This window comes from Oncorhynchus tshawytscha, unplaced genomic scaffold (assembly GCF_018296145.1).
Source record: "Oncorhynchus tshawytscha isolate Ot180627B unplaced genomic scaffold, Otsh_v2.0 Un_contig_8015_pilon_pilon, whole genome shotgun sequence".
Classification (NCBI taxonomy): Eukaryota; Metazoa; Chordata; class Actinopteri; order Salmoniformes; family Salmonidae; genus Oncorhynchus; species Oncorhynchus tshawytscha.
The window spans coordinates 1-72,089 of record NW_024609251.1 but is presented as its reverse complement, the minus strand read 5'-3'; the positions used below and the strand labels follow the sequence as shown (position 1 = coordinate 72,089).

Sequence of the window (72,089 nt, the reverse complement as noted above, 5' to 3'; positions counted from 1 at the left end):
CAGTCTATGATTAGGATGGGTGGAGTTTTTGACATTTTTTACGGCCTTCCTCTGACACCACCTAGTATAGAGGTCCTGGATGGCAGGAAGCTTGGTCCCAGTGATTTACTGGGCCGTTCGCACTACCCTCTGTCGTGCCTTGCAGTCGGAGGCCGAGCAGTTGCCGTACCAGGCAGTGATGCTGTAGGATCTTTTGAGGATCTGAGGACCTATGCCAAATATTTTCAGTCTCCTGAGGGGGAATAGGTTTTACCGTGCCCTCTTCACAGGTGCCTTGGTGTGCTTGGACCATGTTAGTTTGTTGGTGATGTGGAAAACCAAGGAACTTGAAGCTCTCAACCTGCTCCACTGCAGTCCCATCGATGAGAATGGGGTGTGCTCGGTCCTCTTTTTCCTGTAGTCCATAATCATCTCCTTTGTCTTGATCACGTTGAGGGAAAGGTTGTTGTCCTGGCACCACATGGACAGGTCTCTGACCTCCTCCCTATGGGCTGTCTCGTTGTTGTCAGTGATCAGGCCTACCATCGAAAAATAAATGATGGTGTTGGAGTTGTGCCTGGCCATGCAGTCATGAGTGAACAGGGAGTACAGGAGGAGGCTGAGCACACACCCCTGAGGGGCCCCTGTGTTGAGGATCAGCGTGGCGGATGTGTTGTTACCTACCCTTACCACCTGGGGGTGGCCCATCAGGAAGTCCAGGATCCAGTTGCAGAGGGAGGTGTTTAGTCCCAGGGTCCTTAGCTTATTGATGAACTTTGAGGGCACTATGGTATTGAACGCTGAGCTGTAGTCCATAAATAGTATTCTCACATAGGTGTTCCTTTTGTCCAGGTGGGGAAAGAGCAGTGTGGAGTGCAATAGAGATTGCATCATCTGTGCATTTGTTGGGGTGGTATGCAAATTGGAGTGGGTCTAGGGTTTCTGGGATGATGGTGTTGATGTGAGCCATGACCAGCCTTTCAAAGCACTTGGAATTTACTGAGTTATAGTTCACATAAGGAAATCAGTTAGTTGAAATAAATTAATTAGGCCCTAATCTATGGATTCCACATGACTGGGCAGGGGCACAGCCATAGGTGGGCCTGGAGTGCATAGGCCCACCCACTTAGGAGCCAGGCCCAGCCAATCAGAATGAGTTTTCCCCACAAAAGGGCTTTATTACAGACAGAAATACTCATCAGTTTCATAAGCTCTCCAGGTGGCCGGTCTCAGACAATCCCGCAGGTGAAGAAGTCCTCGGCTGGCGTGGTTACACGTGGTCTGTGGTTGTGAGGCTAGTTGGACGTACTGCCAAATTCTCTGGCAATAGCTCTTGTGGATATTCCTGCAGTCAGCATGCCAATTACACGCTCCCTCAAAACTTGAGACATTTGTGGCATTGTGTTGTGTGACAAAACTGCACATTTTACAGTGGCCTTTTATCGTCCGCAGCACAAGGTGCACGTGTGTAATGATCAAGCCGTTTAATCAGCTATACCTGTCAGATGGATGGATTATCTTGGCAAAGGAGAAATGTTAACGAACTGGGATGTAAAATTGTCTCAACATTCAGCTCATTAGCAAATGGCAAAACATTCTGGGATCTTTAATTTCAGCTCATGAAACATGGGGCCAACACTTTACATGTTGTTTTATATTTTTATTCTGAATATTATTGTAGAGCTCTGCTCAGCCTATAAACATGACAATATCTGTTAATATTGAACTCTGATCAGCCTATAAACATGACAATATCTATTCTTTTCGAGCTCTGCTCAGCCTATAAGCATGACATTATCTATTATTATAGAGCTCTGCTCAGCCTATAAACATGACATTATCTAGTATTATAGAGCTCTGCTCAGCCTATAAACATGACATTATCTATTGTTATAGAGCTCTGCTCAGCCTATAAACATGACATTATCTATGATAGAGCTCTGCTCAACCTATAAACATGACATTGTCTATTGTTATAGAGCTCTGCTCAGCCTATAAACATGACATCTATGATATAGAGCTCTGCTCAGCCTATAAACATGACATTATCTATTGTTATAGAGCTCTGCTCAGCCTATAAACATGACATTATCTATGATAGAGCTCTGCTCAGCCTATAAACATGACATTATCTATTATTTTCGAGCTCTGCTCAACCTAAAGACATGACATTATCTATTATTATAGAGCTCTGCTCAGCCTATAAACATGACATTATCTAGTATTATAGAGCTCTGCTCAGCCTATAAACATGACATTATCTAGTATTATAGAGCTCTGCTCAGCCTGTAAACATGACAATCCATGAAAGCAAACCCAGTTGAAAGATTCCCGGAATCAGAGGTCTCTGCAGCTCCAACTGTTCCCGAATACACAATCCTGGTATTCTAGATAATGTTTTGTGTTGGATCTAAAATGATTCGGGTCTCGGGTGTCCTGGTATTCTAGATAATGTTTTGGGTTGGATCTAAAATGATTCGGGACTCGGATGTCCTGGTATTCTAGATAATATTTTGTGTTGGATCTAAAATTATTCGGGTCTCGGGTGTCCTGGTATTCTAGATAATGTTTTGGGTTGGATCTAAAATGATTCGGGTCTCGGGTGTCCTGGTATTCTAGATGTTGTTTTGGGTTGGATCTAAAATGATTCGGGTCTCGGGTGTCCTGGTATTCTAGACTGAACGTGACTTCTGCAGTAGAGAGAGAAGGGCCCATACAGATCTGAACGTGACTTCTGCAGTAGAGAGAGAAGGGCCCGTACAGATCTGAACGTGACTTCTGCAGTAGAGAGAGAAGGGCCCGTACAGATCTGAACGTGACTTCTGCAGTAGAGAGAGAAGGGCCCGTACAGATCTGAACGTGACTTCTGCAGTAGAGAGAGAAGGGCCCATACAGATCTGAACGTGGCTTCTGCAGTAGAGAGAGAAGGGCCCGTACAGATCTGAACGTGACTTCTGCAGTAGAGAGAGAAGGGCCCGTACAGATCTGAACGTGACTTCTGCAGTAGAGAGAGAAGGGCCCGTACAGATCTGAACGTGGCTTCTGCAGTAGAGAGAGAAGGGCCCGTGACAGATCTGAACGTGACTTCTGCAGTAGAGAGAGAGGGGCCCATACAGATCTGAACGTGACTTCTGCAGTAGAGCGAGAAGGGCCCGTACAGATCTGAACGTGACTTCTGCAGTAGAGAGAGAAGGGCCCGTACAGATCTGAACGTGGCTTCTGCAGTAGAGAGAGAAGGGCCCGTACAGATCTGAACGTGGCTGCTCTTTGCTTTTCAAGTGGAGCATTGCACATGAAGCTTGTTGTTGTCCAATCACAAGTCATCAAAGCAGCGCTAGGCTACAGATCCTCTCTGTGTGGCAAAAGTTAGGAGACACACGACCTTGCGTTTTCCTCCCGTGGCACGGCCTTCTGCACAACATGTTAACCAATCAGGAACTCAGTTTGGAAAACAGAAGCCCGATGGGGAGGATCAACGTTCAGTTCATCTCTTTCTTCTACTAAAGCACTTCAGTAGTGGCTGGTCGAGTCACTAAGGATTGTAGGCAAACAGCAAAATGGATTCATTAATAGAAGATGGAATTAAAATGACGGAATAAAAGGTCAAGGAGAAGGATAGTCTGCAACGACCAAAAGCCAACAGGTAGACTGCTACCTAATAGTCTGAATGGAGTTGTTGTTGTTTGTAACTGGGATCGGAAAGCGTATGCACTCCCAGCCTGAATTAGAGTAGCTAGCTAACCTTAGCTATGTAGCTTAACTAGTTTCTCCCTGGTTTTTAGTCCAAGACAGGTACTACGTAATCTTATTTGATAAATAACCTAGTAATGGTAGCTATTAGTCTACTGTAGCCCGGGCTTTCATAGTACGGCCCCTCTCCCGCTCTTCTCCTACTTTGTCAGCTTCAGATAATAAAGTAGTTTTAACAAAATACAACTTTCCTGCTGCTTTTTGTTAGTTCGGATCCGGGTGGTAGAACCCCAGGTCCCTTTAGGATCCGGGTGGTAGAACCCCAGGTCCCGTTCGGATCCGGGTGGTAGAACCCCAGGTCCCTTCGGATCCGGGTGGTAGAACCCCAGGTCCCTTTAGGATCCGGGTGGTAGAACCCCAGGTCCCGAGAACCCCAGGTCCCTTTAGGATCCGGGTGGTAGAACCCCAGGTCCCGTTTGATCCGGGTGGTAGAACCCCAGGTCCCGAATTCGGATCGGGTGGTAGAACCCCAGGTCCCACTCCCAGCCTGATCCGGGTGGTAGAACCCCAGGTCCCTTTAGGTCCCCTGGTTTTGGTAGAACCCAGGTCCCGTTCTTATTTGATCCGGGTAGAACCCCAGGTCCCTGTACCCGGGCAGGTCCCCAGGTCCCGTTCCGGATCCGGTCAGCTGATAATAAAGTAGAACCCCAGGTCCCTGCTTTTTGTTAGTTCGGATCCGGGTGGTAGAACCCCAGGTCCCTTTAGGATCCGGGTGGTAGAACCCCAGGTCCCGTTCGGATCCGGGTGGTAGAACCCCAGGTCCCGTTCGGATCCGGGTGGTAGAACCCCAGGTCCCTTTCGGATCCGGGTGGTAGAACCCCAGGTCCCTTTTGGATCCGGGTGGTAGAACCCCAGGTCCCCTTCGGATCCGGGTGGTAGAACCCCAGGTCCCTTTAGGATCCGGGTGGTAGAACCCCAGGTCCCGTTCGGATCCGGGTGGTAGAACCCCAGGTCCCGTTCGGATCCGGGTGGTAGAACCCCAGGTCCCTTTCGGAACCGGGTGGTAGAACCCCAGGTCCCTTTAGGATCCGGGTGGTAGAACCCCAGGTCCCGTTCGGATCCGGGTGGTAGAACCCCAGGTCCCGTTCGGATCCGGGTGGTAGAACCCCAGGTCCCTTTCGGATCCGGGTGGTAGAACCCCAGGTCCCTTTTGGATCCGGGTGGTAGAACCCCCAGGTCCCTTTCGGAACAGGTCCAACTTTTTGGACCCGTGAAGACCTCTACCTCCAACCAGGATATCTGGAAAACTTGGGATTTTTGTGAAAAGCTACCTGGGTTTTTGCAACCCTAATAGAAATGAAGTTGTATCATGTTTCAGGTTTCATTCAGGTCTTTGTTTAACACAATAATATGTCTTTGGCAGGAAAGAGACCAGATTCTCACTCCAGTAGGAAGAGATTCTCCGATAGCGGGAAGAGTCCTTCAGGGAAACCAGAACCAGAGACTCCCAAACCAGCAAGACGACACCACTGTTCCCATTGTGGAAAGAGTTTTATGAAGTTACGGAACCTTAAAGAGCATGAGAGGACACACACGGGAGAAAAGCCTTTCCAATGTTCCCAATGTGGAAAGAGTTTTACCGTGTTAGTTAACATGAAAAGGCATGAGAGGACACACACAGGAGAAAAGCCATTCCAATGTTCCCAATGTGGAAAGAGTTTTACCTTGTTAGTTAACATGAAAAGGCATGAGAGAATACACACAGGAGAAAAACCTTACCAATGTTCTCAGTGTGGAAAGAGTTTCACCCAGTTAGGGAGCCTGAAAATACATAACAGAATACACTCTGGAAAGAAGTCTTACCACTGCTCCCAATGTGGGAAGAGTTTTAACCAGTTAAAGCACCTGAAATCACATGAAAGAACACATTCAGGAGAGAAGCCTTTCCACTGTTCTCAATGTGGAAAGACATTTTCTCAGTCAGAGGACCTGAAATCACATGAGAGAATAGAGAGGCTGTGTTCTGACTTGTGTTTTTGACTGATCATTTGTGTTTTTGTTTATGCAACTTGAAGTCATATTGTTTTTATGAAACCTTACTCACATAAATATATATTTTTTTTACATGAAACCTTACTCAAAAATATAAATCAAATTGTTGATATGAAACCTTACTAACATACACCTTAGCCAAATATATTTAAACTCAGTTTTTCACAATTCCTGACATTAAATCCTTGTAAAAATGCCCTGTCTTAGGTCAGTTAGGATCAGTTAAGTCAGGTCAGTTAAGAATGTGAAATGTCAGAATAATAGAAGAGAGAATTATTTATTTACGCTTTTATTTCTTTCTTCACATTCCCAGTGGGTCAGGAGTTTACATACACTCAAATAGTATTTGGTAGCATTGTCTTTAAATTGTTTAATTTGGGTCAAACATTTTGGGTAGCCTTCCACAAGCTTCCCACAATAAGTTGGGTGAATTTTGGCCCATTCCTCCTGACAGAGATGGTGTAACTGGGTCAGGTTTGTAGGCCTCCTTGCTCGCACACTCTTTTTCAGTTCTGCCCACACATTTTCTATAGGATTGAGGTCAGGGCTTTGTGATGGCCACTCCAATACCTTGACTTTGTTGTCCAGTTAAGTAATTTTGCCACAACTTTGGAAGTGTGCTTGGGACCATTGTCCATTTGGAAGACCCGTTTGCAACCAAGCTTTAACTTCCTGACTGATGTCATGAGATGCTGTTTCAATATATCCATATAATTTTCCTTCCTCCTGATGCCATTTATTTAGTGAAGTGCAACAGTCCCTCCTGCTGCAAAGCACCCCCACAACATGATGCTGTCACCCCGTGCTTCACAGTTGGGATGGTGTTCTTCGGCTTGCAAGCCTCCCCCTTTTTCCTCCAAAAATAATGATGGTCATTATGGCCAAACAGTTCTATTTTTGTTTCATCAGACCAGAGGACATTTCTCCAAAAAGTACGATCTTTGTCCCCATGTGCAGTTGCAAACCGTAGTCTGGCTTTTTTATGGCAGTTTTGGAGCAGTGTCTTCTTCCTTGCTGAGCGGCCTTTCAGGTTATGTCAATATAGAACTCGTTTTCCTGTGGATTTAGATACTTTTGTACCTGTTTCATCCAGCATCTTCACAAGGTCCTTTGCTGTTGTTCTGGGATTGATTTGCACTTTTCGCACCAAAGTACGTTCATCTCGCGTCTCCTTCCTGAGCGGTATGACGGCTGCATGGTCCCATGGTGTTTATACTTGCGTACTGTTGTTTGTACAGATGAACGTGGTACCTTCAGGCGTTTGGAAATTGCTCCCACGGATGAACCAGACTTGTGGAGGTCTACAATTTTTTTCTGAGGTCTTGGCTGATTTCTTTTGATTTTCTCATGATGTCAAGCAAAGAGGCACTGAGTTTGAAGGTAGGCCTTGAAATACATCCACAGGTACACCTCCAATTGACAAAAATGATGTAAATTAGTCTATCAGAAGCTTCTAAAGCCATGACATCATTTTCTGGAATTTTCCAAGCTTTTTAAAGGCAAAGTCAACTTAGTGTATGTAAACTTCTGACCCACTGAATTGTGATACAGTGAATTATAAGTGAAATAATCTGTCTGTAAACAAATGTTGGAAAAATTACTTGTGTCATGCACAAAGTAGATGTCCTAACTGACTTGCCAAAACTATAGTTTGTTAACAATAAATGTGTGGAGTGGTTGAAAAACTTACGACCTCAACTGTATCTAGCATTCCATGCTGGTCCATACTCACAGTCAATAACACATCTCTAGGGTTCCATGCTGGTCCATAGTCACAGTCAATAACACATCTCTAGGGTTCCATGCTGGTCCATAGTCACAGTCAATAACACATCTCTAGGGTTCCATGCTGGTCCATAGTCACAGTCAATAACACATCTCTAGGGTTCCATGCTGGTCCATAGTCACAGTCAATAACACATCTCTAGGGTTCCATGCTGGTCCATAGTCACAGTCAATAACACATCTCTAGGGTTCCATGCTGGTCCATAGTCACAGTCAATAACACATCTCTAGGGTTCCATGCTGGTCCATAGTCACAGTCAATAACACATCTCTAGGGTTCCATGCTGGTCCATAGTCACAGTCAATAACACATCTCTAGGGTTCCATGCTGGTCCATAGTCACAGTCAATAACACATCCCTAGGGTTCCATTCTGGTTTGGTTGAAAGAGGACTGATGACTGCAGATGTGGGCATTTAAATGGCTAGCCCCACCCCTTTCAGGTGTGGCTAGCCAGTAAGGAGCAAGGATGGGAGGAGTTTGTACAATCTAGTCTAAAATCAGATTTTAAAATTTGTATTTTATTGTGATCTATGGATTATAATTGATTGAAGAGTGAACCCTTGGACATTAGTTTTATGATTTGGGTCAAATTCAAATGGTCGATTATTAGATTTTATATCTTTGTTTTATTCTAACTTTGAAACCTCTTGAATTTTGTTGTTTTGTTTCATTGAGTTAATTTGTGTAACTAGTCAACAAGCTAAAGGCAAAGATACTGTTGGAGAGGTAAGGTAAATGTAGCCGAAAGTCGACCTGTCGGAGGAGGCACCGACAGCACTTAGATGTACAAGGAGGGAGAATGACAATGACATGACATGTTAATCTCTCCTGGCTCAAAGTTGAGGCGAGATTGACTGCATCACTATTGGTCTTTTGTGTGAGGTGTTGAATGTAACGACTGTCTGTTTCAACCAGTTAGCACACTGTTTGAACATTCATGGGTTCAACACAAGACATGCAACCAGTGGTCTCTTCACAGTCCCAGGTCCAGAACAGAGGCTAAGAAAAGCACAGTATTAAATAGAACTCTCTGTCACCCAGGTAACTCAAGATAGACCGTATTAAATAGAACTCTGTCACCCAGGTAACTCAAGATAGACCGTATTAAATAGAACTCTGTCACCCAGGTAACTCAAGATAGACAGTATTAAATAGAACTCTGTCACCCAGGTAACTCAAGATAGACCGTATTAAATAGAACTCTCTGTCACCCAGGTAACTCAAGATAGACAGTATTAAATAGAACTCTGTCACCCAGGTAACTCAAGATAGACAGTATTAAATAGAACTCTCTGTCACCCAGGTAACTCAAGATAGACCGTATTAAATAGAACCATGACTAAATAGAACTCTCTGTCACCCAGGTAACTCAAGATAGACCGTATTAAATAGAACTCTCTGTCACCCAGGTAACTCAAGATAGACAGTATTAAATAGAACTCTCTGTCACCCAGGTAACTCAAGATAGACCGTATTAAATAGAACTCTCTGTCACCCAGGTAACTCAAGATAGACAGTATTAAATAGAACTCTCTGTCACCCAGGTAACTCAAGATAGACCGTATTAAATAGAACTCTGTCACCCAGGTAACTCAAGATAGACCGTATTAAATAGAACTCTGTCACCCAGGTAACTCAAGATAGACCGTATTAAATAGAACTCTGTCACCCAGGTAACTCAAGATAGACAGTATTAAATAGAACTCTGTCACCCAGGTAACTCAAGATAGACCGTATTAAATAGAACTCTCTGTCACCCAGGTAACTCAAGATAGACAGTATTAAATAGAACTCTGTCACCCAGGTAACTCAAGATAGACCGTATTAAATAGAACTCTCTGTCACCCAGGTAACTCAAGATAGACAGTATTAAATAGAACTCTCTGTCACCCAGGTAACTCAAGATAGACCGTATAAATAGAACTCTCTGTCACCCAGGTAACTCAAGATAGACCGTATTAAATAGAACTCTCTGTCACCCAGGTAACTCAAGATAGACCGTATTAAATAGAACTCTCTGTCACCCAGGTAACTCAAGATAGACCGTATTAAATAGAACTCTCTGTCACCCAGGTAACTCAAGATAGACCGTATTAAGTAGAACTCTCTGTCACCCAGGTAACTCAAGATAGACCGTATTAAGTAGAACTCTCTGTCACCCAGGTAACTCAAGATAGACCGTATTAAATAGAACTCTCTGTCACCCAGGTAACTCAAGATAGACCGTATTAAATAGAACTCTCTGTCACCCAGGTAACTCAAGATAGACCGTATTAAGTAGAACTCTCTGTTACCCAGGTAACTCAAGATAGACCGTATTAAATAGAACTCTCTGTCACCCAGGTAACTCAAGATAGACCGTATTAAATAGAACTCTCTGTCACCCAGGTAACTCAAGATAGACCGTATTAAATAGAACTCTCTGTCACCCAGGTAACTCAAGATAGACCGTATTAAATAGAACTCTCTGTCACCCAGGTAACTCAAGATAGACCGTATTAAATAAACTCTCTGTCACCCAGGTAACTCAAGATAGACCGTATTAAATAGAACTCTCTGTCACCCAGGTAACTCAAGATAGACCGTATTAAATAGAACTCTCTGTCACCCAGGTAACTCAAGATAGACCGTATTAAATAGAACTCTCTGTCACCCAGGTAACTCAAGATAGACCGTATTAAATAGAACTCTCTGTCACCCAGGTAACTCAAGATAGACCGTATTAAATAGAACTCTCTGTCACCCAGGTAACTCAAGATAGACCGTATTAAATAGAACTCTCTGTCACCCAGGTAACTCAAGATAGACCGTATTAAATAGAACTCTCTGTCACCCAGGTAACTCAAGATAGACCGTATTAAATAGAACTCTCTGTCACCCAGGTAACTCAAGATAGACCGTATTAAATAGAACTCTCTGTCACCCAGGTAACTCAAGATAGACCGTATTAAATAGAACTCTCTGTCACCCAGGTAACTCAAGATAGACCGTATTAAATAGAACTCTCTGTCACCCAGGTAACTCAAGATAGACCGTATTAAATAGAACTCTCTGTCACCCAGGTAACTCAAGATAGACCGTATTAAATAGAACTCTCTGTCACCCAGGTAACTCAAGATAGACAGTATTAAATAGAACTCTCTGTCACCCAGGTAACTCAAGAAACTCTCTGTCACCCAGGTAACTCAAGATAGACCGTATTAAATAGAACTCTCTGTCACCCAGGTAACTCAAGATAAATAGAACTCTCTGTCACCCAGGTAACTCAAGATAGACCGTATTAAATAGAACTCTCTGTCACCCAGGTAACTCAAGATAGACCGTATTAAATAGAACTCTCTGTCACCCAGGTAACTCAAGATAGACCGTATTAAATAGAACTCTCTGTCACCCAGGTAACTCAAGATAGACCGTATTAAATAGAACTCTCTGTCACCCAGGTAACTCAAGATAGACTTAAATAGAACTGCTGTCACCCAGGTAACTCAAGATAGACCGAACTTTGGTAACTCAAGAAATTTTAAATACTCTCTGTCACCCAGGTAACTCAAGATAAAGATATAAAACTGTATTTTTTTGTGAAGAATCAACAACATTAAATCATGAAGTGGAACATCTCTGTATTTCAAACTTTTTGAACAAATCAAAAACTGAGGTGCAAAATTATTCAGCCCCCATAAGTTAATACTTTTTGTAGATAGCTGTCGATTACAGCTGTGACCTGCTCTGGGTATGTGATATACTGGGGGGTATGTGAACTCTCTGTTACCCAGGTAACTCAAGATAGACCGTATTAAATAGAACTCTCTGTTACCCAGGTAACTCAAGATAGACCGTATTAAATAGAACTCTCTGTCACCCAGGTAACTCAAGATAGACCTGTATTAAATAGAACTCTCTGTCACCCAGGTAACTCAAGATAGACCGTATTAAATAGAACTCTCTGTCACCCAGGTAACTCAAGATAGACCGTATTAAATAGAACTCTCTGTCACCCAGGTAACTCAAGATAGACCGTATTAAATAGAACTCTCTGTTACCCAGGTAACTCAAGATAGACCGTATTAAATAGAACTCTCTGTCACCCAGGTAACTCAAGATAGACCGTATTAAATAGAACTGTCTGTCACCCAGGTAACTCAAGATAACAATAAAAAGAGATTAAAACCAGACAAAAGAACACCTTACGGAGGGACGGGAGAGTGTGAAGAGAGACATTGTTTTATAATAGATGTTGTATGATATGATTATGTGATTATGTGGTGGTTGTGATACCACTGTGATATATGTTTGTCTGGGCTGGGTATGTGATATATGTTTGTCTGGGCCTGGGTATGTGATATATGTTTGTCTGGGCCTGGGTATGTGATATATGTTTGTCTGGGTTTGGGTATGTGATATATGTTTGTCTGGGCCTGGGTATGTGATATATGTTTGTCTGGGCCTGGGTATGTGATATATGTTTGTCTGGGCCTGGGTATGTGATATATGTTTGTCTGGGCCTGGGTATGTGATATATGTTTGTCTGGGCCTGGGTATGTGATATATGTTTGTCTGGGCCTGGGTATGTGATATATGTTTGTCTGGGCCTGGGTATGTGATATATGTTTGTCTGGGCCTGGGTATGTGATATATGTTTGTCTGGGCCTGGGTATGTGATATATGTTTGTCTGGGCCTGGGTATGTGATATATGTTTGTCTGGGTCTGGGTATGTGATATATGTTTGTCTGGGCCTGGGTATGTGATATATGTTTGTCTGGGCTGGGTATGTGATATATGTTTGTCTGGGCCTGGGTATGTGATATATGTTTGTCTGGGTCTGGGTATGTGATATATGTTTGTCTGGGTCTGGGTATGTGATATATGTTTGTCTGGGCTGGGCCTGGGTATGTGATATATGTTTGTCTGGGCCTGGGTATGTGATATATGTTTGTCTGGGCCTGGGTATGCTATATATGTTTGTCTGGGTCTGGGTATGTGATATATGTTTGTCTGGGCCTGGGTATGTGATATATGTTTGTCTGGGCCTGGGTATGCTATATATGTTTGTCTGGGCCTGGGTATGTGATATATGTTTGTCTGGGCCTGGGTATGCTATATATGTTTGTCTGGGCCTGGGTATGCTATATATGTTTGTCTGGGCCTGGGTATGTGATATATGTTTGTCTGGGCCTGGGTATGCTGATATATGTTTGTCTGGGCCTGGGTATGCTATATATGTTTGTCTGGGCCTGGGTATGTATATATGTTTGTCTGGGCCTGGGTATGCTACCACTGTGGTATATGTTTGTCTGGGCCTGGGTATGTGATACCACTGTGGTATATGTCTGTCTGGGTATGTGATACTACTGTGGTATATGTCTGCCTGGGTATCTTGAGACGAATGCACTCAGCTGTGTGGGTCTCTGGATGTTAATGTAGTACTGGGTTTTGTTTGTTGTGTTTTGATTCCTTTTTTGGACCCCAGGAAGAGCAGCCGCTGCCTCGGCACCAGCTAATTCAGGGAACCTAATAAATAAATAAACGGAGTCCAGAAAGATTCTGACTGTATCGTCATTGATTGCATGTCAACATCACTGCAGTCTAAGTTACTGGGTGAACAGTATGACCCAGTGTACAGAACAGGATTAGACTACATGTACATCAGTTCACATTAGTTACTGGGTGAACAGTATGACCCGGTGTACAGAACAGGATTAGACTGTACATCAGTTCACATTAGTGATTATGTAAATGCCAGATCTCTACGGCAAGACGCATCATTCACCCAAGTGTCGTCAAAATGGTGCCCGTTCTGTCTGAGATCTCGTATGCGACTAAAGATACAAACCTACTGACATAATAAAGTACGAACAGACCGAGACCCGTCCACAGTAACAGAATGCCAAGAGTAAAGCAAATCTGTCATCAAGGCAAAGGATGGCTTTTTGAAGAATCTCAACTATAAAAGATATTCTGGATTTGTTTAACACGTTTTTTTTTTTGTTACTACATGATTCCATATGTGTTATTTCATAGTTTTGATGTACCTCCACGATAACTCTGGATCTGAGGACCTCCACGATGACTCTGGATCTGAGTACCTCCACAATGACTCTGGATCTGAGTACCTCCACGATAACTCTGGATCTGAGGACCTCCACGATGACTCTGGATCTGAGGACCTCCACGATGACTCTGGATCTGAGTACCTCCACGATGACTCTGGATCTGAGGACCTCCACGATGACTCTGGATCTGAGTACCTCCACGATGACTCTGGATCTGAGGACCTCCACGATGACTCTGGATCTGAGGACCTCCACGATGACTCTGGATCTGAGTACCTCCACGATGACTCTGGATCTGAGTACCTCCACGATGACTCTGGATCTGAGTACCTCCACGATGACTCTGGATCTGAGTACCTCCACGATGACTCTGGATCTGAGGACCTCCACGATGACTCTGGATCTGAGTACCTCCACGATGACTCTGGATCTGAGTACCTCCACGATGACTCTGGATCTGAGTACCTCCACGATGACTCTGGATCTGAGTACCTCCACGATGACTCTGGATCTGAGTACCTCCACGATGACTCTGGATCTGAGTACCTCCACGATGACTCTGGATCTGAGTACCTCCACGATGACTCTGGATCTGAGTACCTCCACGATGACTCTGGATCTGAGTACCTCCACGATGACTCTGGATCTGAGGACCTCCACGATGACTCTGGATCTGAGTACCTCCACGATGACTCTGGATCTGAGTACCTCCACGATGACTCTGGATCTGAGTACCTCCACGATGACTCTGGATCTGAGTACCTCCACGATGACTCTGGATCTGAGTACCTCCACGATGACTCTGGATCTGAGTACCTCCACGATGACTCTGGATCTGTGTACCTCCACGATGACTCTGGATCTGATTTTATTATTATGTACCTCCAGTCGATGACTCTGGATCTGAGTACCTCCACGATGACTCTGGATCTGATTACCGTACCTCCACGATGACTCTGGATCTGAGTACCTCCACGATGACTCTGGATCTAATGTGATTTATATATTATGTGACCTCCATGGATCTGATGACTCTGGATTTGAAGTACATAATGGGCCTGAGGAGTGACTAGCTGGATTTGAGGGGTACATCCATCTGATGACTCTGTGATTTTTACATCCATGGATCTGTTATGACTCTGGATTTATATATTATGAAGTGACCTCCATGGGCCTGTTATAGACTCTGGATCTGAATGTTTACCTCCACGATGACTGTGGATCTGAGTACCTCCACGATGACTTATGGATCTGAATACATGGCTCCTCAGTACGATGACTCTGGATCTGAATGTGATTTATATATATTATGATGACTCTGGATCTGAGTACCTCCACGATGACTGGATCTGAATACATGCGTGGTATTACAATACTTACATAAGAGGTTACGGTAATGACAAGAGGGGGTCATCATTAAGATCAGTGATTTTATTATTATGAAATTGGTGTTAACAAATGACACAGTCTGATGATGTATTGGGTTACTGAATCTCTCGTACAGTTTTTTGAAGGCAATCTATGCAACCCTCTTGTCATTACCGTTACGAAACCCTCTTGTCATTACCGCTACGAAACCCTCTTGTCATTACCGTTACGAAACCCTCTTGTCATTACCGTAATGAAACTGTTAGGAGTAGTATTATTTAGGAGTATTATTATTTAGAGATCTAGCTAATGTGATTTATATATTATGAAGGTGACATGGCCGGCGCCCCATGGGCCTGTTAGGAGTAGTATTATTATTTAGAGATCTAGCTAATGTGATTTATATATTATGAAGGTGACATGGCCGGCGCCCCATGGGCCTGTTAGGAGTAGTATTATTATTTAGAGATCTAGCTAATGTGATTTATATATTATGAAGGTGACATGGCCGGCGCCCCATGGGCCTGTTAGGAGTAGTATTATTATTTAGAGATCTAGCTAATGTGATTTATATATTATGAAGGTGACATGGCCGGCGCCCCATGGGCCTGTTAGGAGTAGTATTATTATTTAGAGATCTAGCTAATGTGATTTGAGTTTCCACTTCCTCAGGTTTTGAAACCCAAATTAATAAGGATATTGGGTGCACATAAAGATGTATGTACCGTGAATAACAGTTAAATTAACACCATTTAAAAGCTAAATATTGACTAATTATTTACCATTTACAACGATCGCAACAACAAGGTCAAAGGTTGAATGTCTCTTGCTCAGTTGCAGCTAATCGATGGCGATATTAAAGGCAATTGCTGACCAGAATGTGGTAAAAGTTAAGCTGGTTGAAAGGGGACCATATAAACGTTGCCCAATTCTTTTTTTTCCGGGCAACATTCCGCAAATCCCATGTGAATTGGGTTTATGGTTAGTGGAGATGATAATGGAGCAATACAGAGCCTGTTCTTCTATATGGAGATGAGATGATAATGGAGCAATACAGAGCCTGTTCTTCTATATGGAGATGAGATGATAATGGAGCAATACAGAGCCTGTTCTTCTATATGGAGATGAGATGATAATGGAGCAATACAGAGCCTGTTCTTCTATATGGAGATGATAATGGAGCAATACAGAGCCTGTTCTTCTATATGGAGATGAGATGATAATGGAGCAATACAGAGCCTGTTCTTCTATGGAGATGAGATGATAATGGAGCAATACAGAGCCTGTTCTTCTATATGGAGATGATAATGGAGCAATACAGAGCCTGTTCTTCTATATGGAGATGATAATGGATGAGCCTGTTCTTCTAATGGAGATGAGATGATAATGGAGCAATACAGAGCCTGTTCTTCTATATGGAGATGATAATGGAGCAATACAGAGCCTGTTCTTCTATATGGAGATTATAATGGAGCAATACAGAGCCTGTTCTTCTATATGGAGATGAGATGATAATGGAGCAATACAGAGCCTGTTCTTCTATATGGAGATGATAATGGAGCAATATAGAGCCTGTTCTTCTATATGGAGATGATAATGGAGCAATACAGAGCCTGTTCTTCTATATGTAGATGATAATGGAACAATACAGAGCCTGTTCTTCTATATGTAGATGATAATGGAGCAATACAGAGCCTGTTCTTCTATATGGAGATGATAATGGAGCAATACAGAGCATGTTCTTCTATATGGAGATGATAATGGAGCAATACAGAGCCTGTTCTTCTATATGGAGATGATAATGGAGCAATACAGAGCCTGTTCTTCTATATGTAGATGATAATGGTGCAATACAGAGCCTGTTCTTCTATATGGAGATGATAATGGAGCAATACAGAGCCTGTTCTTCTATATGGAGATGATAATGGAGCAATACAGAGCCTGTTCTTCTATATGGAGATGATAATGGAGCAATACAGAGCCTGTTCTTCTATATGGAGATGATAATGGAGCAATACAGAGCCTGTTCTTCTATATGGAGATGAGATGATAATGGAGCAATACAGAGCCTGTTCTTCTATATGGAGATGAGATGATAATGGAGCAATGCAGGTTTATGGTTGGTGGAACTGTTGAAATTTAAAGTTCAAAACGTTAACTAATAAATTTATGTAAAAGAAATTCCTCCTTTTATTTCAGAAAACAAAACAAAACAAAGGATGTTCAATGTGTGTCCATAACCTGAACAAACCAAATTTGTGTCTCGGTTCCGTATAGACCTGGTTGGACCCTATCCGATCCGTGGGGGAAGCAGCAGAAAAGTCTTTTTTTAAAGCTACTTTATTAACCAGCGCTGATAAATTGTTAATAAAGTGATGCATGTCACATTGCCTGTCCCGGTAAACACCCCTGTCTTTACAAGACTGTAAAAACACAAAACTCAAGGCAATTCAATTTGGCTGTAAATAGAAGAACAGGCTCTGTATTGCTCCATTATCATCTCATCTCCATATAGAAGAACAAGCTCTAGTGACGAATCCCCCTGTATGGACATTCTACTGTAGAAGGATGACACGTAGTGAGACATCCCCCTGTATGGACATTCTACTGTAGATGGATGACACGTAGTGAGGAATCCCCCTGTATGGACATTCTACTGTAGATGGATGACACGTAGTGAGGAATCCCCCTGTACTGTAGATGGATGACATGTAGTGACGAATCCCCCTGTATGGACATTCTACTGTAGAAGGATGACACGTAGTGAGGAATCCCCCTGTATGGACATTCTACTGTAGAAGGATGACATGTAGTGACGAATCCCCCTGTATGGACATTCTACTGTAGAAGGATGACATGTAGTGACGAATCCCCCTGTATGGGCATTCTACTGTAGAAGGATGACATGTAGTGACGAATCCCCCTGTATGGACATTCTACTGTAGAAGGATGACATGTAGTGACGAATCCCCCTGTATGGGCATTCTACTGTAGAAGGATGACATGTAGTGAGGAATCCCCCTGTATGGACATTCTAGTGAAGTTCTACATTGAATATGTTGTTTTTTAATGTAGGAATAGCGTGAGATTCTGACTTTCTGTCAGTCCTGGATACCGTTGTTATGGTGTCTGACCTTCTGTCAGTCCTGGATACCGTTGTTATGGTGTCTGTGTGCAGTAGGAAGGAACGTAAGAGGTTGTTTTATGAGCCAATGATAACAGGTGTTAGTGAAATGACTGGATGTCTTTCTTTTTCCCTCTTTCTTTTATTTTACCCTTATTTTATTTTACCCCTATTTTATTTAACCCTTATTTTATTTTACCCCTATTTTATTTAACCCTTATTTTATTTAACCCTTATTTTATTTAACCCTTATTTTATTTAACCCTTATTTTACCAGGTAAGTTGACTGAGAACACATTCTCATTTAAACCAACGAAATGGGGAATAGTTTCAGGGGAGAGGATGGGGGATGAATGAGCCAATTGTAGACTGGGGATGATTAGGTGACCGTGATGGTATGAGGGCCAGATTGGGAATACAGGTACCTTACCATATGCTACTGTACCTGTAGACTTCCAGTCATTGCACTAATGCTAGTTACCAGAATTCCTCTAAAGCCACACTGTAAAATGTATCTGATTTGGATTAAATATGTGGAATAAATATGTGGAATCATGTGGAAGTTTCATTCATGTCTCTATGATTAAATAAACACCTTGTTTGTTTTTGGCAGGAGAAAGACCAGACTCTGAGGAACCAGAGGAAGAAACGGCCAAACCAGCAAGACCATACCACTGCTCCCAGTGTGCGAAGAGTTTTACCCAGTTAGGGAACATGAAAAGACACGAGAGGACACACACAGGTGATAAACCTTACCACTGCTCCCAGTGTGGAAAGAGTTTTACCCGGATAGGGTCCCTGAAAATGCATGAGAGAATGCACACAGGAGACAAGCCTTACCCCTGCTCCTTGTGTGTAAAGAGATTTTCCTCATCAGGATGCCTGAAAATACATGAGAAGACGCACACAGGCGATAAACCTTTCCAATGCTCCCAGTGTGGAAAGAACTTTTCCTTGTCAGCGAGCCTGAAAAGACATGAGAGGACACACACAGGAAATACTCATCATCGCTGCTCCCAGTGTGGAAAGAGTTTTACCCGGATAGGGTCCCTGAAAATGCACGAGAGAATACATACAGGAGAAAAGCCATACCACTGCTCCCAGTGTGGAAAGAGTTTTAACCAGTCAAGGGACCTGAAAGATCACGAGAGAATACATACAGGGGAAAAGCCACACCACTGCTCCCAGTGTGGAAAGAGTTTTAACCAGTCAAGGGACCTGAAAGAACATGAGAGAATACATACAGGGGAAAAGCCATACCACTGCTCCCAGTGTGCAAAGCGTTTTACACAGTTAGGTCACCTGAAACGTCATCAAAGAACACACACCGGAGAGAAGCCTTACCACTGCTCTCAGTGTGGAAAGAGTTTTGCCCAGTTAAGTCACCTGAAAGAACATAAGAGATTGCACACAGGGGAGAAGCCTTACCACTGCTCCCAGTGTAGAAAGAAATTTTCCTCACTAGCGAACCTGAAAAGACATGAGGACACACACAGGAGATAAGCCTTCCAATGCTCCCAGGACCTGTAAATTGATATTTCACATCACATCATCAGAGAACTTACAGTGCTCCCATTGTCTTATATTTTTTACGAAGAATGTGTTTTTGATTATGCCATATGAAATCGAACTGTACAAAAATAGATTTGTATGTTTTTATTAGAAAAACATGAATTGAATATGGAGTATTTCAGTTTAAATATACAGTACGCCCGTGTTAATGTAGACTGCTCTGTGATTAAAACATCATTTTAAAACTCTGGCTATGTGTGTGTTTGTGTGTTTATCGGAGTGTGTCATTCCTCCAGCACTACAGATAATCTATTTGGATGTGATGCATTTTGCTCCATTGTTTCCCTCCAAGGAGCCACCATTGGAAGACACAAGGAGTTACTTCTTAACGTTGTGGAGGGCCTCCGTACCTTGGCGGGAACCCTTCAATTCATTGCTGGAACAAGCCACAACGGTAACCTTCCAGACTCCTAGTAACCCCACTACCAGAGGTGTTTCTCCCCATACCCATTTCAGTTGGTGGCCCACTCTGGATTTATATCTGACAGAGTGGCTGTAAAATAAATAGTATGGTCACATTTTACAGATGAAGCTTGATTTGGAATGTCTGAGTAGTTCTATATGATGTCATAATACACCCCTCTGATAATCAAGTGATGTTTGGAATGTCTGAGTCGTTCTATCTGATGTCATAATAGACCCCTCTGATAGTGACACATTTGCTCCATTGTTTCCATTTCAGTTGGTTTCCCACTCTGATGATGTATATCTGACAGAGGGGCTGTAAATGAATAGTATGATGACATCATACAGATCTTGGTGGAGTTCCTGACCGACTTGACGTGCAGATGTTGCATTGCATCAACCAATGGTTGCGTGTCACGTCTTTAACTGTGCAGTAGGGCATCGGAATGCTATATCATATGATGTGGTTAGCTGATATGTTAAATACCTATTCAGACGTTGTAAGATGAGATCTGGCATGCGTCTGCAACCTAACCAGGGAGGTACACAGAGTGGCTTTAACTTCACTAGGGTAGGGGGCAGCATTCAGAATTTTGTATGAAAAGCCCAAATTAAACTGCCTAAATCTTCCACTCTAACGTTTCCAAAACTGTCTTGGATGAAAAGCCCAAATTTATATTTTTTTATAATGACTTTCTATGGGAATATCAAATGGGATTGCGTTCCTGGCAGCATCATTAGTTTCAGTTGGGAAAAATTAGCTGCTTTGCTGCAGCATCATGTTGTGGGAGACTGGTGCACTTCACAAAAATGGCATCACGAGGGAGGAAAATTATGTGGATATATTGAAGCAACATCTCAAGACATCAGTCAGGAAGTTAAAAGCTTAGTTGCAAATGGGTCTTCCAAACGGACAATGACCCCAAGCATATTTCCACTCTAAAGTATCCAAAACTGTTAAAATCATGTCTCTGAGTATAACAGAACTGATATGGCAGGCGAAAACCTGAGGAGAATCCAACCAGGAAGTACTATTATTTTGAAAGGCTGTTTTTCCATTGGAAGCCTATCCACCATACAAAGACTTAGGACCCAGTACACAAGCTCTATGGGTTCTTCTACATGTGACCAGTCTTTAGGCATTGTTTCAGGCTTTTACTCTGAAAAATGAGGGAGATTGTCCTCTGATTGAAAGTGCTCTGTGGAAATGTCCATTCATCAGCCGTGCGCCTGATCGTGAACGCTCCTTTCCTATTGACAAAGCTTTTGTCCGGTTGAAATATTATTGGAGGTATTTGGACATAAAGATGAACATTTATTGTCTAACATGGAGACCTGGGAGTGCCACCAGATGAAGATCATCAAAGGTAAGTGATTCATTTTAATCGCTATTTCTGACTTTTGTGACACTCTCCTTGGTTGGAAAATGGCTGTATGGTTCTCTGTGGCTAGGAGCTGACCTAACATAATCGCAAAGTGTGCTTTTGCCGTAAAGCATTTTTCAAATCTGACACAGCATTATATTAACACATTATATTAAGGAGAAGTTTATCTGTATTCGTATGTTTAACACTTGTATCTTTTATCCATGTTTATGATGAGTAATTTCTGTTAATTGATGTGGCTCTCTGCACTTTCACCGGATGTTTGTTTGAGACAATGCATTTCTGAACATGACAACAATTTCAAATGAGGTTTTTGGACATAAAGATGAACTTTATCGAACAAAACACGCATTTATTGTGTAACATGAAGTCCTGTGAGTGCCATCTGATGAAGATCACCAAAGGTTAGTGATTAATTTAATCGCTATTTCTGACTTTTATGAGCCCTCTCCATGGCTGGAAAATGGCTGTATGGTTATCTGTGACTAGGCGCTGACCTAACATAATCGGTTGGTGTGCTTTCGCGGTAAAGCCTATTTGAAATCGGACACTCAGCTGGATTTACAAGAAGTTGATCTTTAAAATGGTGTATAATACTTGTATGTTTGAGGAATTTTAATTATGGGATTTCTGTTGTTTTGAATTTGGCGCCCTGCAATTCACTGGCTGTTGTCGAGGTGGGACGCTAGTAGTCTGGTCACATCTAACAGAGTGGCTTTAATAGTCTGGTCACATCTAACAGAGTGGCTTAAAATAGTCTGGTCACATCTAACAGAGTGGCTTAAAATAGTCTGGTCACATCTAACAGAGTGACTTTACTAGTCTGGTCACATCTAACAGAGTGACTTTACTAGTCTGGTCACATCTAACAGAGTGGCTTTAATAGACTGGTCACATCTAACAGAGTGGCTTAAAATAGTCTGGTCACATCTAACAGAGTGACTTTAATAGTCTGGTCACATCTAACAGAGTGTCTTTACTAGTCTGGTCACATCGAACAGAGTGACTTTACTAGTCTGGTCACATCTAACAGAGTGGCTTAAAATAGTCTGGTCACATCTAACAGAGTGTCTTTACTAGTCTGGTCACATCGAACAGAGTGACTTTGGTCACATCTAGTCTGGTCACATCTAACAGAGTGACTTTAATAGTCTGGTCACATCTAACAGAGTGACTTTAGTAGTCTGGTCACATCTAACAGAGTGGCTTTACTAGTCAAAATCAAAAATCAAATCAAATTTATTTATATAGCCCTTCGTACATCAGCTGATATCTCAAAGTGCTGTACAGAAACCCAGCCTAAAACCCCAAACAGCAAGCAATGCAGGTGTAGAAGCACGGTGGCTAGGAAAAACTCCCTAGAAAGGCCAAAACCTAGGAAGAAACCTAGAGAGGAACCAGGCTATGTGGGGTGGCCAGTCCTCTTCTGGCTTTGCCGGGTGGAGATTATAACAGAACATGGCCAAGATGTTCAAAAATAAATGACCAGCATGGTCGTATAATAATAAGGCAGAACAGTTGAAACTGGAGCAGCAGCACGGTCAGGTGGACTGGGGACAGCAAGGAGTCATCATGTCAGGTAGTCCTGGGGCATGGTCCTAGGGCTCAGGTCGAGAGAGAGAGTGAGCGAGAGAGGTCGAGAGAGGTCGAGAGAGGTCGAGAGAGAGAGAGAGAGAGAGAGAGAGAGAGAGAGAGAGAGAATTACTAGTCTGGTCACATCTAACAGAGTGACTTTAATAGTCTGGTCACATCTAACAGAGTGACTTTACTAGTCTGGTCACATCTAACAGAGTGACTTTACTAGTCTGGTCACATCTAACAGAGTGACTTTACTAGTCTGGTCACATCTAACAGAGTGACTTTACTAGTCTGGTCACATCTAACAGAGTGGCTTTACTAGTCTGGTCACATCTAACAGGGTGGCTTTACTAGTCTGGTCACATCTAACAGAGTGACTTTAATAGTCTGGTCACATCTATAACAGAGTGGCTTTACTAGTCTGGTCACATCTAACAGAGTGTCTTTACTAGTCTGGTCACATCGAACAGAGTGACTTTAATAGTCTGGTCACATCTACAGCAAGGAGTCATCATGTCAGAGTGGCTTTAATAGTCTGGTCACATCTAACAGAGTGGCTTTACTAGTCTGGTCACATCTAACAGAGTGACTTTAATAGTCTGGTCACATCTAACAGAGTGACTTTAATAGTCTGGTCACATCTAACAGAGTGACTTTACTAGTCTGGTCACATCTAACAGAGTGACTTTACTAGTCTGGTCACATCTAACAGAGTGACTTTACTAGTCTGGTCACATCTAACAGAGTGACTTTACTAGTCTGGTCACATCTAACAGAGTGACTTTAATAGTCTGGTCACATCTAACAGAGTGACTGAATGGAGATCACCGTTAAACCATATGTGCAGAATGGAGATCACCATTAAACCATATGGTGCAGAATGGAGATCACCATTAAACCATATGGTGCAGCATGGAGATCACCATTAAACCATATGGTGCAGAATGGAGATCACCATTAAACCATATGGTGCAGAATGGAGATCACCATTAAACCATATGATGCAGCATGGAGATCACCATTAAACCATATGGTGCAGAATGGAGATCACCATTAAACCATATGGTGCAGAATGGAGATCACTGTTAAACCATATGGTGCAGAATGGAGATCACCATTAAACCATATGGTGCAGAATGGAGATCACCATTAAACCATATGGTGCAGCATGGAGATCACTGTTAAACCATATGGTGCAGAATGGAGATCACCGTTAAACCATATGGTGCAGAATTGAGATCTCTTCCTCTTCTTTCCCTATAACAGCCTCATCTTCCTCCTTTTTTCATTCTGAAAGCTTCTTCCTCTCCTTTCACTGTAATATCCTCCTCCTCTTCTTTCCCTATAACAGCCTCCTCTTTCATTCTGATAGCTTCTACCTCCTCCTCTTCCACTGGGACAGCCTCTATCCCCTCTTCCACTCCAAACAGAGATTTCTCTTCTTTCACTGTAACACCCCCTTCTTCTTCTTCTTCTTCTTTTCACGACAATGTTCAGCCCCAGAGCTTCTTTCTCTGTCCAGTAGATCTCCTCTTCTTTACCAAGGGTTGGAGAAGTTTAGTGAGCTCATGTCAGGGATGTTAGTTAGCATTAGCGACTAGCCTAGTGCTAGGCTCAGTATCAATCTTAACAAGTTTGCAAATTTGGTAAAAGTTTACAGTAGATATACGTAAACAGAATTGTGTTTGAAACACTGCGATTCGCGAATGTAAATAAAACATGGTGTAAAGCGCATCAAATGCTTCGGTTTTAAGTTAGCTAGCAAGCAAAAAAAAACTGTCTGAAAGAGTATCCGTGTTGTTGTTCCTGAAGAAGCGTCCGTCCAGTCCATTATACGTCACGGAGAATCATCACCTGAAAGACGCTCAATGCCATCTGCTGACTGGAGTGGGTAACGCAGTTTGGAAACAATATTTACAACATTGTTTACATTAGTAAAAAAAAATCATTTTTCAAACACAAGATATGTTTTCTCTTACGTCTTGCAAATAATACCTTCATATACACAGACGTAGAACCCTCAAGGAAAATTCCCATTGGATTCCCATTTTTTTTTAACAGGGTTACAGGTAGTTTTCATATTCGAATTTCATATTTTATATTTTATTGTACCTATGGGCTACCACGAGAAAGAAGAAGAAATGCATACAAGAACAGTATGGGCTCTCGAGTGGCACAGCGGTGGTAAGCCACTGCATCTCAGCCCTAGAGGCGTCAATACAGACAACCCTGGTTCGAATCCAGGCTGTATCGCAAACTCTTGCATGTCAGTTGGCACAGGTACAGCTAGGTACAGCTAGGTACAGACAGGTACAGTTAGGTACAGCCAGGTACAGCTAGGTACAGACAGGTACAGCCAGGTACAGCCAGGTACAGCTAGGTACAGCTAGGTACAGACAGGTACAGCCAGGTACAGCCAGGTACAGCTAGGTACATCCAGTTACAGCTAGGTACAGCCAGGTACAGCTAGGTACAGCTAGGTACAGACAGGTACAGCTAGGTACAGACAGGTACAGCTAGGTACAGCCAGTTACAGCTAGGTACAGCTAGGTACAGCTAGGTACAGCTAGGTACAGCCAGGTACAGCCAGGTACAGCCAGGTACAGCCAGGTACAGCCAGGTACAGCCAGGTACAGCCAGGTACAGCTAGGTACAGCCAGGTACAGCCAGGTACAGCTAGGTACAGCCAGTTACAGCCAGGTACAGCTAGGTACAGCTAGGTACAGCCAGGTACAGCCAGGTACAGATAGGTACAGCCAGGTACAGCCAGGTACAGCTAGGTACAGCCAGGTACAGCTAGGTACAGCCAAGACCCCTTTTTGATTGGCAATTGCAAGAAGACATCCAACAGTCCCCTGGAGAGGCGCCCTGGGCATGGACAACATACAGTGGGGCAAAAAAGTATTTAGTCAGCCACCAATTGTGCAAGTTCTCCCACATAAAAAGATGAGAGAGGCCTGTAATTTTCATCATAGGTACACTTCAACTATGACAGATAAAATGAGAAAAAAAATCCAGAAAATCACATTGTAGGATTTTTAATGAATTTATTTGCAAATTATGGTGGAAAATAAGTATTTGGTCACCTAGTTCTGGGACACTGTAATGTCCATGGAGAATTAAGAGCAACTCCTCCCAGCTGCCCACTGCTCTGAGGCTAGGAAACACTGTCACCACTGATAAATCCAAATCCACTATAATTGAGAATTTCAATTAGCATTTCTCTACGGCTGGCCATGCTTTCCACTTGGCTACCCCTACCCCAGTCAACTGCCCGGCACCCTCCACAACAACCCGCCAAAGCCCCCACCATTTCTCCTTCACCCAAATCCAGATAGCTGATGTTCTGAAAGAGCTGCAAGAGCTCTCTTTCTAAAATGATCTGCCGAAATTGTTGAAACCCCTATTACTAGCCTGTTCAGCCTCTCTTTCGTATCGTCTGAGATTCCCAAAGATTGGAAAGCTGCCGCGGTCATCCCCCTCTTCAAATGGGGTGACACTCTAGACCCAAACTGCTACAGACCTTCAGGTCTGCCAAACTGCTACAGGTCTTCGAAAGCCAAGTTAACAAACAGATTACTGACCATTTCGAATCCCACCATAACTTCTCCGCTATGCAATCTGGTTTCAGAGCTGGTCATGGGTGCACCTCAGCCACGCTCAAGGTTCTAAACGACATCATAACCGCCATCGATAAGAGACATTACTGTGCAGCCGTATTCATCGACCTGGCCAAGGCTTTCAACTCTGTCAATCACAACATTCTTATTGGCAGACAATTTCTCAAATGATTGCCTCGCCTGGTTTACCAACTAATTCTCTGATAGAGTTCAGTGTGTCAAATCGGAGGAACTGTTGTCCGGACCTCTGACAGTCTCTATGGGTGTGCCACAGGGTTCAATTCTCGGGCCGACTCTCTTTTCTGTATACATCAATGATGTTGCTCTTGCTGCTGGTGATTCTCTGATCCACCTCTACGCAGACGACACCATTCTGTACACTTCTGGCCCCTCCTTGGACACTGTGTTAACTAACCTCCAGACGAGCTTCAATGCCATACAACTCTCCTTCCGTGGCCTCCAACTGCTCTTAAACGCAAGTAAAACTAAATGCATGCTATTCAATCGATCACTGCCCGCACCTGCTCGCCTGTCCAGCATCACTACTCTAGACGGCTCTGACTTAGAATACGTGGACAACTACAAATACCTGGGTGTCTGGTTAGACTGTAAACTCTACTTCCAGACTCACATTAAGCATCTCCAAACCAAAATTAAATCTAGAATCGGCTTCCTATATCGCAACAAAGCATCCTTCACTCATGCTGTCAAACATACCCTTGTAAAACTGACCATCCTACCGATCCTTGACTTTGGTGATGTCATCTATAAAATAGCCTCCAACACTCTACTCAACAAACTGAATGCAGTCTAGGTAAAGTCCCCCCTTATCTCAGCTCGCTGGTCACCATAGCATCTCCCACCTGTAGCACACGCTCCAGCAGGTATATCTCTCTAGTCACCCCCAAAACCAATTCTTTCTTTGGCCGCCTCTCCTTCCAGTTCTCTGCTGCCAATGACTGGAACGAACTACAAAAATCTCTGAAACTGGAAACACTTATCTCCCTCACTAGCTTTAAGCACCAACTGTCAGAGCAGCTCACAGATTACTGCACCTGTACATAGCCCACCTATAATTTAGCCCAAACAACTACCTCTTTCCCTACTGTATTTAATTAATTAATTAATTTTGCTCCTTTGCACCCCATTATTTTTATTCCTACTTTGCACATTCTTCCATTGCAAATCTACCATTCCAGTGTTTTACTTGCTATATTGTATTTACTTTGCCACCATGGCCTTTTTTTGCCTTTACCTCCCTTCTCACCTCATTTGCTCACATCGTATATAGACTTGTTTATACTGTATTATTGACTGTATGTTTGTTTTACTCCATGTGTAACTCTGTGTCGTTGTATCTGTCGAACTGCTATGCTTTATCTTGGCCAGGTCGCAATTGTAAATGAGAACTTCTTCTCAACTTGCCTACCTGGTTAAATAAAGGTGAAATAAAAAATAAAAATTAAAATCTCAGCTCACTGGTCACCATAGCAGCACCCACTCGTAGCACGCGCTCCAGCAGGTATATTTCACTGGTCACCCCCAAAGCCAATTCCTCCTTTGGTCGTCTTTCCTTCCAGTTCTCTGCTGCCCATGACTGGAACGAATTGCAAAAATCTCTGAAGCTGGAGACTCACATCTCCCTCACTAGCTTTATGCACCAGCTGTCAGAGCAGCTTACAGATCACTGCACCTGTACATAGCCCACCTGTAAACAGCCCATCCAACTACCTCATCCCCATGCTAGTATTTATTTATTTATCTTGCTCCTTTGCACCCCAGTATCTCTACTTGCACATTAATCTTCTGCACATCTACCATTCCAGTGTTTAATCGCTATATTATAATTACTTCGCCACTATGGCCTATTTATTGCCTTTACCTCCCTTATCCTACCTCATTTGCTCTCACTGTATATAGATTTTCTTTTTTCTACTGTATTATTGACTGTATGTTTGTTTATTCCATGTGTAACTCTGTGCCGAACTTTATTATTTATTTATTTCCTTAACTTACCTCATTTGCACTCACTGTATAAAGACTTTGTTTTCTTTTTTCTACTGTATTATTGACTGTATGTTTTGTTTATTCCACATGTAACTCTGTGTAGTTGTTTGTGTCGAACTGCTATGCTTTATCTTGGCCAGGTCGCAGTTGTAAATGAGAACTTGTTCTCAACTAGCCTACCTGGTTAAATAAAGGTGAAATAAAAAATAAAAACCAGAAGATGGTTGTCATTAGCATCATCGCTAATAGGGCTCCCGAGTGGCGCAGTGGTCTAAGGCACTGCATCTCAGTGCTAGAAGCGTCACTACAGACCCTGGTTTGATGCTGGGCTGTTTCAATACCGGCCGTGATTGGGAGTCCCATAGGGCGGCACCCAATTGGCCCAGCATCGTCCAGGTTAGGGTTTGGCCGGGGTAGGGCGTCAATGTAAATAAGAATTTGTTCTTAACTGACTTGCCTAGTAAAATAAAGGTTAAAAATAAATAAATAATAACAGCTACTCATAGTGGATCATTAGCATCATCGCTAACAGCTACACATAGTGGATCATTAGCATCATCGCTAACAGCTACACATAGTGGATCATTAGCATCATCGCTAACAGCTACACATAGTGGTAAACAAATGCACTCAGACAGGGGCATTTCCTGGCTGTTTCCTCTTCAGAAAGTTGAAGGAAACTACAAATCGCGAATTCAAAAATGGCTTGCAGACAGTGAATATAGAATAACTATAACAAAAAATGAATCCAAACTATAAATTATACCACCACCCAAAATCACACTTTAGAGACTGGAAGGGCAAAGGGGCCTGTGCTCTACACAGGTAGAGACATATCTGTCCATGTTGCCTTTTGCAATGTGGGCACTGCTTCATGTGGTAACACCAAACCTCACCTAAATATCCCATATGCCACTGGGTGAGAAGTTTTCCTTGTTTTTGGGCAGCATTATGTGAGGTGTTATTATGTGTTGTTAGTGATGAGCCTTGGTCAATTTAGCTTGAATATGCCACCCTCTTCAATCTGCCACCTAATCCTGTCTAATGGGCAGGTCAGCCCTGGAGTAAAGTATTGGCTGTAAGAAGTAAGAGAAAACAACATCTGGTTGTTTTTAATAAATTACTACTTATGGTATTGCTTGCCAGAATAAACATTGTAATTAATACTTTTCCAATCTGCGTTACCCACTCCAGTCAGCAGGAGGCCATGTGAGTCTTTCACGTGATGCTTCTTGCGTGACGTATAATCTAGTGGACGGAACTGGAAGCGTCTTCAACAGCGACAAAGGGCTTCTGATTCACCCACCGCGGTGGTTTGCTAGCGAACGTAAAACATTGTTGTGTGTATATTACTCTTGGTGTTTAGAACATAATTATGTTTACGTATCTACTGGTTCATTTAAACGTGATTTGCTTGTTAAATGAGCAAATGTGTTACATTGATACGGCACGAGGCTAATCGCTCGGAACATGAGCTCACTAAGCTCGACGGAGAAAGAAGCTCTGATGAAAGGAGAGGAAGAAGCTTTCAGGATGAAAAGGGAGGAAGAGGAGGCTATCACATTGAAAGAAGAAGATATTACAGTTAAAGAGGAAGATGGGAAAGAGGCTGTCAGAGTGGAAGAAGAGGAGGTAGAAGCTTTCAGAATCAAAAAGGAGGAAGATGTCGTAACATTGAAAGAAGAGAATGTAGTGAAAGAAGAGGAAGAACCTTTTGGAGTAAAAGAGGAAGAGGAGGATATCTCAATAAAACAGGAGGAGACTGAAGTTCCGATTTCCACCAGTGAGTACTGTCTTAAAAACAGGGCCACAAACTACCCAGTTGTTGAACTAATGTGTGGTTTTAAAGGGCCATTCTACTGAAGATCTCCTCTTGAATATGTTGTTCAGTACTGTAGGAATTGTTTAAGGGATAATCTGCCATTGGTACATATGTTTTGGGACTTCGATGTATTGAATTCTCATTCTCCATGTGGTCTACATTAAAGTTCACCTCATCTAATATAACAGGCTTTTACATTTTTTTTAATTTTTAAAATTCAATGTTGGTGCATCATTTCTACTTAAAATATCAAAGGGACACAAAAGGCACCAATTTCATTGATTGCAATACAAGATCATAAGTTCACCATCTGTTTGATGTTCTCGTTCACACAGGAGAGAGACATGACTATCCTGGATCCTCTGGGGAGCCTCAACAACATCCTGATGATGACGAGGCAGAGAAGAGTCTCTCCAGATCAGAACACCAGATGGTACAGCTTGGTCTGGTCTAGCATACAGCTTGGTCTATCGGGGTCTGGGCTGGGTTTCTGTAAAGCACTATATGTCAACAGTGACATCAGCATCCATCATGATATGTGTCTGTGTCCCCTCTTTATTGTTACCAGGACAAAGCTAGCCCTTCCTCCCTCCCGGAGTCCCCATGTCGTGCCTCTCCCGGTAGCACCTTACTGCTGGGTATGAAGAGGTTGTCTGTGCTGCTGGTGGACTGCAGGAAAACAACGGAGCTGACTGGAACTGTGAGAGGAGGAGAAGAGAAGAAAGGATCAGATTTGACACATCAAAGTAAGTGCTGTAGTTTAGTTTGAACAAATAAATAGATCTTTCGCTGGTATCTGTTCCCAATAGGGCTGTCCCCGACTAATACAAATACAGCTTTGCAGACTCTTGGCATTCTCTCAACCAGCTTCACCTGGAATTCTTTTCCAACAGTCTTCAAACCAAACTTTATTTGCCACATGCGCCGAATACAACAAGTGTAGACTTTACCGTGAAATGCTTACTTACAAGCCCTTAACCAACAGTTCAGTTAAATGTAAATTGTCTGGGTATTTGTATGAATTGTTCAGCAGTCTAATGGCTTTAGGGTAGAAGCTGTTGAGGAGCCTTTTGGTCCTAGACTTGGCGCTCCAGTACCGCTTGCCGTGGGGTAGCAAAGAAAACAGTCTATAACTTGGGTGACTGGAGTCTCAGACGATTTTAGGAGGAGTTCCCACATATGCTGGGCACTTGTTGGCTGCTTTTCCTTCACTCTGCCATCCAACTCATCCAAAACCATCTCAATTGTCAGGACACCGTTAAACGGGTGTCCTGACTCTCTGCGGTCATTAAAGATCCCATGGCACTTATCGTAAGAGTAGGGGTGTTAACCCCGGTGTCCTGGCTAAATTCTCAATCTGGCCATCAAACCATCACGGTCACCTAATAATCCCCAGTTTACAATTGGCTCATTCATCCCCCTCCTCTCCCCTGTAACTATTCCCCAGGTCGTTGCTGCAAATGAGAACGTGTTCTCAGTCAACTTACCTGGTAAAATAACGGATACATTAAAAAATGTAAAAATTAAATTGGGTTGAGGCCGGTTGATTTGTGGAGGCCCGGTCATCTGATGCAGCTCTCTCCAAAAATCTCACATTTGGACTCATTGGACCAAAGGACAGATATCCACCGGTCTAATGTCCATTGCTCGTTTTCTTGGCCCAAGCAAGTCTCTTCTTCTTATTGGTGTCCTTTAGTAGTGGTTTCCTTGCAGCAATTCAACCATGAACACCTGATTCACGCAGTCTCCTCTAAACAGTCTCTTCTAAACAGTCTCTTCTAAACAGTCTCCTCTAAACAGTCTCCTCTGAACAGTCTCCTCTAAACAGTCTCCTCTAAACAGTCTCCTCTAAACAGTCTCCTCTAAACAGTCTCCTCTAAACAGTTGATGTTGAGATGTGCCTGTTGTGGAACTCTATGAAGCATTTATTTGGGCTGCAATCTGAGGTGCTGTTAACTCATCCTCTGCAGCAGGGATAACTGGGTCTTTCTTTCCTGTGGCGGTCCTCATGTGACAGTTTCATCACATCTTCTCTAAACCAACTCTACCTTGTCACAACACAACTGATTGGCTCAAATGCATTAAAAAGGAAAGCAATTAACACAAATTAACTTTTAACAAGGCACACCTGTTAATTGAAGGCGTGCACACCACCCACCTCTTCTGAGTATATTACTTGTGGAAGGGAGGTACTCAGAGTGGGCTTCTAGTCTGACTTAGGAGGCACGCACACCACCCACTGCTTCTGAGTATATTACTTGTGGAAGGGAGGTACTCAGAGTGGGCTTCTAGTCTGACTCAGGAGGCACGCACACCACCCACTGCTTCTGAGTATATTACTTGCAAATGTTCAGTCTCTGGATAGTAAAGTTGACGAGCTCATGGTGAGGATTCCCTTCCAGAGAGACATTGGGGATTGTAGCATACTCTTTTTCAAGGAAACATGGCATAGTGTAGTTATTCCCTCTGTAAGGCAATCAAACAGGCAAAACGTCAGTATAGAGACAAAGTGGAGTCACAATTCAACGGCTCAGACACGAGACGTATGTGACAGGGTTTACAGACAATCACGGACTACAAAGGGAAAACCAGCCACGTCGCGGATACCGGCGTCTTGCTTCCGGACAAGCTAAACACCTTCTTCGCCCGCTATGAGGATAACACAGTGCCACCAACGCGGCCCGCTACCAAGGACTGTGGAGATCTCCTTCTCTGTGGCTGACATGAGTAAGACATTTAAGCGTCTTAACCCTTGCAAAGCTGTCGGCTCAGACGGCATCCCAAGCCGCATCCTCAGAGCATGTGCAGACCAACTGGCTGAACATATTCAACATGTTCAATCTCTCCCTATCCCAGTCTGCTGTCCCCACATGCTTCAAGATGTCCACCATTGTTCCCATACCCAAGAAATCAAAGGTAACTATCGTCCTGTAGCACTCACTTCTGTCGTCATGAAGAGCTTTGAGAGACTAATCAAGGATCGTATCACCTCAACCTGACACCCTAGACCCATTTCAATTTGCTTACCGCACCAATAAAAAATCAAATCAAATTTAGCAGATGTTAGCAGATGTTAATGCGAGTGTAGCGAAATGCTTGTGAATAGATCCACAGACGATGCAATCACCATCACACTGTACACTGCCCTATCCCATCTGGACAAGAGGAATACCTATGTAAGAATACTGTTCATTGACTGTAGCTCAGCATTCAACACCATAGTACCCTTCAAGCTTATCATTAAGCCTGGGTCTGAACCCCGCCCTGTGCAACTGGGTCCTGGACTTCCTGACAGGCAGCCCCCAGGTGGTGAAGGTAGGGAACAACACCTCCACTTCGCTGATCCTCATCACTGGGGCCCCATAAGGATGCGTGCTCAGCCCCCTCCTGTACTCCCTGTTCACCCATGAACTCAATCATCAAGTTTGCAGACGACACCACAGTAGTGGGCCTGATTACCAACAATGATGAGGCAGCCTACAGGGAGAAGGTGAGGGCCCTGGGAGTGTGGTGCCAGGAAATTAATCTCACACCCAACGTCAACAAAACAGCTGATTGTGGACTTCAGGAAACAGCAGAGGGAGCACGCCCCCATCCACATCGATGGGACCTCAGTGGAGAAGGTGGAAAGCTTTAAATTCCTCAGCCTACACATCACTGACAATCTGAAATGGTCCACCCACACAGACAGTGTGGTGAAGAAGGCACAACAGCACCTTAAACCCTCACAAACCTTTACAGATGCACAATTGAGAGCATCCTGTCGGGCTGGTACGGAAACTGCACCTCCCACAACCGCTGGGCTCTCCAGAGGGTAGTGAGGTCTGCCCAACGCATCACCGAAGGCAAACTACCTGCCCTCCAGGACACCTACACCACCCGACGTCACAGGAAGGCCATAAAGATCATCAAGGACAACAACCACCCGAGCCACTGCCTGTTCACCCCGCTATCATCCAGAAGGCGAGGTCAGTACAGGTGCATCAAAGCTGGGACCGAGAGACTGAAAAACAGCTTCTATCTCAAGGCCATCAGACTGTTAGAAGCTGTTTAACAGTCTGATGGCCTTGAGATAGAAGCTGTTTAACAGTCTGATGACCTTGAGATAAACAGCTTCTATCTCAAGGCCATCAGACTGTTAAACAGCCATCACTAACATTAGAGGCTGCTGCCCTATAGGCATAAATACATAGACTATTAATATCTATCATAGACTAGGAATCACTGGCCACTTTAAGGAATGGAACACTAGTCACTGTAATAATGTTTACATATCTGGCATTACTCATCTCATATGTACATACTGTATTCTATACTATTCTACTGTATCTTAGTCTATGCATTACTCATCTCATATGTACATACTGTATTCTATACTATTCTACTGTATCTTAGTCTATGTGTTACCCATCTCATATGTACATACTGTATTCTATACTATTCTACTGTATCTTAGTCTATGCATTACTCATCTCATATGTACATACTGTATTCTATACTATTCTACTGTATCTTAGTCTATGTATTACCCATCTCATATGTATATACTGTATTCTATACTATTCTACTGTATCTTAGTCTATGTGTTACTCATCTCATATGTATATACAGTATTCTATACTATTCTACTGTATCTTAGTCTATGCATTACCCATCTCATATGTACATACTGTATTCTATACTATTCTACTGTATCTTAGTCTATGCATTACCCATCTCATATGTATATACTGTATTCTATACTATTCTACTGTATCTTAGTCTATGCATTACCCATCTCATATGTATATACTGTATTCTATACTATTCTACTGTATCTTAGTCTATGCATTACTCATCTCATATGTATATACTGTATTCTATACTATTCTACTGTATCTTAGTCTATGTATTACTCATCTCATATGTATATACTGTATTCTATACTATTCTACTGTATCTTAGTCTATGTATTACTCATCTCATATGTACATACTGTATTCTATACTATTCTACTGTATCTTAGTCTATGCATTACCCATCTCATATGTATATACTGTATTCTATACTATTCTACTGTATCTTAGTCTATGCATTACCCATCTCATATGTATATACTGTATTCTATACTATTCTACTGTATCTTAGTCTATGCATTACTCATCTCATATGTATATACTGTATTCTATACTATTCTACTGTATCTTAGTCTATGTATTACTCATCTCATATGTATATACTGTATTCTATACTATTCTACTGTATCTTAGTCTATGTATTACTCATCTCATATGTATATACTGTATTCTATACTATTCTACTGTATCTTAGTCTATGCATTACCCATCTCATATGTATATACTGTATTCTATACTATTCTACTGTATCTTAGTCTATGTATTACTCATCTCATATGTACATACTGTATTCTATACTATTCTACTGTATCTTAGTCTATGCATTACCCATCTCATATGTATATACTGTATTCTATACTATTCTACTGTATCTTAGTCTATGTATTACTCATCTCATATGTATATACTGTATTCTATACTATTCTACTGTATCTTAGTCTATGTATTACTCATCTCATATGTATATACTGTATTCTATACTATTCTACTGTATCTTAGTCTATGTATTACTCATCTCATATGTACATACTGTATTCTATACTATTCTACTGTATCTTAGTCTATGCATTACTCATCTCATATGTACATACTGTATTCTATACTATTCTACTGTATCTTAGTCTATGTATTACTCATCTCATATGTATATACTGTATTCTATACTATTCTACTGTATCTTAGTCTATGTATTACTCATCTCATATGTATATACTGTATACTATTCTACTGTATCTTAGTCTATGTATTACTCATCTCATATGTGTATACTGTATTCTATACTATTCTACTGTATCTTAGTCTATGTATTACTCATCTCATATGTATATACTGTATACTATTCTACTGTATCTTAGTCTATGTATTACTCATCTCATATGTGTATACTGTATTCTATACTATTCTACTGTATCTTAGTCTATGCATTACTCATCTCATACTGTATTCTATACTATTCTACTGTATCTTAGTCTATATTACCCATCTCATATGTATTATTCTATACTATTCTACTGTATCTTAGTCTATGTATTACTCATCTCATATGTACATACTGTATTCTATACTATTCTACTGTATCTTAGTCTATGTATTACCCATCTCATATGTATATACTGTATTCTATACTATTCTACTGTATCTTAGTCTATGTATTACTCATCTCATATGTATATACTGTATTCTATACTATTCTACTGTATCTTAGTCTATGTATTACTCTCATATGTATTGTATTCTATACTATTCTACTGTATCTTAGTCTATGTTACTCATCTCATATGTATATACTGTATTCTATACTATTCTACTGTATCTTAGTCTATGTCTCATATGTACCTGTATTCATCTCATATGTATATACTGTATTCTATACTATTCTACTGTATCTTAGTCTATGTATTACTCATCTCATCTCATATGTATCTTATACTGTATTCTATACTATTCTACTGTATCTTAGTCTATGCATTACCCATCTCATATGTACCTGTATTCTATCTCTATATCTTAGTCTATGCATACTCTCATATGTATTACTGTATTCTATATTCTACTGTATCTTAGTCTATGTATTACTTCTCATATGTATATACTGTATTCTATACTATTCTACTGTATCTTAGTCTATGTATTACTCATCTCATATGTATATACTGTATTCTATACTATTCTACTGTATCTTAGTCTATGTATTACTCATCTCATATGTATATACTGTATTCTATACTATTCTACTGTATCTTAGTCTATGTATTACCCATCTCATATGTATATACTGTATTCTATACTATTCTACTGTATCTTAGTCTATGCCACTCTGACATCGCTCGTCAAAATATGTATATATTATTAATTCCATTCCTTTAAAATTTAGATGTGTGTGTTGTTGTGAAATTGTTAGATATTACTTGTTAGTTATTACTCATCTGTTGGAGCTAGAGAAACAAGCATTAAGCCGCAATAACACCTGCTAAACATGTTTAACATTTGATTTTACCTCATGAAGATGGTTGAGAGAATGCCAAGAGTGTGCAAAGCTGTCATCAAGGCAAAGGGAGGCTACTTTGAAGAATCTCAAATATAAAATATATTTGGTTACTACATGTGTTATTTCATAGTTTTGATGTCTTCATTGTAGACTAATAATGTAGAAAATAGTAAAAAATAAAGAAAAACCTTGGAATGAGTAGGTGTGTCCAAACTTTTGTCTGGTACTATATACTGAACAAAAGTAGAAACATGTAACAATTTCAACGAGTTACAGTTCATATAAGGAAATCAGTCAGTAAGTCAGTCATTGTAAATAAATTCATTCGGCCTATGTACTTCACATTACTGGGCAGGGGAACAGCCATGGGTGGGCCTGGGAGGGCATAAGCCCACCCACTTGGAAGACCGGCCTACCCGCTGGGGACCAGCCCAGCCAAGACCAGCCCAGCCAATGAAGCTGTCTGGGTGGCAGGTCTAAGACAATGTGGAGGTCCTGAGCTGGCTATACGTGGTCTGCGGTTGTGAAGCCGGTTGGATGCCAAATTCTCTATAATTAATTGAATGTTCATTTCTGCCTAATTCTCTGGAAACTGCTCCAGTGGATGTTCCTGCAGTCAGCATGCCAATTGCAAACTCCCTCTGAAACCTCTCCTGCAGAGGATAAGTTCACTATTCAAATTGCAGCACAAATAACTGCTTCACAGAGTAGAAGTAACAGACATCAACATGTTCAGAGGAGACTGTGTGAATCAGGCCTTCAATGTTGAATTTATGCAAAGAAACCACTACTCAAGGACACCAATAAGAAGAAGAGACTTGCTTGGGCCAAGAAACACGAGCAATGGACATTAGATCTGTCCTTTGTCCAAATTTGAGATTTTCGGGTTCTTTGTGAGACACAGAGTAGGTGAACAGATGATCTCTGCATGTGTGGTTCCCACCGTGAAGCATGGAGGAGGTGGAGTGGGGGTACTTTGCTGGTCACACTGTCTGTGATTTATTTAGAATTCAATGCACACTTAACCAGCATGGCTACCACAGCATTCTGCAGCGATACGCCATCCCATCTGGTTTGGGCTTAGTGGGCCTATCATTTGTTTTTCAACAGGACAATAACCAAACACACCTCCAGGCTGTGTAAGGGCTATTTGACCAAGAAGGAGAGTGATGGAGTACAGCATCAGATGACCTTGGCCTCCACAATCACCCGACCTCAACCCAATTGAGATGGTTTGGGATGAGTTGGACCGCAGAGTGAAGGAAAAGCAGCCAACAAATGCTCAGCATATGTGGGAACTCCTACAAGACTGTTGGAAAAGAATTTCAGGTGAAGCTGGTTGAGAGAATGCCAAGCTGTCATCAAGGCAAAGGGTGGCTACTTTGAAGAATCTAATATATATTTAGATTTGTTTAACACTTTTTGGTTACTACATGATTCCATATTGTTTTTTCCTGGTTTTGATGTCTTCACTATTATTCCACAATGTAGAAAATAGTAAAATAAAGAAAAACCCTTGAATGAGTAGGCGTGTCCAATCTTTTGACTGGTACTGTACATTAAATTCCCTGGCAACAGCTCCAGTGGACATTCCTGCAGTCAGCATGCCAATTGCACGCTCCCTCTGAGACATCTGTGGCATTGTTGTGTGACAAAACGGCACATTTTAGAGTGGCCTTTTATTGGCCCCAGCGCAAGGTGTACCTGTGTAATGAGCATGCTGTTTAATCAGGTTCTTGAAATGCCACACCTGTCAGGTGAATGGATTATCTTGGCAAAGGAGAAATGTTCACTAACGGATGTAAACAAATTTGTTCACCAAATTTCAGGTAAATAAGCTTTCATGCATGTGGAAAAATTCGGGGATATTTTATTTCAGCTCATGAAACATGGGACCAACACTTTACATATTTATATTTTTAATCTTCCCAAAATATTTCACATTATTTTTTTACTTTACCCAAAATATCATGACATTAATGATGTTAGAAATCTGTGAATGTCTAAATTAGAAATTGGTCCATTTAAACAGCAATGTGTCGAACCCTTTCAACAACGGGGAGATGTTACTGATGTGCTTTGTATCTGTGACGTAAAAACAAGTTTTGGACTTCCACACAAAATTACTTCTTTAGTTATTTTATGTTTAAGGAAGTATGTAGGTCACATTCTGTATCATACAGCTATGAAGGTTATATATTTACAACCACCTGCTGATAGGAATCTAGCGACGTCTGTGTCATAGAACTGTCTAGTGTTTTGTGTTCTGACTTGTAAAACAGAATTAAAAATAAGTAATGTAAACATATCAGTAATTACCAGGATGCTCTACAACACTTGTTTTACAATCACACCAAGATTGTTTTAAATTATGAAATGTTTGAAAACTGGCCTTGGGTTATTGAGGGATCTGATTAAACCTCATAAGGCAGTTTTATCATGTGGAGATTTCATTCATGTCTCTCTTTAAATAAACACTGTCTTTGGCAGGAGGAAAACCAAACTCTGCGGAACCAGGGACTTCCAAACCAGAAAGAGAGCACCTCTGCTCCCAGATTGGAAAGAGTATTACCAAATTAGGAAGCCTGAAAAGACATGAGAGGACACAACCAGGAGAGAAGCCACACAATTGCGCACAGTGTGGAAAGAGTTTTAACCAGTTAGGAAAGCTGAAAGTTCATGAGCGAATACACACAGGGGAGAAGCTTTTCCATTGCGCCGAGTGTGGAAAGAGTTTTAACAAGTTAGGAAACATGAAATCTCATGAGCGAATACACACAGGAGAGAAGCCTTACCACTGCTCCCAGTGTGGAACTAGGTTTACCAAGTTAGGAAGCCTGAACAGACATCAGAGGACACACACAGGGTCGAAGCCACACCATTGCTCCCAGTGTGGAAAGAGTTTTAACCAGTTAGGAAACATGAGATCTCATGAGCGAATACACACAGGGGAGAAGCCTTTCCATTGCTCCCAGTGTGGAAAGAGTTTTAGCCAGTTAGGAAGCATGAAAGCTCATGAGCGAATCCACACAGGGGAGAAACCTTACCACTGTTCCCAGTGTGGAAAGCGTTTTAACCGGTTAGGAAAGCTGAAAGAACACATGAGACTGCACACAGGGGAGAAGCCTTACAAATGCTCAGACTGTGGGAAGACATATTACTCATCACAGTCACTTAAAAGTCATATGAAAATCCACACAGGATAGAATAATTACTTCTAGTGTGTAAATTGATATTTCACATCACATTGACTTAATTATTCTAGCGTGTATATTGATATTTCACATCTCATTGACTTAAAATTCATCAGAGAACATACACAGTGCTCCCGTTGTCTTATATTGTTGACTGATAATGTGTTGACCTGTTTTTACCAGATGAAATTGAATTGTACAAAATTTACTCAAACATATATTTGTTTGTTTTTATTAGAAAACATTAATTGAATATGGAGTCTGTCAGTTTGAATATAGAGTTGATCAGATTCCAACTGTTTAAATGGTCCTTTTTTAAAACTCTGACTGTGTGTGTTTATCTGAGTGTGTCATTCCTCCAGCACTACAGATAATCAAGTGATATTTGGATGCGATGCATTTGCTCCATTGTTTACATTTGCATTGTAGCCCACTGATGATTTAATGACATGAAAATATTCACTGACTCGCTCACGGATTGACCCAAGCCTCCCACTGTATGAATAAATGTTGTTTCCACGTCATTTCAACAAAACAAATCCATGTGATGATGTTTGATCAATGCAGAAAACTGATTGGATTTGTAACAAGCCATCAACATCAGGAATCTTTATTTTTCACCCAACTGGCAACCTAAATCCAATGACAGGTGACATTTTGTGTTGATTTCATGTTGAATTCACTTTAGTTGATGAATCAAAGAAATGGAAATACAAACTAGATGTTTAACTGACGTCTGTGCCCAGTGGGCTGGTTTGAATAAGCAGCAGGTGTTGGATCTGATGTATCAAATACTTATGTCATGCAATAAAATGCAAATTAATTACTTAAAAATCATACAATGGGATTTTCTTGATTTTTGTTTTAGATTCCGTCTCTTACAGTTGAAGTGTACCTATGATAAAAATTACAGACCTCTACATGCTTTGTAAGTAGGAAAACCTGACAAATCGGCAGTGAATCAAATACTTCTCCCCACTGTACATGATGAGATTATTATGGATGAGAGCCATATTATTATATTTGTCAAATGGCAGCCAAGCATCAATCATCATGTCACCAGAATAAGACCCTCATAATGTATTGGAAAGGAGCATCAAGCTCATCACGTGCACTTTCACCACCCTGTGAAGTTCATAACTTATTTCATCTGTAGCCTAATAAACTACATGGGTTCCCAAGTCGTATAGGGAGGACCACACAACATATCATCACGTGACTCCAAGTTAACTTCGATATGATGGTTGTTATATAAATATTTGCGCATAAAGGAGTTTCCACCGGAGTTTCCACCGCTATTTCCTGCTCATACATTTTTACTGACACAAAAGGATCCCACCCTGTAAAATGAACAAACAAATTGCCTGTCTGGATTTATAAAATTGTAAAGGCATATCCTGTTTCCATCAGCCCGGTCATTACTTTTGAAATGGTTGGATCAATATCCACCTTCATGATATGGATGAAGCCTGATTTGGAATGTCTGAGTAGTTCTATCTGATGTCATAATACACCCCTCTGATAGTGATACATTTGCTCCATTGTTTCCATGTCAGTTGGTTTCCCACTCTGATGATTTATATCTGACAGAGGGGCTTTAAATGAATAGTATGGTGACATCTTAGTGTGTCTTGAAATAGGATTATTAATCATAAACTCCTATAGCAACAATACACTGCAGCTTTGACATCAAGAAGAGAATGGGCTGATGGGTGGTGGTGCTACTCTATAGGTAAGGCTGTCCAATATGAATGTTCAATACACACAATAGGTTGATCGGTATCTAGTTAGCTGCTACGTTTTTAGCAACACAGCAGGTAGCTATCAACAAAGTCAAAATGGACTCCAGGCCTGGTAGTGGCAGAAGTGCACAACAACCACTGTTTACCGGAGCTTCCTGAGAAGAACATAATTAGCCTGTATATAGCTTGATTAACCACGGAGCTTCCTGAGAGGAACATAATTAGCCTGTATATAGCTTGATTAACCACGGAGCTTCCTGAGAGGAACATAATTAGCCTGTATATAGCTTGATTAACCACGTTTCCATCCAAAGTTTTGTCAGTAAAGTCATACCGTACAAAAAACTCATGTCAGCTGCTATTCCACAGGTAAGGCTGTACAGTCCTATTCCGCAGGTAAGGCTGTACAGTCCTATTCCGCAGGTAAGGCTGTACAGTCCTATTCCACAGGTAAGGCTGTACAGTCCTATTCCACAGGTAAGGCTGTACAGTCCTATTCCACAGGTAAGGCTGTACAGTCCTATTCCGCAGGTAAGGCTGTACAGTCCTATTCCACAGGTAAGGCTGTACAGTCCTATTCCACAGGTAAGGCTGTACAGTCCTATTCCACAGGTAAGGCTGTACAGTCCTATTCCACAGGTAAGGCTGTACAGTCCTATTCCGCAGGTAAGGCTGTACAGTCCTATTCCACAGGTAAGGCTGTACAGTCCTATTCCGCAGGTAAGGCTGTACAGTCCTATTCCGCAGGTAAGGCTGTACAGTCCTATTCCGCAGGTAAGGCTGTACAGTCCTATTCCGCAGGTAAGGCTGTACAGTCCTATTCCACAGGTAAGGCTGTACAGTCCTATTCCGCAGGTAAGGCTGTACAGTCCTATTCCACAGGTAAGGCTGTACAGTCCTATTCCACAGGTAAGGCTGTACAGTCCAATATGAATGTTAAATACTGGCCAGGACACTCTTGAAAAAATAGATTTTAATCTTAATGAGCCCTTCCTGGTTAATTAAAGTTTAAATAAAAAATGTAATTACATTTTTATAAATTCCACATTAGAGGTATTCTTCCCCAGATTGAGGAACTTCGCCTACTCTCTAGTAACTGTAAGGTGGGAATGCAGGTAAGGCTGTACAGTCCTATTCTACTCTCTAGTAACTGTACAGGTGGGAATGCAACTGTACAGTCCTATTCTACTCTCTAGTAACTGTACAGGTGGGAATGCAGGTAAGGCTGTACAGTCCTATTCTACTCTCTAGTAACTGTACAGGTGGGGATGCAGGTAAGGCTGTACAGTCCTATTCTACTCTCTAGTAACTGTACAGGTGGGGATGCAGGTAAGGCTGTACAGTCCTATTCTACTCTCTAGTAACTGTACAGGTGGGAATGCAGGTAAGGCTGTACAGTCCTATTCTACTCTCTAGTAACTGTACAGGTGGGAATGCAGGTAAGGCTGTACAGTCCTATTCTACTATCTAGTAACTGTACAGGTGGGAATGCAGGTAAGGCTGTACAGTCCTATTCTACTCTCTAGTAACTGTACAGGTGGGAATGCAGGTAAGGCTGTACAGTCCTATTCTACTCTCTAGTCTCTCTCTAAATTATTTCAAATTCCTTATATTAAGCAAAGCAGACGGTAGCATTTTCTTGTTTTCAAACGATGCATTTGTGTTTAGTAGAGCTCAGATCAGAGGCAGTAGGAATGACCAGGGATGTTCTCTGTTTAGTAGAGCCAGATCAGAGGCAGTAGGTATGACCAGGGATGTTCTCTGTTTAGTAGAGCCCAGATCAGAGGCAGTAGGTATGACCAGGGATGTTCTCTGTTTAGTAGAGCTCAGATCAGAGGCAGTAGGAATGACCAGGGATGTTCTCTGTTTAGTAGAGCTCAGATCAGAGGCAGTAGGTATGACCAGGGATGTTCTCTGTTTAGTAGAGCTCAGATCAGAGGCAGTAGGAATGACCAGGGATGTTCTCTGTTTAGTGAGTTCCTGTTTAGTAGAGCCAGATCAGAGGCAGTAGGAATGACCAGGGATGTTCTCTGTTTAGTAGAGCCAGATCAGAGGCAGTAGGAATGACCAGGGATGTTCTCTGTTTAGTAGAGCTCAGATCAGAGGCAGTAGGTATGACCAGGGATGTTCTCTGTTTAGTAGAGCCAGATCAGAGGCAGTAGGTATGACCAGGGATGTTCTCTGTTTAGTGAGTCCTCCAGATCAGAGGCAGTAGGGATGACCAGGGATGTTCTCTGTTTAGTGAGTCCTCCAGATCAGAGGCAGAAGGAATGACCAGGGATGTTCTCTGTTTAGTGAGTCCTCCAGATCAGAGGCAGTAGGTATGACCAGGGATGTTCTCTGTTTAGTGAGTCCTCCAGATCAGAGGCAGTAGGGATGACCAGGGATGTTCTCTGTTTAGTGAGTCCTCCAGATCAGAGGCAGTAGGTATGACCAGGGATGTTCTCTGTTTAGTGAGTCCTCCAGATCAGAGGCAGAAGGAACGACCAGGGATGTTCTCTGTTTAGTGAGTCCTCCAGATCAGAGGCAGAAGGAATGACCAGGGATGTTCTCTGTTTAGTAGAGCCAGATCAGAGGCAGTAGGTATGACCAGGGATGTTCTCTGTTTAGTAGAGCCAGATCAGAGGCAGTAGGTATGACCAGGGATGTTCTCTGTTTAGTGAGTCCTCCAGATCAGAGGCAGTAGGTATGACCAGGGATGTTCTTGTTTAGTGAGTCCTCCAGATCAGAGGCAGTAGGTATGACCAGGGATGTTCTCTGTTTAGTAGATCCAGATCAGAGGCAGTAGGTACATGACCAGGGATGTTCTCTGTTTTAGTCAAGATCAGAGGCTGTTACCAGGGATGTTCTCTTAATAAGTGTGTGTTTGAATATTTTCCTTGATCCTGCTTAGCATTCAAAATTGTAACTGATACTTTTGTGTGTCAAATGTCTGCTATAAAATCTTTAGTACCTAGGCATTGTGTTATATGCTTATAATGTCTGCTAAACAACTATAGTTGTTTCTATCTGAACTATTGATCAGGCTCTATCTGAATACAGTTGTTTTGTCAACTACAGTATGCTGATCAGGCTATATCTGAACTACAGTCTGCTGATCTGTTACCAGTATGCTGATCTGTCTGAGACTACAGTATGCTGATCAGGCTCTATCTGAACTACAGTCTGCTGATCAGGCTCTATCTGAACTACAGTATGCTGATCAGGCTCTCTGAACTACAGTCTGATCAGGCTACAGTACAGTGCTGATCAGGCTCTATCTGAACTACAGTCTGCTGATCAGGCTCTATCTGAACTACAGTATGCTGATCAGGCTCTATCTGAACTACAGTCTGCTGATCAGGCTCTATCTGAACTACAGTCTGCTGATCAGGCTCTATCTGAACTACAGTATGCTGATCAGGCTCTATCTGAACTACAGTATGCTGATCAGGCTCTATCTGAACTACAGTATGCTGATCAGGCTCTATCTGAACTACAGTATGCTGATCAGGCTCTATCTGAACTACAGTATGCTGATCAGGCTCTATCTGAACTACAGTATGCTGATCAGGCTCTATCTGAACTACAGTATGCTGATCAGGCTCTATCTGAACTACAGTATGCTGATCAGGCTCTATCTGAACTACAGTATGCTGATCAGGCTCTATCTGAACTACAGTATGCTGATCAGGCTCTATCTAACTACAGTCTGCTGAAGGCTCTATCTGAACTACAGTATGCTGATCAGGCTCTATCTGAACTACAGTATGCTGATCAGGCTCTATCTGAACTACAGTATGCTGATCAGGCTCTATCTGAACTACAGTATGCTGATCAGGCTCTATCTGAACTACAGTATGCTGATCAGGCTCTATCTGAACTACAGTATGCTGATCAGGCTCTATCTGAACTACAGTATGCTGATCAGGCTCTATCTGAACTACAGTATGCTGATCAGGCTCTATCTGAACTACAGTATGCTGATCAGGCTCTATCTGAACTACAGTATGCTGATCAGGCTCTATCTGAACTACAGTATGCTGATCAGGCTCTATCTGAACTACAGTATGCTGATCAGGCTCTATCTGAACTACAGTATGCTGATCAGGCTCTATCTGAACTACAGTATGCTGATCAGGCTCTATCTGAACTACTACAGTCTGCTGAGTCTGCTGATCAGGCTCTATCTGAACTACAGTCTGCTGATCAGGCTCTATCTGAACTACAGTCTGCTGATCAGGCTCTATCTGAACTACAGTATGCTGATCAGGCTCTATCTGAACTACAGTATGCTGATCAGGCTCTATCTGAACTACAGTATGCTGATCAGGCTCTATCTGAACTACAGTCTGCTGATCAGGCTCTATCTGAACTACAGTATGCTGATCAGGCTCTATCTGAACTACAGTCTGCTGATCAGGCTCTATCTGAACTACAGTCTGCTGATCAGGCTCTATCTGAACTACAGTATGCTGATCAGGCTCTATCTGAACTACAGTCTGCTGATCAGGCTCTATCTGAACTACAGTCTGCTGATCAGGCTCTATCTGAACTACAGTCTGCTGATCAGGCTCTATCTGAACTACAGTCTGCTGATCAGGCTCTATCTGAACTACAGTCTGCTGATCAGGCTCTATCTGAACTACAGTACAGAAAATCTATCTGAACTACAGTCTGCTGATCAGGCTCTATCTGAACTACAGTCTGCTGATCAGGCTCTATCTGAACTACAGTCTGCTGATCAGGCTCTATCTGAACTACAGTCTGCTGATCAGGCTCTATCTGAACTACAGTCTGCTGATCAGGCTCTATCTGAACTACAGTCTGCTGATCAGGCTCTATCTGAACTACACTATGCTGATCAGGCTCTATCTGAACTACAGTATGCTGATCAGGCTCTATCCGAACTACAGTCTGCTGATCAGGCTCTATCTGAACTACAGTCTGCTGATCAGGCTCTATCTGAACTACAGTCTGCTGTCATTATTTTACAGAAAACCTTTACTGACCTTCAATTATTATTGAATCTGTGTAAAAGTAAGTATATGTTGTTTTCTAGAGTGAACAAAAATGATTCTAATGATTGAAGTGAATGTACCTTGTATGGTGTATCTGAAGTTCAGCTGATTGGTGAGTTAATTCATTAAGATGCTGAGTTGGGGTTTTAGTTGGGTTTTAGGCTGGGTTTCTGTCTAGACGTCATGAGAAGACTACTGTTGTATATTGAATAGCCATTCATCACTGTAACACCACCTTGATGTGATGGTTTTCTATGTCTGTACACAGTGTGAATAGTGGTTTCCTTAAAGTTATTACCCCCCTAAACCAGAATGTTAAATGTCCTTTATGAAATTTTGTACTACTATTACTTTGGGGTTCTAATCCCCCTCTGTCAACATCCACACTGTGAACACATCTATAACATTCATGAACCTGCACTATCTTCATCCCTAAACTAGCAACATTAACTATTGTCTCAATGACCTTCCTGGCCTAATGAAATCCTAGCTAAATACAATGTTCGCACCAGTTTTCATGGCTTTGGTTATGCAAACATTTGTTTTTTAGATTCTATTTCTCATTAAGAATAATGTTGTTTTAATTCTGTATGGGTCACGCCTGGCTTTGGTCAGGTGTTCTCTTATGGGTCAATGATTGTAATTAGAATATAGTAATGATGCTCTCTCCTCAATCACTTCCAATGCCTTTGGAAAGTATTCAGACCCCGTGCTTTTTGCACCTTTTGTTATGTTGCATCTTATTCTAAAATTGATTAAATTAAACAATTTCCTCATCAATCTACACACAATAACCCATAATGATGACGCGATAAAAGGCTTTTAGAAATTTTAGCAAATTCATTAAAAACAAAAAAAACATAAATCTTATTTACATAAGTTTTCAGACCCTTTTCTCTGATCCTCGGAATTGAGCTCAGGTGCATCCTGTTCCCATTGATCATCCTTGAGATGTTTCTACAACTTGATTGGTCCACTTGTGGTAAATTAAATTATTATTGGGTTATTGTGTGTAGATTGATGAGGAACAAATGTAATTTAATACATTTTAGAATAAGCTGTAATGTAACAAAAGGTGTCTGAATATTTTCCGAATTCCGAATCTATCAGATTGCTGATAGAGAACCAGTTTGGAATATGTAATTTTAAAAAATCCATTTTAAAATAAGGCTGTAACTTAACAAAATGTGGAGAAAGTCAAGGTGTCTGAATACTTTACGAATGCACTGTACAAACATCACATTGAATATTCACCTCACTTTTGAAAAGCTCCATGAGGAAGAAAGGCTTCCTAGATGATCTTTTAGATGTTCTGTCTTCAGGATGTTCTGGGTTGATGGCTGTTGGAGAGGGAGGGGCAGTTGAGTGAGCTGGGGCCTTTTATTGCCCTTCCTCTGGGAGCCTGTCAGCTTCAAATCAAATCAAATTTTATTTGTCACATACACATGGTTAGCAGATGTTAATGTGAGTGTAGCGAAATGCTTGTGCTTCTAGTTCCGACAATGCAGTAATAACCAACAAGTAATCTAACTAACAATTCCAAAACTACTGTCTTATACACAGTGTAAGGGGATAAAGAATATGTACATAAGGATATATGAATGAGTGATGGTACAGAGCAGCATAGGCAAGATACAGTAGATGATATCGAGTACAGTATATACATATGAGATGAGTATGTAAACAAAGTGGCATAGTTAAAGTGGCTAGTGATACATGTATTACATAAGGATGCAGTCGATGATATAGAGTACAGTATATACGTATGCATATGAGATGAATAATGTAGGGTAAGTAACATTATATAAGGTAGCATTGTTTAAAGTGGCTAGTGATATATTTACATCATTTCCATCAGCTTGTGACATGATGAGAGAGAGTGAGAGATGGTTTACCTGTAAGATATTTTGTGCTATAAACTTACTTCTATTTGAAGAGGTTTTTGACCATTCAGGGACCTAATATCTAATATATCTACGTTTATTTTTTCAAGGTTTCTGATTTGTCCCTGTCTTTTAGATGTTCTCAACAATAATTAAACCACATCAGGAGACCACTTTTGAAGTCTGAGAAAAATAGAAAAACAATTCTTAGATATTTTCATTTTTTGGGTGAAGATAACAACAACTTGCAAGCAGTAGGTTCAGAATAACTATGGCAAAAAATTAATACAAATTAATTAATTTAAAAAAACAAAAACCACTTCAGAGACTGGGCACTGCTTCATGAGGCAACACCAACACTCACATAAATATCCCATATGCCACTGGGTGAGAGAAGTTTTCATTATTTTTGGGCAGCATTATGTGAGGTGTTATTATGTGTTGTTAGCGATGAGCCTTGGTCAATTTAGCTCGGAATATGCCACCCTCGTCAATCTGTCACCTAATCCTGTCTAATGGGCAGGTCAGGCCTGGAGGAAAGTATTGGAATTAAGGAGTAAGAGAAAACATAACATCTGGTTGTTTTTAAATGACTTCTTATGACATTGTTTGCCAGAATAGACGTTGTAATGGATCCCCCCTCCCCCGTGTCTGCGTTATTTAATTGACAAGGTTTTTTGGGAAAGCTTTTCCATCAACCAGAAGATAGTTGTCATTAGCATCATCGCTAACAGCTAAATATAGTGGTAGACAAATGCACTCAGACAGGGGCATTTCCTGGCTGTTTCCTCTTCAGAAAGTTGAAGGAAAATACAAATCACTTCACGCAATACAAATCAAATCACGCAAATTTAACGATGGCTTGCAGAATAACGATGACAAAAAATGAAAACTCTTTCATCTGTCACCTAATCCTGTCTAACGGGCAGGTCAGCCCTGGAGGAAAGTATTGGCTGTAAGAAGTAAGAGAAAACATAATCTGTTTAAAAAGTAGGTTTTAAAAAAAATGTCTTCTCATGACATGGCTTGCCAGAATAAACATTGTAATTAATATGTTTCCAGTCTGCGTTACCCACTCCAGTCAGCAGATGGCGATATGAGTCTTTCAGGTGATGCTGCTTGCGTGACGTATAATCTAGTGGACGGAACTGGAGGCTTCTTCAACAGCGACAAAAGGCTTTGATTTAGGTGGTGGTTTGCGAGCGAACATAAAACTGAAACATTGGAGCTCTTTAGACCAATCCTGTGTATATTACTCTTAGTGTTTAGAACATAATTCTGTTTACCTACCTACTCGTTCATTTAAACGCAATTTGCTTGTTAAATGAGCAAATGTGTTACATTGGTTCTGCACTAGGCTAATCGCCGGAGCATTTTTTATTTTATTTTATTTCACCTTTATTTAACCAGGTAGACTAGTTGAGAACAAGTTCTCTTTTACAACTGCGAACTGGCATGAGCTCACTAAACTTGAAGGAGAAAGAAGCTCTGATGAAAGGAGAGGAAGAAGCTTTCAGGATGAAAAGGGAGGAAGAGGAGGCTATCGCATTGAAAGAAGAAGAGGATGATATTACAGTGAAAGAGGAATATGGGAAAGAGGTTGTCAGAGTGGAGGAGGAGGTAGAAGCTTTCAGAATCAAAAAGGAGGAAGGTGCCGTAATATTGAAAGAAGAGGAAGAACCTTTTGGAGTAAAAGAGGAAGAGGAGGCTATCTCAATTAAAGGGGAGGAGGAAGACGTTTTGGGAGTGAAAGCGGAGGAGACTGAATATCAGATTAACACCAGTGAGTACTCTCTTAAACACAGGGGCACAAACTATGCCGTTGTTGAACTAATGTGGGGTTTTAAAGTGGCATTCTACTGAAGTTCTACACTTGAATATGTTGTTCAGTACTGTAGGAATTGTTAAAGGGTCAATCTCCATTGGTTCATATATTTTAGGGACTTTTCAATTAAATGTATTGAATTCTCCATGTTGTCTATATTAAAGTTCCCCTCATCTAGTATAACAGGCTTTTAAAATTCAATATTGGTGCATAATTTCTACTTAAAGGCACCCATTTGGTGGAACGACCCTTTAACATTTGCAACACAAACAGTATTTTACAAAATCATGATGAAAGTTTTAGGCCTTTTTAGACATATTCATGCCTCTTGTAAGACTCTGATTGCAATAGAAGATCATATGTTTACCATCAGTTTGATGTTCTCATTCACACAGGAGAGAGACGTGACTATGGTGGATCCTCTGGGGAGCCTCAACAACATCCTGATGCTGACGAGGCAGAGAAGAGTCTCTCCAGATCAGAACACCAGATGGTACAGCTTGGTCTGGTCTAGCATACAGCTTGGTCTGGTCTAGCATACAGCTTGGTCTGGTCTAGCATACAGCTTGGTCTGGTCTAGCATACAGCTTGGTCTGGTCTAGCATACAGCTTGGTCTGGTCTAGCATACAGCTTGCTCTATCTGGGTCTGGGCTGGGTTTCTGTAAAGCACTTTATGACAACAGTGACATCAGCATCCATAATGATATGTGTCTGTGTCCCCTCTTTATGGTTACCAGGACAACGCTAGCCCTTCCTCCCTCCCGGAGTCCCTGTGTCGTGCCTCTCCCGGTAGCACCTTACTGCTGGGTATGAAGAGGTTGTCTGTGCTGCTGGTGGACTGCAGGAAAACAACAGGGCTGAGTGAAACTGTGAGAAGAGGAAAAGAGAAGAAAGGATCAGATTTGACACATCAAAGTAAGTGCTGTAGTTTAGTTTGAACAAATACAATAGATCTGCCCACTGGTATCTGTTACCAGGACAACCAGTGGAGTTCTGTTAGTTGACAGGAAGATAGACTGGTGGATATGGATGTTATGAATATCATAACACTGAAAAAGGATTCTGCCAATGAAAAGAGAGGAACCAATAGACCATATAAAACCTTGATGAAAGTTAGCTTTAGAGAGAAAGTTTCAAGATGATCCGAAGTAAGGTGCTTGTTTTATAAACATGTTTCCTGAAAACAGTATGGTTGTGACATTGCCTGTCCCGGTCAACCCCCCTATCTTTACCAGACTCTAGAACACACAAACTAAACTCCAGACACTTCAATGTGGTATTGTATTGCTTAATTAACATTTGATCTGCACAACAACAAATATATAGTTTAAAACCAACTCTGTAAGCCTTGAAATATTTATAAATGAAAAGCATTTTTTGTGAGACTTGGCCTCCATCAAATATATATTTAAAACAAGCTTCTTTTTTTTTGTCTCTAATGGACAAAATGTACTCAATTTCCTACTTTATCAGGACAAATGAAGGCTGAACTCCAACATACAGACCTTAAAGAACATGGTTTCATTTGGAAATTACTAACTTTTTTGACATCAGTGTGTTGCTTACAGTTTAGTTTCCTCCTCTGTCCACCATACTGGACTCAAACTAGTGATCCTCTGCTTCTCATCACATGTGACCGCTCTCCTTAACAATGAACTGATGGAGCGATAGAAAAGGTACCAGTTGGACAGCTCCATCTGGGACGTTTCAAGCTGTGGAGTGAGTTTACATGTTCAGGTTGACTTTCCCACTGAATATATATGAACGCTGCCCACCATCACTTCATCAACCTTTTGAGGATCTGATGGACCCATGCCAAATCTTTTCAGTCTCCTGAGGGGAATAGGCTTTGTCGTGCCCTTCACGACTTTCTTTGTGTCTGGACCATATTAGTTTGTTGGTGATGTGGACCTCAAGGAACTTGAAGCTCTCAACCTCTTCCACTGCAGCCTGTCGATGAGAGTGGGGGCTCGGTCCTCCTTTTCCTGTAGTCCACAATCATCTACTTTTGTCTTGATCACGGTGAAGGAGAGGTTGTTGTCCTGGCACTACATGACCAAGTCTCTGACCTCCTCCCTATATGCTGTGTCATCGTTGTTAGTGATCAGGCCTACCACTGTTGTCATCGGCTAACTTAATGATGGTGTTGGAGTCGTGCCTGGCCGTGCAGTCATGCAGAGGGAGTGAACAGGGTGTACACACCCCTGAGTGGCCCCTCACATTAGTGTTGAAGATCAGCGTGGCTAATGTGTTGTTACCTACTCTTACCACCTGGGGTGCAGCCCGTCAGGAAGTCCAGGATCCAGTTGCAGAGGGAGGTGTTTAGTCCCAGGGTCCTTAGCTCAGTGATGAGCTTTGAGCTGTACAATGAACAGCATTCTCACATTAGTGAGGTAAGTGCAATAGAGATGGCATCATCTGGGCACAATGGTGTTGAACATGCTGAGCTGTAGTCAATGAAACTTGCAACCTTCCGGTTACAGCATGCTTGGAGTACAGGCCCTGGGAATCCATCTGGCCCTGCTGCCTTGGGAATGTTGACCCGGAACAGCTGATGCTCTCATGCATGTTTCAGTGTTACTTGCCTCGAGGCGAGCATAGAAGTAATTTAGCTCATCTGGTAGGCTCGTGTCACTGGGCAGCTCATGGCTGTGCTTCTCTTTGTAGCCTGTATAGTTTACAAACCTTGCAAATATCCAACGAACCTTGTAGCCGGTGTAGTACGATTCGATCTTAGTCCTGTATTGACTCTTTGCCTGTTTGATGGTTCGTTGGAGGGCATAGCGGGATTTCTGATAAGCTTCCCGGATTAGAGTCCCGCTCCTTGAAAGCGGCAGCTCTACCCTTTATCTCAGTGGGGATGTTGCCTGTAATCCATGACTTCTGGTTGGGCTATGTACGTACAGTCACTGTGGGGACGAGAGGTCGACCGATTTATGATTTTTCAACGCCGATTCCGATTTATTGGAAACCAAAAGAAGCAGATACGATTAATCGACATATTTATATGACAATTACAACAATACTGAATGAACAATTAAACTTTTATTTGAACTTAATATAATACATAAATAAATAATGAAAACATGTTCAATTTGGTTTAAATAATGCAAAAACGCAGTGTTGGAGAAGAAAGTAAAAGTGCAATATGTGCCATGTAAAAAAGCTAACCTTTAAGTTCCTTGCTCAGAACATGAAACCATATGAAAGCTGGTGGTTCAATATTCCCAGTTCTTCAATATTCCCAGTTAAGAAGTTTTAGGCTGTAGTTATTATAGGAATTATGACTATGTCTCTCTATACCATTTGTATTTCATATACCTTTGACTATTGGATGGGGCGGCAGCGTAGCCTAGTGGTTAGAGCGTTGGACTAGTAACCGGAAGGTTGCGAGTTCAAACCCCTGAGCTGACAAGGTACAAATCTGTCGTTCTGCCCCTGAACAGGCAGTTAACCCACTGTTCCCAGGCCGTCATTGAAAATAAGAATGTGTTCTTAACTGACTTGGTTAAATAAAGGTTAAATAAAAAAAATGTTCTTATAGGCACTTTAGTATTGCCAGCCTAATCTCGGGAGTTGATAGGCTTGAAGTTATAAACAGCACTGTGCTTCAAGCATTGCTAAGAGCTGCTGGCAAAACGCAGTAAAGTGCTGTTTGAATGAATGCTTACGAGCCTGCTGCTGCCTACCACTGCTCAGTCAGACTACTCTGTCAAATATCAAATCATAGACTTAATTATAATATAATGAACATAGAAATACAAGCCTTTGGTCATTGATATGGTAAAATCCAGAAACTATCATTTCGAGGACAAAACGTTTATTCTTTCAGTGAAATACGGAACCATTCCATATAGCCTGACTGTTGCACAGAACGCAAGAGAAGTGACACAATTTCCCAAGTTAAAAGAAATTCATGTTTACAGGCAATATTAACAAAATATGCAGGTTAAAAAAATATTAGTTGTGTATCATACTTAGGCAGCCTTTTCCCTTTTCTCAATTGTGGGTTGTTGTCTTCGTTTAATATTTTATCGAACGGGTGGAAACCCTAAGTCTAAATATTGCTGTTACGTTGCACAACCTTCATTTTATGTCCTAATTACAGTTGAAGTCAGTGTTTTACATACACCTTAGCCAAATACATTTAAACTCAGTTTTCACAATTCCTGACATTTAATCTTCGTAAAATTCCCTGTCTTGGGTCAGTTAGGATCACCACTTTATTTTAAGAATGTGAAATGTCAGAATAATAGTAGAGAGAATTATTTATTTCAGCTTTTATTTCTTTCGTCACATTCCCAGTGGGTCAGAAGTTTACATACACTCAATTAGTATTTGGTATCATTGCCTTTAAATTGTTTAACTTGGGTCAAACATTTCGGGTAGCCTTCCACAAGCTTCCCACAATAGGTTGGGTGAATTTTGCCCCATTCCTCCTGAAAGAGCTGGTGTAACTGAGTCAGGTTTGTAGGCCTTCTTGCTCACACACGCTTTTTCAGTTCTGCCCAAATATATTCTATGTGATTGAGGTCAGGGCTTTGTGATGGCCACTCCAAGACCTTGACTTTGTTGTCCTTAAGCCATTTTGCCACAACTTTGGAAGTATGCTTGGGGTCAATGCCCATTTGGAAGACCCACATGTGATCAAGCTTTAACTTTCTGACCGATGTCTTGAGATGTTGCTTCAATATATCCACGTAATTTTCCTCTCTCATGATGCCATCTATTTTGTGAAGTGCACCAGTCGCTCCTGCAGCAAAGCATCTGCACAACATGATGCTGCCACCCCCGTGCTTCACGGTTGGGATGGTGTTCTTCGGCTTGCAAACCTCCTCCTTTTTCCTCCAAACAAAATGATGGTCATTATGGCCAAACAGTTCTATTTTTGTTTCATCAGACCAGAGGCCATTTCTTCAAGAAGTATGATCATTCTCCCAGTTGCAGTTGCAACCCGTAGTCTGGCTTTTTTATGGTTTTGGAAAAGTTACCCTTTTGCTTTCTGTCATTTAAAAAAAAAAGAAGCTATCTTGAGGTTGGCAGAGAGCAGGAGAGATGTTCTTCACCTCTCTTGCTGAGTGGCCTTTCAGGTTATGTCGATATAGGACTCGTTTTACTGTGGATGTAGATACTTTAGTACCTGTTTCCTCCAGCATCTTCACAAGGTTCTTTGCTGTTGTTCTGGGATTGATTTGCACTTTTCACACCAAAGTACGTTAATCTCAGAGACAGAACGCGTCTCCTTCCTTAGCGGTATTTTTTTATTTATTTTAATTTTAACGTTATTTTATTTGACCAGGTAAGTTGACTGAGAACACATTCTCATTTACAGCAACGACCTGGGGAATAGTTACAGGGGAGAGGAGGGGCATGAGTGAGCCAATATAACGGCTGCGTGGTCCCAAAGTGTTTATACTTGCATACTATTGTTTGTTCAGATGAATGTGGTACCTTCAGGCATTTGGAAATTGCTCCCACGGATGAACCAGACTTGTGGAGGTCTACAATTTCTTTTCTGAGGTCTTGGCTGATTTCTTTTGATTTTCCCATGATGTCAAGCAAAGAGGCACTGAGTTTGAAGGTAGGCCTTGAAATACATCCACAAGAACACCTCAAATTGACTTAAATGATGTCAATTAGCCTATCAGAAGCTTCTAAAGCCATGACACAATTTTCTGGAATTTTCCAGGCTGTTTAAAGGCACAGGCAACTTAGTGTATGTACAGTGCTGTATTGATTTTAAGAACGGCATTGATGTTTATGGTTAGGTACATTGGTGCAAAGATTGTGCTTTTTTTCAGCAATGCACTTTTTTGTGAAATCATCACCCATTTGGCGAAGTTGAAGTAGGCTGTGATTCTGTGATAAATGAACAGGCACTGCATTGATTATATGCAACGCAGGACAAGCTAGTTAACCTCGTAATATCATTCACCATGTGTACGTTAACTAGTGGTTATGTGAAGATTGGTTTCTTTAAGATACGTTTAATGCTAGCAACTTACCTCCGTGCAGCCACAAGGTCCTTTTGACGCTGCACTCTCTTAACAGGAAGTCAGCCTGCCACGCAGTTTCCTCGTAGATTGCAATGTAATCGGCCATAATCGGTGTCCAAAAAGTCTGATTACTGATTGTTATGAACTTGAAATCGGCCCTAATTTATAGCTGATTAATTGGTCGACCTTTTAGTCGGTCTGCGTCGCCCTATGGGACTCCCAACACTGGTTGGTTGTGATATGATGACTCGATGAAACAGTTTTTGTCCCATTGGTAGGATATACGTGATCGTACTTCGTATTTTCTTATGGATTGATTGTATGTTGGCTAATAGGACTGATGGTAAAGGTAGATTACCCTCTTGACGACGGATCCTTACAAGGCACCCAGACCTCCGTCTCTTTCTCCTGTGAATGATGGAGATGAGGGCCTTGTCAGGCGTCTGAAGTTAATCCTTCCCGTCCGACTCATTGAAGAAAAAGTATTTAGAAGTATTCATTGAAGAAAAAGTATTTAGAAGTATCTCCAGTACGGGGTGAGTAACCGCTGTCCTGAGATCTCGTAGATGTTTTCAGTTATAAGACACCGTGGCAGAAACATTATGTACAAAATCAGTTACAAATAACGCGAAGAAACATACGCAATCGCATAATTGGTTACGGGATCATAAAACTGAGGCCATCTCCTTCAGCGCCATTCTTCACATATGATCTATTACATAATAAAACACTAACCCATATGATCTATTACCCTAACCCATATGATCTATTACATAATAAAACACTAACCCATATGATCTATTACATAATAAAACACACTAACCCACTATGATCTATTACATAATAAAACACTAACCCATATGATCTATTACATAATAAAACACTAACCCATATGATCTATTACATAATAAAACACTACTCAACCCATATGATCTATTACATAATAAAACACTACTCAACCCATATGATCTATTACATAATAAAACACTAACCCATATGATCTATTACATAATAAAACACACTAACCCATATGATCTATTACATAATAAAACACTACTCAACCCATATGATCTATTACATAATAAAACACTCAACCCATATGATCTATTACATAACCCATAATCTAACATAATAAAACTACTCAACCCATATGATCTATTACATAATAAAACACTACTCAACCCATATGATCTATTACATATATAAAACTACTAACCCATATGATCTATTACATAATAAAACACTACTCAACCCATATGATCTATTACATAATAAAACACTAACCCATATGATCTATTACATAATAAAACACTACTCAACCCATACTATTACATAATAAAACACTAACCCATATGATCTATTACATAATAAAACACTAACCCATATGATCTATTACATAATAACACACTACTCAACCCATATGATCTATTACATAATAACACACTACTCAACCCATATGATCTATTACATCATAAAACACTACTCAACCCATATGATCTATTACATCATAAAACACTACTCAACCCATATGATCTATTACATAATAAAACACTACTCAACCCATATGATCTATTACATAATAAAACACTACTCAACCCATATGATCTATTACATCATAAAACACTACTCAACCCATATGATCTATTACATAATAAAACACTAACCCATATGATCTATTACATAATAAAACACTAACTATGATCTAACATAAAAACACTAACCCATATGATCTATTACATAATAACACACTACTCAACCCATATGATCTATTACATAATAACACACTACTCAACCCATATGATCTATTACATAATAAAACACTACTCAACCCATATGATCTATTACATCATAAAACACTACTCAACCCATATGATCTATTACATAATAAAACACTACTCAACCCATATGATCTATTACATAATAAAACACTACTCAACCCATATGATCTATTACATCATAAAACACTACTCAACCCATATGATCTATTACATCATAAAACACTACTCAACCCATATGATCTATTACATAATAAAACACTATATTACATAATAAAACACAACCCATATGATCTATTACATAATAAAACACTATATGATCTATTACATTATAAAACACTAACCCATATGATCTATTACATCTTAAAACACTATCAACCCATATGATCTATTACATAATAAAACACTACTCAACCCATATGATCTATTACATAATAAAACACAACTCAACCCATATGATCTATTACATCATAAAACACTACTCAACCCATATGATCTATTACATAATAAAACACTACTAACCCATATGATCTATTACATAATAAAACACTACTCAACCCATATGATCTATTACATCATAAAACACTAACCCATATGATCTATTACATAATAAAACACTATCAACCCATATGATCTATTACATAATAAAACACTACTCAACCCATATGATCTATTACATCACTAAAATATGGCTATTACATCATAAAACACTACTCAACCCATATGATCTATTACATCATAAAACACTACTCAACCCATATGATCTATTACATATAAAACACTACTCAACCCATATGATCTATTACATAATAAAACACTACTCAACCCATATGATCTATTACATCATAAAACACTACTATAACCCATATGATCTATTACATCATAAAATGGCTATATACCCATATGATATTATTAAAACATCTTTATAATATGGCTATAACCCATATGATCTATTACATCATAAAACACTACTAACCCATATGATCTATTACATCATAAAACACTACTCAACCCATATGATCTATTACATATAAAACACTACTCAACCCATATGATCTATTACATCATTTATAACCCATATGATCTATTATATATAAAACACAATCAACCCATATATCTATTACATCCTTTATAATATGATCTATTATATATATATATATTCATAATAAAACTTTAACCCATATGGCTATATATAAAACACTAACCCATATGATATTACATAATAACACACTATATATGATTTACATCACTTTATAACCCATATGATCTATTACATATATATACTTATATGATCTATTACATCATAAACATATATATATGGCTATTATATCATAAAACACTTCAACCCATATGATCTGATTACAAAAAACACTACTCAACCCATATGATCTATTACATGAACCCATATGATCTATTACATCATAAAACACTAGGCAACCCATATGATCTATTACATCATAAAACACTCTCAACCCATATGACTATTACATAATAAAACACCCACTCAACCCATATGATCTATTACATAATATGATCTAATAAAACTTCAAATATCATGTCATAGGCCCACCATGACATGAACGAACAAGCCTTTTCATACTTTATAATATGCCTGTATATATATATAATATTATACATGACTGAACAAAATATAAAACCAAAATTTCAACGATTTACAGTAAATACACGTCAGTCAGCCCTGATCTATAGACTTCACATGACTGGGCATAGGCCCACCCACTGGGGAGCCAGGCACAGCCTGATCTATGGACTTCACATGACTGGGCATAGGCCCACCCACTGGGGAGCCAGGCACAGCCTGATCTATAGACTTCACATGACTGGTCATAGGCCCACCCACTGGGGAGCCAGGCACAGCCTGATCTATAGACTTCACATGACTGGGCATAGGCCCACCCACTGGGGAGCCAGGCACAGCCTGATCTATAGACTTCACATGACTGGGCATAGGCCCACCCACTGGGGAGCCAGGCACAGCCTGATCTATAGACTTCACATGACTGGGCATAGGCCCACCCACTGGGGAGCCAGGCACAGCCTGATCTATAGACTTCACGTGACTGGGCATAGGCCCACCCACTGGGGAGCCAGGCACAGCCTGATCTATAGACTTCACATGACTGGGCATAGGCCCACCCACTGGGGAGCCAGGCACAGCCTGATCTATAGACTTCACATGACTGGTCATAGGCCCACCCACTGGGGAGCCAGGCACAGCCTGATCTATAGACTTCACATGACTGGGCATAGGCTGAGCCAGGCACAGCCTGGCACCACCCACTGGGGAGCCAGGCACAGCCTGATCTATAGACTTCACATGACTGGGCATAGGCCCACCCACTGGGGAGCCAGGCACAGCCTGATCTATAGACTTCACGTGACTGGGCATAGGCCCACCCACTGGGGAGCCAGGCACAGCCTGATCTATAGACTCACGTGACTGGGCATAGGCCCACCCACTGGGGAGCCAGGCACAGCCTGATCTATAGACTTCACGTGACTGGGCATAGGCCCACCCACTGGGGAGCCAGGCACAGCCTGATCTATAGACTTCACGTGACTGGGCATAGGCCCACCCACTGGGGAGCCAGGCACAGCCTGATCTATAGACTTCACGTGACTGGGCATAGGCCCACCCACTGGGGAGCCAGGCACAGCCTGATCTATAGACTTCACGTGACTGGGCATAGGCCCACCCACTGGGGAGCCAGGCACAGCCTGATCTATAGACTTCACGTGACTGGGCATAGGCCCACCCACTGGGGAGCCAGGCACAGCCTGATCTATAGACTTCACGTGACTGGGCATAGGCCCACCCACTGGGGAGCCAGGCACAGCCTGATCTATAGACTTCACGTGACTGGGCATAGGCCCACCCACTGGGGAGCCAGGCACAGCCTGGCATAGGCCCACCCACTGGGGAGCCAGGCACAGCCTGATCTATAGACTCCACGTGACTGAATAAGTCAGAATGAGTTTTTCCCCTCAAAAGGGCTTTATGACAGAGAGACATTCTACTTGGTTTCATCAGCTGTCCAGGTGGCTAGTCTCAGTCTCCCGCAGGTGAAGAAGCCTGATGTGGAGGTCCTGGGTGGGTGTGGTCTGCGTGAGGCCGGTTGGAAGTACTGGCAATTTCTCTAAGACGGCGTTGGAGGCAGCTTATGGTAGAGGAATTTACAGTACCAGTCAAAAGTTTGGGCACACCAAATCATTCCAGGTGTTTTATTTGTACTCTTTTCTACATTGTAGAATAATAATGAAGACATCAACTATGAAATAACACATAATGGAATCATGTAGTAACCAAAAACATGTTAAATAAATATTATAAATATTATATTTTATATTTGAGATTCTTAAAATTAGCCACCCTTTGCCTCGATTGCCTCACTTTACATGTTGCGTTTATATTTTTTGTTCAGTGTAGTTTCTATCAGTTTTAGAAACATATGATGATGTCATAGTGAATTCATGTGAATGAACAAGCCCTTCCAGACTTTATAATATGGCTGTATATAAACTTACTATATATAGTTGCTATCAGTTTTTAGGAACATCTACCCAAAATGTTTCACCTTCTTATTTTTTACTTTCGCCAAAATGTCATGACATCAGTGATAGTCAAGATATAAACAATTAAATAGCGTGTCGAACCCTTTCAAAAATGGGTAGATGTTACTGATGTGCTTTCTGTCTTCGGCGTAAAAACTAGTTTTGGACTTCTACACAATGTTTTATTGACTTATTTTCGCTTTAAGGAAGTGCGTAGGTCACATCCTGTATCATACAGCTATGAAGGTTATATAATTACAACCACCTGCTTGATAGGAATCCAGCGATGTCTGTGTCATAGAACTGTCTAGTGTTTTGTGTTCTGACTTGTAAAACAGAATGAATAAAATAAGTCATGTAAACATTATCAGTAATTACCAGGAAACTCTACAACATTTGTTTTAAAGTCACACCAAGATTGTTAAAACTGGCCTTAGGTTATTGAGGGATCTGATTAGGATTTACTCTCGTAGCAAGGCCGTTTTATCATGTGAAGGTTTCATTCAGGTCTCTATTTTAAAATAACACTGTCTTTGGCAGGAGAAAGACCAGACACAGAGGATCCAGAGCCAGGGACGTCCAAACCAGCAAGACGACACCAGTGCTCCCACTGTAGAAAGGGTTGTAACCGGTTATGGGACCTGAAACAACACGAGAAAATACACACAGGGGAGAAGCCTTACCACTGCTCCCAGTGTGGAAAGAGTTTTAACCAGAAAGGACACCTGATCCAACATGAGAGAATACACACAGGGAAGAAGCCTTACGACTGCTCCCAGTGTGGAAAGGGTTTTAACCAGAAAAGCTACCTGAAAAAACACGAGAGAATACACACAGAGGAGAGGCCTTACCACTGCTCCCAGTGTGGAAAGAGTTTTACCTACTTGTGTAATCTGAAAACACATGAGAGAATACACACAGGAGAAAAGCTGTACTGCTGCTGCCAGTGTGGAAGGAGTTTTACCCACTTACGTAACCTGAAAACACATGAGAGAATACACACAGGGGAGAAGCCTTACCATTGCTCCCAGTGTGGAAAGAATTTTGCCCACTTAAATAACCTGAAAACACATGAGCAAGTACACACAGGTGATAAGCCTTACTGCTGCTCCCAGTGTGGAAAGAGTTTTAACCAGAAAAGCTACCTGAAAAAACACGAGAGAGTACACACAGGAGAAAAGCCTTACCACTGCTCCCAGTGTGGGAAGGGTTGTAACCAGTTAGGTGACCTGAAACGACATGAGAGAATACACACAGGAGAAAAGCTGTACCACTGCTCCCAGTGTGGAAAGGCTTGTAACCACCTAGGTGACCTGAAACGACATGAAAGAATACACACAGGAGAAAATCTGTACTATTGCTCCCAGTGTGGAAAGTGTTGTAACCACTTAGGTGACCTGAAACGACATGAGAGAATACACGCAGCAGAAAAGCTGTACCACTGCTCCCAGTGTGGAAAGAGTTTTACCCACTTACGTAACCTGAAAACACACGAGATAATACATACAGGGGAGAAGCCTTACCACTGCTCTCAGTGTGGAAAACGTTTTATCCACTTATGTAACCTGAAAACACATGCACAATTACACACAGGGGAGAAGCCTTACCACTGCTCCCAGTGTGGAAAGAGTTTTAATCAGAAAAGCTACCTTAAAAAACACGAGAGGTCACACACAGTAGAGAAGCCTTATCACTGCTCTCAGTGTGGAAAGGGTTGTAACCAGTTAGGGGACCTGAAACGACATGAGAGAATACACACAGGAGAGAAATCTTACCACTGCTCCCAGTGTGGAAAGGGTTTTAACCAGTTAGGGGACCTGAAACGGCATGAGAGAATACACACAGGAGAGAAGGCTTATCGCTGCTCCCAGTGTGGAAGGGGTTTTAACCAGTTAGGGGACCTGAAACGGCATGAGAGAATACACACAGCAGAAAAGCTGTACCACTGCTCCCAGTGTGGAAAGAGTTTTACCCAGTTATTGAACTTGAAAACACATGAGAGAATACACACACAGGGGAGAAGCCTTACCACTCCTCCCAGTGTGGAAATTGTTTTGATCAGTTAGGTAACATGAGAACACATGAGATAAAACACACAGGAGATCAGGATGTAGGCTACTGAACAGTAGGAAAGAGGACAGATTTAGGCTGCTGAACAGTAGGACAAATATATGCCTCTGAACAGTGGGACATCGGAGAGGTGCAAGCCTGATACGTGGTGGAGAGGCTGCAGAGACTCGGGGAATTTGTGTTAGGTATTGACTTTCCAGTGTTTTCTCTACTGCATGTATTTTTATGTAAATAAACTTATCTCAGACTGATTTTGGGGATAATTAAGCACTGGCCCATAGGGATGTGTATCACAGTATCATAGGATATCATAGGGATGTGTATCACAGTATCATAGGATATCATAGGGATGTGTATCACAGTATCATAGGATATCATAGGGATGTATATCATCGGATATCATAGGGATGTGTATCACAGTATCATAGGATATCATAGGGATGTATATCACAGTATCATAGGATATCATAGGGATGTGTATCATAGGATATCATAGGGATGTGTATCACAGTATCATAGGATATCATAGGGATGTATATCATAGGATATCATAGGGATGTGTATCACAGTATCATAGGATATCATAGGGATGTGTATCACAGTATCATAGGATATCATAGGGATGTATATCACAGTATCATAGGATATCATAGGGATGTATATCATAGGATATCATAGGGATGTATACAGTATCATAGGATATCATCATAGGATATCATAGTATCACAGTATCATAGGATATCATAGGGATGTGTATCACAGTATCATAGGATATCATAGGGAATCATAGGGATGTATATCATAGGATATCATAGGGATGTGTATCACAGTATCATAGGATATCATAGGGATGTGTATCACAGTATCATAGGATATCATAGGGATGTATATCATAGGATATCATAGGGATGTGTATCACAGTATCATAGGATATCATAGGGATGTGTATCACAGTATCATAGGATATCATAGGGAATCATGGGGATGTATATCATAGGATATCATAGGGATGTGTATCACAGTATCATAGGATATCATAGGGATGTGTATCACAGTATCATAGGATATCATAGGGATGTGTATCACAGTATCATAGGATATCATAGGGATGTGTATCATAGTAGTGTCCTGAATGGTCCTATAATGTAAACTTCCCAACAGGAAATAAATTCTATACAAAATAATTTTCACTTTAAGTTCAATTATATTTTCATCAAACTAACAAGCAAATACTTTATGATTCTATTGTTACTAATCAACAGTATCATAGGATATCATAGGGAAGTATGGATGTATATCTTTAGGATATCATATGTATCATGTCTGTAGGATATCATGTATTTTGGGATGTATATCACAGTATATCAGGATATCATAGGGATGTAGTATCACAGATAGGATATCAAGGGAATCACAGTATCATAGGATATCATAATAATTTTCATTTAGTCAAACTAGCATCATAGATGTGTATCACAGTATCATAGAATAGTATAGAATACAGTATGTACATATGGATGTGTAGACTAAGATACAGTAGGATATATAGGGAATACAGTATATACATATGAATGGTAGAATAGATAGAATGTATATGAGATGAGTAATGCATAGACTAAGATACAGTAGAATAGTATAGAATCAGTATATACATATGAGATGAGTAATGCATAGACTAAGATACAGAGAATAGTATATACAATATACATATGAGATAGTAATGCATAGACTAAGATACAGTAGAATAGTATAGAATACAGTATGTACATATGAGATGAGTAAATAGACTGTCAGTAGAATAGTATAGAATACAGTATGTACATATGAGATGAGTAATGCCAGATATATAATAGTATAGAATACAGTATATACATATGAGATGAGTAATGCCAGATATGTACATATTACAGGCTCATTCCTTAAAGTGGTCAGTGATTTCTGGTCTATGCCAAGCAGCTAGTGATAGTGATGGCTGTTTAACAGTCTGATGGCCTTGAGATATAAGCTGTTTTTCAGTCTCTCGGTCCCAGCTTTGATGCACCTGTACTGACCTCGCCTTCTGGATGATAGCGGGGTGAACAGACAGTGGCTCAGGTGGTTGATGTTATTTTTGGCCTTCCTATATCAGGTGCTGTAAGAGGTCGAGACGTTTGCCCCCCCGATAATGCGAGAACCACCCTCTGGAGAGCTTTGTAGTTCTGATACAGCCCGACAGGATGCTCAATTGTGCATCTGTAAAGGTTTATGAGGGTTTTAGGTTCAAGCCAAATATCTTTATCCTTCCCGGCTGTATGTAATGAAACAAAACAATTTGAGCTAATAACGTAAAACAAATGGTACATAAACAAACAAAATACCGGAGTTGCTTAATTAAGAACTAGTCATCTCCATTCGACGCCATCATTTTACAACTAAGCTAACACATTAGTTAGAAAGTTACCTTGTCAATCAGGTTGCTATGGGGGAGGGTCATGTCCAGCAGTTTTACTCACAGCAGGGTATTCAAGTAGATGATTTTTCATTTGAAAAGGTGTCTTGAGGAACTGTGCTAGAGAGGCTGAAAGAACTTGACCGTTTCATAGTAACTGGCCTTTTCCTGACACATTTCTTAGTATTATCATTGTAACTCACATTGTGAATCTGTCTATTTGAACTAGGGCTAATTCTGTGAACTAAAACCTGCAAGGGTCATTCCTTTATATAAAAAAAAAGAGAATACCTTAGATCATGGAAACTATCCAACTCTCAATCCCGTGCTTTATCGAAGGTCACGGAAAAGATTATGTTCAAGCAGATTGACAGTTCTATTTTCTTTCTTACTTCCTTCCTTATGTGCTCAGTCAGATATAGTAGGCGGGTGAGGGATTTCAAGCCAGATTGGAGCTCATATAATAGGTAATGTGAGGAAATAGAACTGTCAATCTGCTTATTTTCTTACATTACCTATTATATGAGCTCCAATCTGGCTTCAGGAAATCCCATTCCACCTGACACCCGCCTACTATATCTGACTGAGCACATAAGGAAGGAAGTAGACGGAGGAACATTTTGTGGTACGGTTTAGATCTTCAAAAGGCGTTCGATAGGGTGGATCATGAGATTCTGTTCATCAAACTAAGATCAATGGGCTTTAACTTCTTAGGCAGCATTGGGAAGTTTGGATGAAAAGCGTGCCCAGAGTAAACTGCCTGTTACTCAGGGCCAGAAGCTAGGATATGCATATGCATGGTAGTATTGGATAGAAAACACTCTCATGTTTCCAAAACTGTTAAAATAATGTCTGTGAGTATAACAGAACTCATATGACAGGCGAAAACCTGAGAAGAATCCAACCAGGAAGTGGGAATTTTCAAGTTTGTAGTTTTCAAGTGAATGTCTATACAGTATCCTGTGTCTGTGGGGTCAGATTGCACTTCCTAAGGCTTCCACTAGATGTCAACAGTCTTTAGAAGTTATTAAGGAAGGAAGTAGACGGAGGAACATTTTGTGGTACGGTTATGTTAGAGTGGATCATGAGATTCTGTTCATCAAACTAAGAGCCATGGGCTTTAACTTCTTAGTGCTTGGCGGCAGCATTGGGAAGTTTGGATTGGCTTTAACAACTTAGCAGTGAAATGGGCTCAGCTCTTACCCGCAAGGAAGAAAACAGATGGTGGAATGTGGATGGGACCCTGTCTAAACCCAAAATCTGGAACTGCGGGGTTCCCCAAGGGTGTATGCTGGGTCCACTTTTATTTATATTGTATATAAATGATATGAAATCTGCCTGTACATGTGACCTTTTCCAATATGCAGATGATTCTGCACTGTTGGTTTCCCAAAGACAAAAATGTGGTTGAGAAAGACAAAGATGTGGTTGAGAAAGACAAAGATGTGGTTGAGAAAGCCCTCAGTGCTGAACTTCTGAATGTCAGTAAATGGCAATAATGACAATAAGCTGTCACTTCACCTTGGAAAAACAGAGTCCATCTTGTTCGGTTCCAAAGTGAAACTGAGGAAATCCCCAGTTTTGAAGGTGGTAGTAGGTGACATAGTAGTCGCAGCAAAAGACTATGTTAAGTATCTTGGATGTGTGCCAGATAACCATCTGACAGGGGAGATCATGGCACACAATGTTATTACCAAAGTGAACCATAAAATTAGGTTCCTGGCTAGAACCTCCAAATATCTGGATAAGAATGCAATGTGGACATTGGCAGGGGCTCTTGTTCAGTGTCACTTTGACTATGCATGCTCTTCCTGAGACAGTAGTGCCCCCCCTCAAGATAATACAAAATAAATTGCAGACAACTTCCAGCACTTACGCATCTTGACTATTCCCACTTTGAAAGCCTTAGATGGCTTAAAGTGGAGGAGCGAGTCGCTCAGATAAAATTGTCTTGTACATCAGATTGTCCACAGTATGGTTCCCAGATACTGTTGTAACTACTTTGACTTAGTAATCAATCAAATGTAATCAAATGTATTTTTTAAAGCCCTTCTTACATCAGCTGATGTCACAAAGTGCTGTACAGAAACTCAGCCTACAAAACCCCAAACAGCAAGCAATGCAGGTGTAGAAGTTATGGCCTATCCATAGCTATTCAACTAGAAGGAGTCAAACTGTTCCTTTTAGATTTAATGTGGTATAAGGGGAAAGACATGGTTTTTATACTCAGCTGACATTCTGAATAATCTCCCAAAGAATTTGGTACTTATAACCGCCATGGGTCAAGTTCTCACTGAAAAAAAATGGCTAAATTGTAGCATGTCTCAAAAGTGAGTGGTGCCTGTTGTTTATTATATTGTGATTGTCTTGTGTATATATATATCTGTTAAGCATGATTGTGTTATCCTTCATGATTTTCTTAAATTGTATGTGGAGCGTCACCAGCTGGAGCAACCTTATGTATGTGTTTTACAAATTGTCTATTAAATTCAATCAATATACATGTTCATATTAAGCTTCTACTTCTGTGTACAGGAAAGTATTATTTGTAAGATGGAATAGAAAATATATCAACTTATTGTTAAATTATTATGACGTTCTTTCCAACACAAAAAGTGTAGTAACTATTGTTTCCAAACTGCGTTACCCACTCCAGCCAGCAGATGGCGATGGGCGTCTTTCAGGTGATGCTTCTTGCGTGACGTATAATGGACTGGACGGACGCTTCTTCAGGAACAACAACACGGCTACTCTTTCAACCACCTCGGTAGCTTGCTAGCCAACATAAAACTGAAAGATTGATTCTTTAGACCATGTTATTGTACATTAGCTAATCTCAGTGTTTTAGACAAATTTCGGTTGACGTATCTACTGGTGAACTTTAACCTAATGTGCTTGTTCAATTTGCAAACTAGGCTAGTCGCTAATGCTAACTAACTAGCTAACATCCCTGACCATGAGCTCACTAAACTACTCCTCCCTTGCTAATGAAGAGGAGGTCTACTGGACGGAGAAAGAAGCTCTGGGGCTGAACATTGTCGCGAAAGAAGAAGAAGAGGATATTACAGTGAAAGGAGAGAAAGAAGCTTTCAGAATTAAAAAGGAAGAGGAGGATGGTATTACAGTGAAAAATGAGAAAGAACCTATTGTAGTGAAAGAGGAAGGGGGGATAGAGGCTGTCACAGTGGTAGAGGAGGTAGAAGCTTTCAGAATGGAAGAGTATAGAACCTTTAGGAGTGAGAGGGGATAGAGGCTGTCACAGTGGTAAAGTGAAAGGAGGATGTTAGGAGTGGGAGGGAAAGGCTGCCAGAGGGAAGAGGATATACTATCTCAATAAAGGTGAAGGAGGAAGTCGTTTTGGGAGTGAAAGAGGAGGAGACAGAAGATCCGATTAACACCAGTGAGTACTGTCTTAAAAACACTCATGTGGTTTTAAAGGTTTGAAAGGGGCATTCTACTGAAGTTCAACATTTGAATATGTTGTTCACTGAATAAATTGTTAAAGGTGCAATCCGTCATTGGTACATATATTTTTGTTACTTTTATATTAGATTAATGGAATTATCCATGTGGTCTATATTAAAGTGCTCTTCATCTAATATAACAGGCTTTTAAAAGTCAATATTGGTGCATCATTTATACTTAGAGTATCAAAGATCAATGGGACGCAAAATTCACCCAATTCATCGAACGATCCTTTTACATTTGCATCACAAACAATATTTTATAAAATCACGATGAAAGTGGCCATTTTAGGCCCTTTTTAGACATATTCATGCCTCTTGTAAGACTGTGATTGCAATAGAAGATCATAAGTTTACCATCTGTTTGATGTTCTCATTCACACAGGAGAGAGACATGACTATGGTGGATCCTCTGCGGAGCCTCAACAACATCCTGATGCTGACGAGGAAGAGAAGAGTCTCTCCAGATCAGAACACCAGATGGTACAGCTTGGTCTGGTCTAGCATACAGCTTGCTCTATCGGGGTCTGGGTTTCTGAAAAGCACTTTATGGCAACAGTGACATCAGCATCCATAATGATCTGTGTCCCCTCTTTATGGTTACCAGGACAACGCTAGCCCTTCCTCCCTCACGGAGTCCCCGTGTCATGCCTCTCCTGGTAGCACGTTACTGCTGGGTATGAAGAGGTTGTCTGTGCTGCTGGTTGACTGCAGGAAAACAGAGGGGCTGAGTGGAACTGTGAGCGGAGGAGAAGAGAAGAAAGGATCAGATTTGACACATCAAAGTAAGTGCTGTAGTTTAGTTTGAACAAATAAAAATAGATCTGCCCTCTATCTGTTACCAGGACAACCAGTCTTGAAGGAGTTCCCACATATGCTAAGCACATGTAAAAAAAAAAGTGAACTTCTAAATAAATAAATAATGCCTTTTTTTCACCTTTATTTAACCAAGTTCTCATTTACAACTGCGACCAAGATAAAGCAAAGCAGTGCTACAAAGACAACAACAGCACAGTTACACATGGGATAAACAAAGGTACAGACAGTAACACAATAGAAAAGTACATGTGTACAGCATGTTCAAATGTAGTAAGATTAGGAAGGTAAGGAAATAAATAGACCATAGGCCAATTTAGCATTAACACTGGAGTGATAGATGTGCAGATGATGATGTGCAATTAGAGATACTGGGGTGAAAAAAAAACAATATGGGGATGACAATACAAAAGAGAAGTTTAACAGGTTAGTTAGTTATTGTCTAGCCCAGCTGATTTGCAGGGATCTTTGCAGCTCTTTCAGAACATCAGGATCTGGATATGGGTGGGGGGAGGCTTAAGCAAGTAGCTGCAGGGGGTGCAGAGCTGTTTCTTGGGTAGGGGTAGTAGCTGCAGAGGGTGCAGAGCTGTTTCTCGGTAGGGGTAGTAGCTGCAGGGGGTGCAGAGCTGTTTCTCGTGTAGGGGTAGTAGCTGCAGGGGGTGCAGAGCTGTTTCTCGGGTAGGGGTAGTTGCTGCAGGGGTTCAGAGCTCTTTACCGGGTAGGGATAGTAGCTGCAGGGGTGCAGAGCTGTTTCTCAGGTAGGGGTAGTTGCTGCAGG

At 41.2% G+C, this 72,089-nt stretch overlaps 2 protein-coding genes and 1 long non-coding RNA gene across 3 annotated transcripts in view; all 3 read left to right on the top strand.

The window, feature by feature from the left end:
* Positions 1–19,648, top strand: part of LOC112239111 (zinc finger protein 436-like) — a 22,000-nt gene extending 2,352 nt beyond the window's left edge. The window contains exon 2 of the mRNA XM_042314626.1: positions 18,665–19,648. Within this exon, the coding sequence (XP_042170560.1) occupies positions 18,665–19,554 (890 nt within the window). The 3' untranslated portion in view covers positions 19,555–19,648. The remainder of the gene's footprint in view (positions 1–18,664) is intronic.
* Positions 19,649–29,886: 10,238 nt separating this feature from the next.
* LOC112229422 (zinc finger protein 271) lies at positions 29,887–64,854 on the top strand. The gene is given in 6 exon segments (XM_042314628.1): positions 29,887–30,401; positions 30,776–30,873; positions 31,009–31,186; positions 40,035–40,729; positions 63,175–64,536; positions 64,539–64,854. Coding segments are annotated over 6 exon segments (2,763 nt in total). The 5' UTR covers positions 29,887–30,088; the 3' UTR covers positions 64,656–64,854.
* A 5,494-nt stretch (positions 64,855–70,348) lies between these two features.
* Positions 70,349–71,146, top strand: LOC121844483. Its single transcript, XR_006082003.1, has 3 exons — positions 70,349–70,431; positions 70,881–70,978; positions 71,103–71,146. It is a non-coding gene; the product is annotated as an uncharacterized LOC121844483 (long non-coding RNA).
* Positions 71,147–72,089: the final 943 nt, after the last annotated feature.